This window comes from Quercus lobata, chromosome 8 (assembly GCF_001633185.2).
Source record: "Quercus lobata isolate SW786 chromosome 8, ValleyOak3.0 Primary Assembly, whole genome shotgun sequence".
NCBI classification, from domain to species: Eukaryota; Viridiplantae; Streptophyta; class Magnoliopsida; order Fagales; family Fagaceae; genus Quercus; species Quercus lobata.
In genome coordinates this window covers 15,757,441-15,815,930 of record NC_044911.1, presented here as the reverse complement: position 1 = coordinate 15,815,930, position 58,490 = coordinate 15,757,441, and the positions used below count along the sequence as shown (strand labels likewise).

The 58,490-nt window shown below is 39.9% G+C and overlaps 3 protein-coding genes, 1 non-coding gene and 1 pseudogene across 4 annotated transcripts; 1 reads left to right on the top strand and 4 right to left on the bottom strand.

Moving 5' to 3' along the window:
- Positions 1 to 3,837: 3,837 nt before the first annotated feature.
- On the bottom strand, positions 3,838 to 22,460 carry LOC115956481 (annotated as a pseudogene).
- Positions 22,461 to 26,367: 3,907 nt separating this feature from the next.
- Positions 26,368 to 26,991, bottom strand: LOC115956480. Its single transcript, XM_031074846.1, has one exon. It carries the CDS (start codon positions 26,989 to 26,991, stop codon positions 26,368 to 26,370), a length of 624 nt encoding a protein of 207 aa, XP_030930706.1.
- A 6,115-nt stretch (positions 26,992 to 33,106) lies between these two features.
- LOC115958078 (rubisco accumulation factor 1.1, chloroplastic-like) lies at positions 33,107 to 34,835 on the top strand. The gene has a single exon (XM_031076441.1). The coding sequence runs from the start codon at positions 33,196 to 33,198 to the stop codon at positions 34,552 to 34,554; it is 1,359 nt and encodes a 452-aa protein (XP_030932301.1). The 5' UTR covers positions 33,107 to 33,195; the 3' UTR covers positions 34,555 to 34,835.
- Positions 34,836 to 39,330: 4,495 nt separating this feature from the next.
- On the bottom strand, positions 39,331 to 39,402 carry TRNAK-UUU. Its single transcript has one exon. It is a non-coding gene; the product is annotated as a tRNA-Lys (tRNA).
- A 2,083-nt stretch (positions 39,403 to 41,485) lies between these two features.
- LOC115954484 (peptidyl-prolyl cis-trans isomerase CYP19-3) lies at positions 41,486 to 43,397 on the bottom strand. The gene is made up of 2 exons (XM_031072345.1): positions 43,310 to 43,397; positions 41,486 to 42,267 (listed from the first exon to the last, which is right to left on the bottom strand). The coding sequence occupies exon 2, from the start codon at positions 42,208 to 42,210 to the stop codon at positions 41,686 to 41,688; it is 525 nt and encodes a 174-aa protein (XP_030928205.1). The 5' UTR covers positions 42,211 to 42,267; positions 43,310 to 43,397; the 3' UTR covers positions 41,486 to 41,685.
- Between the last annotated feature and the right edge of the window lie 15,093 nt (positions 43,398 to 58,490).

The window sequence follows — 58,490 nt, the reverse complement described above, 5'->3', positions numbered from 1 at the left end:
TATTCCTCTTTGGGACACCATGAATCCCAGGAATTTCCCTAAAACTACCCCAAAAACACACTTACTAGGATTCAACTTCATTTAGTATTTTTTGAGGGTGGCAAACGTCTCCTTCAGGTCGTCCAGATGTGTGAGCTTTTCCTTACTTTTGACGAGCATATCATCCATATATACTTCCATGTTCCTGCCAATTTGTTTGTTGAACATTTTGTTTACCAGCCTCTGATACGTGGCTCCAGCGTTCTTTAATCTAAAAGGCATTACCTTGTAACAATAGAGTCCTTGACTCGTGATGAAAGCAATCTTCTCCTGGTCTTCCTTAGCCATCCTTATCTGGTTATATCCCGAGAAAGCATCCATGAACGTCAGTAACTTGTGCCCGGCTGTACAGTCCACAAGCTGGTCTATTCTCGGTAGAGGGAAACTATCCTTCGGGCATGCCTTGTTTAGGTCTGTGAAGTCTACGCACATCCTCCATTTTCCATTTGCTTTCTTCACTAGGACAACGTTTGCGAGCCATTCAGGATAGTACACTTCCTGGATGAACCCTACCGTCAATAGTTTGGTAACTTCATCTACGACTGCTTGATCTCATTCTGGGGCGAAGTCTCTTCGTCTTTGCTGGACGGGTTTCCGTTCTGGGTTCACATTCAACTTATGCTGGATGACTTCTGGAGCTATGCCCGGCATGTCCTCGTGGCTCCATGCGAAGTCATCTAGATTTTCTTTAAGGAACTGGATGGGTCTTGTTCTCATCTCAGGGCTTAGCGTCGTCCCTATCTTAGTCATCTTGTTTGCTTCCCCTTCAGCCAGTTCCACTGTTTCCAAGGCTTCCATTTTGTTTTCTTCCTTCTCTTCAATCATCCACGTGTGGTTCTCTTTTGCAGCCAAGATGGCATGATAACACTCTCTGGCCAGGACTTGATCTCCTTTTACTTTGCCGACACCGTTATCTGTTGGGAATTTCACCTTCAAACAGTAGGTGGACGTGGCTGCTTTCCATTTATTGAACGTGGGCCTCCCAATGATGACATTGTAGGATGAGGGGTAATCCACCACTAGGAAGTCTAACTGACAAGTCAACTGCACTGGATAGGTCCCCACTGTCACTATCAACGTCACTATGCCCCTGGGGTATACCCTGTCCCCGTTGAAGCTAACGAGGGGAGAGTCGAATGGGCGCAGTCTTTAGCTGTTGGAAGACAGGGAGGTAAATGATGTCTGCGGAGCTACCATTGTCCACGAGGATTCTTTTGGTATTGAATCCATTTATATTTAGAATTATAACCAAAGGGTCATTGTGGGGCTGCTTCACTCCCTTGGCGTCCCCTTCATTGAAGGACATGTCCCGGTTTGTTTGTTATTGCTTGGACGGAGGTATCGTGTGGACACTATTTACCTGCCTCTGGTATGCTTTCTTTAGGGATTTAAATGATCCTTCTGAGAAGGGCCCTCCTATAATTGTCTTTATCTCCCCGATCACATCCTGTGGAGGTTGGGACGGGCGGTCGTCACTCCTGGAAGAGGACCCATGCTGGCTCTCATTACTGTCCCTGAACTTACTATATTTCTCAGTCTTCACATATATCTGTAATTTCCCTTTCCGTATCAACTCCTCTATTTGCTCATTTAGGTCCCTATAATCTTCTGTGTTGTGGCCGTGATCTTTGTGGAATCGGCAGTACTTATTCTTATCACGAACGTTAGGGGATGAGTGTAATGGTCTTGGTCATTTGAGATAGTGCTCGTCCTTGATCTGCGTTAAAATTTTGTCAGCAGGCGAACGTTAGGGGATGAGTGTAATGGTCTTGGTCATTTGAGATAGTGCTCGTCCTTGATCTGCGTTAAAATTTTGTCAGCAGGCATAACCAGAGGAGTAAATTTTATCGTCCGAGAACCTTTATCATCTTTTCTCCTATTCCCGTCACTGTTTCGACGATCTGGGCGCTCCCTCTTTTGACGCCTACGCTCGTCTTCCTTCTTTGTCTTGTCTCCTGGCTTCTCTACATCCTTTATGGCCACTAAAGCATCTTCAGCATTCATGTACTTTTGTGTTTTTAGGAGCATTTCTGCCATCGTCTTTGGAGGATTCTTTGCGAGGGAGGCCACGAGATCTCAGGATCTCAGTCCCGTTTTGAAGGTCGTCAACTGTACCTTGTCATCAGCTTCGTCCACCTCTAGAGTCTCTCGAGTAAAGCGTTTCACATACGACCTCAGAGTTTCCTTCTCTCCCTGTCTGATGGTGAGCAAGTGGTCCGTCGGCCTCTTTGGACGCTACCCCCCTATGAAGTGATGCAAGAAGGCATTGCTCAATTGCTCGAAGTTGTTCACGGACAAAGTCGGCAACTTTGCGAACCATTCCCCTGCAGCTCCTTTGAGAGTGGTGGGAAAGGAACGACACAGTATTTCGTCGGGTGGCTGTTGAAGACCTAGAGTCGTCTTGAAGGTATTAAGGTGATCCTCAAGGTCTCTGAGTCCGTCGAATGGCTCAAGTTGAGGTAAGCGAAACTTCGATGGTACAGGGCATTCAACCACCGCCAAGGTGAAAGGCGAATCCGTGGCCCTTACCATTCTGTCCATGCTTCGGTTAGTCTTCTCCTTAATGGCGTTCCTCAGTTCGTCCATCTCCTTCCTCATTTCTTGAAGGAGATTTGAATTCTGCTCATCCGGAGTAGTTGGCCTTTAATGAATACTCCTCCTATGGCTATCCCTTTCTCCCTCCATGTTATCTTTGGACCGGCTCTCCTCCTGTTGAGCCTGTTGGACTTGTTGAAGCCGTAGCTTCATTTCCTGATTTTGCTTGGTGAGTTCTTCAATGGTGGCTGCAAGAGTTTGAACTTGCTGGGCCAAGGCTGCAGAATCTGGATTGGGTTCCATCTGAATGTAGAGGTTTGATGGAAACTACGTTCTCAAATATGAATCTGAAAATGTCGTTTACCACAGACGACACCAAACTGATGAAGCGTAAGTTCGTCAGTCAGAGATAGCAGATGGAACTGACCTTCAGCCCGGGTGATAGTGCCTCAAAGTGGTCATCGGTGTGGTGCCTGCCATAAAGTCTTCGATGCCATAGTCAATACCAAGAAGTTACTGATGAAAGAATAATGCAATATCACAAAGCGAGAAAATATATCTGAAAGTATCTTCGTACCTCCTGTTGGTGATGTGAGAGCCTTATATATAGGTTCCCTTGGATTCTGACCGTTGTGGTTAATAATGGGATGTTAATGCCCTTCTTGGTAACGCCTCCTGCTTAATATCGGGGTCTTAATGTGCTTTCAACGGTCTGCATAACTGTTGTTGTAACTGTTCGAGGTGTTATTGGTGGTATTGAATGGGCCTGATGCCTTCGTCAGCGATGGAGGCACTTGTCTCGGTTCGTCCATGAGGATGACTTCGTCTATAACGTTATGTTCGTCTGTAGTTGGTTTCGTCAGACCTATCAAAACGAGTACTAAATTCCAATTTCTATAACTGTGAGACCCCCTAACTAAAGACCTAACCATTTCTACAATACACTAAAATCATAAGTTGTGATTGAAGCAACGTCACCATCGGGCTTCGAATAAGCCTACTACTAATACTACTTTTATTATGCACTAATCTCAACAAACCATATCAGTAGTCTTGGAAAAAGACTGGAAAAATGTTATCACAAAACTCATTAATTTGATCTTTCAATAGTAAAGCAAATCCAAAGAGAACATTACACATAAATCAGCAAAGCTCTCCTTGTTCATTACGCAAACCACTCAAGAAACAAACTCAGTATTACTATGTTACATAAAACTGCTCAATTTATTTTGTGTTTTTCAATCTCATTAATGTGGCTAAGATTTACTGAGGGTTGGGTGGGCCGGTATTGGCAGCAGAGACCCTTGAGCCAAATTCAAGCAGCTCTTTGCTGGTGTCATCCTTGTGAACAACCACCTCAATGAAGCATAGGTTGTCATTCTTATCCCCTGTTGCTGTTCCAATTGCTTCAATCAGCTCCTCCTCACAACCGACCTGAAAACAATGAATGTACAAAAGAATCGTATTATCAGTGTTTGTAAGCATTGGTATTGAATCTATTGATGCACTAGAGCGTATGCACCATGTTAAACAACTCGCCTTGGTGGTCCAGCACTTGCCCTCGCCATTGTGGAGTGCATCAACCAACCCAGTGTAGTTCCAGTTCTTAATCACGTTGTAAGGCCCGCCATGGATTGCAGCTTCACTGGTGTATCCACCATTGTTTATCAGGAAGATGATGGCTCTTTGCCCATATCTAATCATTGTTGACACATCTTGTGCAGTGACCTGTGAGGCAATAAAAAACACATCAAGATTTTACAAATCAATGTGCTGGGTGAAATCTTGGCAGTTCTAGTATGTTGGAAAGAATTAATATATAGATTTAGGTAAGATACAGTAACCCATGTATGACATTTGAAACATTGACATACAATGCCATTCTGGAATTTTGCAAGAATTTTTCATGACAATATTGATTCTAGATTTTCATTTGTTAAGTGATAAATGTCATAATAAGTAAAAAAAGAACCAATTAACAATTTGGATGTGGTCCACAAGGTTCTTACTTGCCTACATTGTAAGTAGAAAAAAAATTGCTACAGGCAAATAGGAACAAGGCAAACCTGGATGCTCCCATCACCAATGCAAGCAATCACTCACTTCTCAGGCACAGCCAGTGCATAGCCCAGAGTCGCACCAACTGACCAACCAATTGATCCATATTGCATTTGGAACTCATATCTGCAAGCCAATCAAAACTTTGAATTAATACTAAAAGCTCTAACTTAGAAACAAACATCAAATACTATATGCTCTCCACCACTTACCCGCAGCCCTGTGGCAATTTCAGCTTCTGGCAGTTAAACCATGAGTCCCCTGTCTCAGCAATCACAGCAGTCGCACTAGACAGCAAGTTCTGTATATGCTGAAACAGAACATTAACCCTCAAAGGTTCTTTTGGTGCAGACTTCAAAGGAGGCCCCTCAGGAACAAAGATCCTATGATAGTTCTCATAAGCAGTTGTATTACACTTGAGCCGCTTGCCAAGTGCTCTGAGGAAATCCTTCATCAAAATACACCCAAATGCAGGTCCATTCCCGATCACAACACGGTTAGGTTGCACAATGATTGCCTTCTCTTTCTTGAGAAGCAATGAATACCCAACAGTGGTAAAGTCATTGAATATAGGTCCAGCAAACAAATAAGCATCTGCAGACTCCACAATCTCTGCGCAAAATGGAGTGCTGACAGCACCCCAATAAGTCCCAATGAAATGTTGGTGGTGCTCAGGCACAAGCCCTTTCGCTGATGGCATCACAGCAAGGGGATAACCACAAGCATCAGCTAGTTCAACAAATGCATCGGTTGCATTTGCAACTCTCAGTTTAGGACCCCCCACCAAAACTGGTTTTACAGCCTTGTCCAAAAACTCCGCTGCTGCCTCCAATGCAGCCTCTAATCCCATCTGATTACTCAATCTTTATCCTCCCCAAAACACAAAAAACCCAATAAGTAAATCTCATAATAGTACAACCAGAATTACAGGCTCTACAAAAAATGGTTTTGAAAACATGATTTTTAAAAACGCAATCATTTGGTAAAATCTATACAATGTACTGTTGCTTTAAAAACTGCAATACTAAAACAAAGTTGAAAATGCATAATTTGCAATTTGAAGATGCATTTCTTCTAACTTCGATTTTAAGAACAAAAAAATATGCCAGTTTTTTTGTGTTTTCATTTAAGAACACTCTTTTTCACCGCGAAATAGTAATGTTAAGTAGAATCTCCTATTTGGTAACATGGTTTCAACAGTACCTTTTCAAAATATAGTTTTTTAATATTCACTTTTTCCTACACAAGGAAAATAAAATCTCCTTAAATAATAAAAAATAAAAAGTCCAAAATTTTACCTGGGACTTAACGAAAATGGAACTAGTTCACGACTAAACGTTGGATGAGGAATCCCAGCCAAGTTACAGCTTATACTAACATAAACAGGCTTGCTTTCCTTCAATGAAGTCGAAATCGCAGTGTCAATCAACTCATGTGCATCTTCCAAATTATTCACCACAGCCTACAACAACAAAATTAAGCAAAAAAATCACAGCTGTTGGAGCATTTTAATATAGTTAATTAAAATAAATTTATAGGACAATATAAATGTAAAAATATGGGAGTTAATATAGAAGATAAGGAGTTAGTGGAATGTTTAATTCCACATTGAAAAGGAGAGACTCTTTCATTCTTTTTAGTTGTGGCAATTAATGGATTAATATGTATAGATACGTGCCCAAGAGAAAAGTGAAGGGAGGAGGCCGATCATTTCTATGATTAATTTATGGTGATCTCATTAATTTTTTTTTTTAAAATTTAGACTAATTTAATAAAGAGTAATGCATTTCATAATCATATTTTCATTTATTATAGAAATAAAAAATTGTAATATATATAATTTATTTCATACCAAAATGAAAACAATACAATTTTTTTTATAGGAATTCAAAAGGCAAGTTAGTAAAAATATTCACTTTTTAATAAAATTTATTTATAATATTTTGTGTATCATTAAAAGGTATATAAAATTTGGAAATTATTATTTTAGTATTAAACAAACTTTCTCAACCCCTTTTTTTACCCTTCAATCCAAAACATTGGAAAAAGTATCTAAAAAATTAATAAAACTTAACAATGATTAACTGGACCAATTAGAAAATATATTTGTTGCTAATAATCTGTTGAGGTTATTATCTTTGTAGAAATTACAAATTCATCCACCAACAAAGATTATCAAATAAAAAATTATTAGCAAAGTTGTAGAATTAAGTTTCTATATATGCATCATTGTAAAATAATAATAATAATAATAATGAAAACACAATTGCAAAAGTTAAAATATTTTTTTCATCTAATTATTTTCTTATGACTAACCTTTTTGTTTTGAACAAGTGGTATTATAATGTACTTCTAATACAACGATTAAGAGTACTTTTTCTATAAAAACTACAAATTTTTCCACCCAAAAGTATTAAAAAATAAACAAAATTTAGTAAAGTCTCATAGTTTAACATTTAAATGGATCACTAAAAAAAAAAAAAAATCAAATTCTAACTTGCAAAAAACCTAATTATTAACCCAAATCAAATCAAAAACCAATGGGATAAAGAAAAAGAACTTGTGATCAAGAATTAGAATACCAAAATACCTAATGTGGGGCCCGGCCCAGAAATAATGGGCTATTCCAAATTCAGGCCCGTCCGAGGAGCGTCCTGCCCGAAGAGAAACCACGTATGAAGCATTACTCAATCTCGATAAACGCAAGGAATCCTGTTCGAGGAGTAAATCCTCCTCGGACATCACGAAGCCCAGACGAGGAACTCTCCCCAGCCACTTCAGTTCATCCTCCCAACATATAAAATGAATAAAATCCAAAATATCCCATGGAGAGCTACCACCACATTAATTGCGCCCCAACCACCCTCTTGGCCGCATTAATGAGGAAATGACCCCTGAACAGTACTGCCTTGGCCTCTGCAACTCACATGGGGAGAGATGAAGGCGTCTGATGAGATAGCTACTCAAGTAGGTGCTTAGATAGTCAACAAGTGTAGGGTTGAGATAAGAGAAGGGAACTATATAATGTAGTGGAGTCCCTTAGAGAGGGGGACGAAAAATTCTGTATGAGGAACTAAAGAAATAAACTTATATGTGAGAGATCCATTCTGGTGTTTTTATTTTCTGCAACAATGCTGCCCATGTATCAGACCGAATAGACTCACTGAGACCAAGTTCTTTGACCCATCCTCTACAAATATTCATTGTGGGTTGCGCTTTGGGCCAGGACCTGATCAATCGAATTTGGGCCAGGAAAATCGTGCAACTACAATTGGCGCCGTCTGTGGGAAGAACTAGAGCATCAATTAGCACAACGGTCAAGCATGACAGAACTAGGTCCGCACCAGGAGAATCCTCACGAGGCTGACTCCCAACAGACACAACCCGCCGAGTCCCAGAGGCAAAATAACCCCGTCAACCCAGGCCACGGGGGAAATCGCGAGGGAAGTGTGCATATTATCCGGACAAGCCAGAGTCACACTCAGATAGGTAGTCACGTGTCCCAGAAGCGAAATAGTCACCAGGCCATGCAGAGAGAGATAGATGATCTGAAAAGGAAGCTACGACGAGCACAGCGAAGGCGATCTCCTTCAGACTCAGACAAGTCCTCTAATGCGGAGGATGTGAGTTACCGACGGAGGTCAAGGACCCCCCCAAGTGAAACCTTTACCTACGAAAAGGAACCACGCCCTGTGCGGAAGTATGAGAGCACATCTAGTAAGGGTTCGGGAAACGACGCCATGAAGAAGGCGTTGGATCAGGTTTCAAGGTCCCCCTTCACGTATAGAATTGAAGGGGCTGAGCTGCTTCGACGGTTCAACCAACCAGCATTCGCCATCTATAGCGGTCGATCAGACCCGGTAGGGCATGTGAGTCAATTTAACCAAAAGATGGCGATCTACTCGCAAAATGAGGCCCTTATGTGCAAAATCTTCCCGTCCAGCTTGGGATCAATGGCGATGAGGTGGTTCAACGGCCTGAAGACAAATTCCATAAGCTCTTACAAGCAGCTCACTCGGGATTTCTGCTCTCGCTTTATCACCAACACCAGAGTCCCCAGGCCCCTCGGTTCGCTATTGTCCTTGTCCATGCACGAGGGAGAGACTCTGAAAGCATACTCCGATAGATACTGGGAAGTATATAATGACCTGGATGATAACCACGATGCTGTCGCTATCAGCACATTCAAGAGCGGCCTCCCCACCGACCATGGCTTAAGGAAGTCCCTCACTGGTAAACCAGTTGCCAACGTTGATCAGTTGAGGGATAGGATAGACAAGTACAGAAGAGTGGAGGAAGATCAGCTGCAAGGGAGGGGGAAGGAGAAGGTTATCCACCCCAAAGCAAATGATTTCAGGTCGGAACGGCACAATCATGGTCAGCCGAGGAGAGATTTTTCGCGACAGGCTGGGCAGAGTAGCCCGCAAACAGTGAATGCCATATTCAGAGAGCCCGTACAACAGGTACTGGAGAAAGTAAGAGATGAACCCTATTTCAGGTGGCCGGGAAAGATGGCTGGAGAACCTTCCAAACGTAACCAGAACCTGTACTGCCACTATCATCAAGACCATGGGCACACTACCGAGGACTGCAGGAATCTGTGGAATCATCTGGATCAGTTGGTCCGAGAAGGAAAGTTACGTCACCTGCTGCACCTATCGAGCGGCCACACCGGCCAAGCAACACAAGAACCTCGAAAGGACGTGACCTTAAGACCACCCACCGGGACGATACATGTCATCTTCGCTGCACCAGGAAGAACGGGACCACCCATCCCCAGGGTGTTAGCTGTTGATCGGCTCCCCTCCGGGAGCAGGCAGAGGGAACACAAAAGGTCAAAAAAGGGAAGCTCTTTGATACTGGGGTTCTCGGATGAGGATAAGAGAGGAACTATTCAACCTCACGATGATGCCTTGGTGGTCACTCTGAGGATTGGGGGTTTTGACGTGAAAAGGGTGTTGGTGGATTCGGGAAGTGCAGTAGAGATAATGTACCCTGATCTATACAAGGGGCTGAACCTGAAGCCAGAAGATTTGGCAGCTTACGACTCCCCCCTTCTTAGCTTCGAGGGAAGAATGGTTACGCCAAAGGGACAAATCCGACTACCCGTACAGACTGGGGCGGAGGTGGTGGAAGTGAATTTTATCGTCGTCGACTCTTACTCACCCTACACCGCGATAGTCGTCAGGCCATGGATCCACGCCCTGGAAGCCGTAACCTCCACACTTCATCAGAAGGTGAAATACCCATCCAAAGGACAAGTGGAAGAGATCCGAGGAGATCAGTCCGTATCCAGGCAGTGTATGGTGGCCGCCGTCTTACAACGGCCCCATGCCGAGTCCTCGGCCCCTGAAAGTTTATAGCAATCAGCCGCCTCGGCAGAGCAAGACGACGACCTGGCCGAGGAGATAGGGTGTGAAAGTTTAGAAAAAATCGCTGTCAACGACGACCCGGAGAAGTTCTTTTTGGTCGGCTCGGAATTGCCCTCTCAAGAAAAGGAGGAACTGGTCGGATTTCTTAGAGAAAATGTCGACGTGTTCGCATGGGAAGCCTACGACGCCCCGGGCGTCGATCCTAGCCTTATTTGTCACCACCTGAACGTCAACCCCTCTTCCGCTCCGAAGAAGCAGCCACCCCGACGCCCTTCAAAGGAACATGCTAGTGCCGTAAAAGACGAAGTGGCAAAGCTAAAAAAAGCGGGGGCTATCAAAGAGGTCTTTTACCCAGAGTGGCTGGCAAACACTGTGGTGGTAAAGAAGAAGACAGGGAAATGGAGGGTCTGCATAGACTTCACGGACCTAAACAAGGCATGCCCAAAGGACCCATTCCCCCTACCCCGAATTGATCGATTGGTGGATGCAACCGTGGGGCACCCCCGAATGAGCTTCCTGGACGCCTTCCAAGGCTATCATCAGATACCCCTTGCGCTAGAGGACCAAGAGAAAACGGCTTTCATGACGCCCATCGGAAACTATCATTACAAGGTGATGCCGTTTGGGCTAAAGAATGCAGGCTCAACCTACCAAAGAATGATGACTCGGATGTTTGAACCACAACTGGGCAAAATCATTGAGGTTTATATAGATGATATGGTCGTCAAGAGTAAAAGGGCTTCCGAGCACGTGAAGGACCTCGGAACAATCTTCACCATATTAAGGGAGCACCGGTTGCGGCTGAATGCCTCCAAATGTTCATTCGGGGTCGGGTCTGGGAAATTCCTAGGGTATATGGTCACCCACAGGGGAATAGAAGTAAGTCCCGATCAAATCAAAGCCATTAACAGCCTACAGGCTCCTCGGAATCCGAAGGAAGTACAGAAGCTCACTGGTATGATTGCGGCATTGAACCGGTTCATATCGAGATCGGCGGATCGATGTCGGCCTTTCTACCTCCTGATAAACAAGTGGAAAGAGTTTGCATGGTCGGAGGATTGCGTTCAGGCTTTCCAGCAACTTAAAGACTACCTGTCCCGACCACCCATCATGTCCAGCCCTGAGGCGGATGAGGTGCTGTTTGCCTACATCGCCGTAGCTCCCCACGCTGTAAGCCTGGTACTGATACGGGATGATAATGGGGTGCAGGGACCGGTGTACTATGTGAGCAAATCACTACATGAGGCCGAGGTGCGATACCTACCTTTAGAAAAGGCAATTCTGGCAATAGTGCATGCAACCCGAAAACTTCCTCATTACTTTCAGGCGCACACGGTCATCGTTCTGACTCAGCTTCCCCTCCGAGCAGTGCTTCGAAGCGCTGACTATACAGGAAGGATCGCCATGTGGAGTGCGCTCTTGGGAGCCTTTGATATAAAATATATGCCCAGATCCTCCATCAAAGGGCAGGTCCTCGCAGACTTGGTAGCGGAGTTTGCTGAGCCCTCCATAGAAACAATAACCGAGAAGAGGGACATGGATGGGAAGTCGGTTGGTGCGATTTCAACAGGGAGGAACACGCATTGGAAGGTCTACGTAGACGGCGCAGCCAACCAGAGAGGGTCAGGAGTTGGGATAGTTTTAATATCCCCGGACGGTGCTACCATTGAAAAATCATTAAGGCTCAGATTCTCGGCTACGAACAATGAAGCCGAATACGAAGCCTTACTTCAAGGGATGACGATGGTTCAGAGGTTGGGCGGAAGAATAATAGAAGCGTTCTCGGACTCCAGACTGGTAGTCGGACAGGTGATGGGTGAGCTGGAAGCCCGAGATACTAGGATGCAAGAGTATCTGGGACAAGTCAAGCGGCTGCAGACGAATTTTGAGTCCTTCAATCTGACACACATTTCCAGGAGTGGCAACACCCATGCGGACTCGCTGGCCACTCTCGCCACGTCCTCGGCACATAATCTGCCGCGAGTGATCCTGGTTGAAGATCTAGCCCAGGCAAGTCCCATCAGTAGAGGCCCTGCCAGAGTCCACCAGATCAGAAAGAGTCACAGCTGGATGGATCCCATAAAGAACTTCCTGCAAAACGACGTCTTGCCGGAAGAAAAGTTGGAAGCCGAGAAGATACGAAGGAATGCTCCTAGGTTTTGGCTGTCAGAGGACCACAAACTATATCGGCGCTCCTATTCTGGACCGTACCTACTCTGCGTACATCCAGAAGAATCCGAATCTCTGCTTGAGGAGTTACATGAGGGGATTTGTGGAAGTCATACCGGAGGGAGATCGCTGGCGCACAGGGCACTTACCTAGGGGTACTGGTGGCCAAACATGCAGAAAGAGGCCCAAGAATACGCTAAGAAATGCGATCAGTGCCAAAGATTCGCCCCGAATATCCACCAACCCGGAGGAGTTCTCAACCCCCTCTCGAGTCCATGGCCGTTCGCACAATGGGGCCTTGATCTAGTTGGACCCTTCCCCAAGGCCGCAGGGAACAAGCGATACATAATAGTCGGAACGGACTACTTCACTAAATGGGTGGAGGCTGAACCATTGGCCAACATTAGGGACGTGGACGCCCAAAAATTCATCTGGAAGAACATCATCACCCGCTTCGGGACCCCGCGTACACTCATTTCCGACAATGGACTGCAGTTCGACAGTAAAAACTTTAGGGAGTATTGCCGCGAGTTTGGAATCATCAACCGATATTCCACCCCCGCCTACCCTCAGGGAAATGGACAGGTCGAAGCCGTGAACAAGGTCATAGTGAACGGACTGAAGAAGAGGTTGGACGAGGCAAAGGGGAGATGGGTAGAAGAACTCCCCCATGTCTTATGGACTTATCGGACGACGCCGCGACGATCGACCGGTGAAACCCCCTTCTCGATGACTTACGGGGTTGAGGCCGTGCTCCCGATTGAGAACAACTTTCCCACACTGAGGTCTAGATTGTTTACCCCAAGCGATAACGACGAGTTATTGGAACGGAGTCTGGACCTAGCCGAAGAAAGAAGGGAAAAAGCGATGATTCACGTGGCCTATTATCACCAGAAGCTGAGACAAGGGTATGATGCTAACGTCAAACCACGGCCTCTGGGGCCAGGTGATCTCGTAATGAGGAAGATTCTTGGCAGCGCAAAGAACCCCTCTTGGGGCAAGTTGGGGCCCAATTGGGAGGGACCATACCGTGTCACATCCGTGGCCGGAATAGGCGCCTACTACCTAGAAGATTTAGATGAAAAAGCTGTACCTCGACCATGGAATGTAAATAACCTCAGAAGATATTATTATTAATGAGAATGGCTTAGCACACGTTTTCTTTCATGATTATTCGCTGCTTGCTGGGCTACTGACAACTATTCCTAGTTTTAAACAGAATCCAAGTCCTGCATGGCTCCTCGGACCACAGACTTGGGGGAAATTATTACTCACATAAGTTTTAAACAGAACCCAAGTCCTGCATGACTCTTCGGACCACAGACTTGGGGGAAATTATTACTCACATAAGTTTTAAACAGAACCTAGTCCTGCATGGCTCCACGGACCACAGACTAAGGAGAAATTAATACTTAAGGCAACTATTCGTAGTTTTAAACAGAACCCAAGTCCTGCATGGCTCCTCGGACCACAGACTTGGGGGAAATTATTACTCACATAAGTTTTAAACAGAACCTAGTCCTGCATGGCTCCACGGACCACAGACTAAGGGGAAATTAATACTTAAGGCAACTATTCGTAGTTTTAAACAGAACCCAAGTCCTGCATGGCTCCTCGGACCACAGACTTGGGGGAAATTATTACTCACATAAGTTTTAAACAGAACCTAGTCCTGCATGGCTCCACGGACCACAGACTAAGGGGAAATTAATACTTAAGGCAACTATTCGTAGTTTTAAACAGAACCCAAGTCCTGCATGGCTCCTCGGACCACAGACTTGGGGGAAATTATTGCTCACATAAGTTTTAAACAGAACCTAGTCCTGCATGGCTCCACGGACCACAGGCTAAGGGGAAATTAATACTTAAGGCAACTATTCGTAGTTTTAAACAGAACCCAAGTCCTGCATGGCTCTTCGGACCACAGACTTGGGGGAAATTATTACTCACATAAGTTTTAAACAGAACCTAGTCCTGCATGGCTCCACGGACCACAGGCTAAGGGGAAATTAATACTTAAGGCGACTATTCGTAGTTTTAAACAGAACCCAAGTCCTGCATGGCTCCTCGGACCACAGACTTAGGGGAAATTATTACTCACATAAGTTTTAAACAGAACCTAGTCCTGCATGGCTCCACGGACCACAGGCTAAGGGGAAATTAATACTTAAGGCAACTATTCGTAGTTTTAAACAGAACCCAAGTCCTGCATGGCTCCTCGGACCACAGACTTGGGGAAATTATTACTCACATAAGTTTTAAACAGAACCTAGTCCTGCATGGCTCCACGGACCACAGACTAAGGGGTAATTAATACTTGAGACAACTATTCGTAGTTTTAAACAGAACCCAAGTCCTGCATGGCTCCTCGGACCACAGACTTGGGGGAAATTATTACTCACATAAGTTTTAAACAGAACCTAGTCCTGCATGGCTCCACGGACCACAGACTAAGGGGAAATTAATACTTAAGACAACTATTCATAGCTTTAAACAGAACCTAAGTCCTGCATGGCTCCTCGGGCCACAGACTTGGGGGAAATTATTGCTTATGGTAGATTGGGAGATCATTACTTAAAGGAAACCATTTTAATACGTGCGCGCAGTCTGGCACCATCGCAACCCTCAGATGCGCAGCCCAAAAACCCATTTTTATCTTGACCGTTTATCTGTATCTACATAGTTGCAAATGTTCAAAGAAGAGCGCTACTGACGTGCATCCATAGTAAGCAAAACGAACATTTTATATTAATATTCCGAGTACATTAGAAGGAGAAGTCCTTACAAAAAAGCGGGAAAATTGGACGACTCTCGGTCAAAAAAGGAAAGTGTACAAAGATCAAAAGCCTAGAAGGCTAAGCCTCAACAGGAGGATCTCGTTTCTGCTCGGGCTGAGGAGGCGAAACCTCGATGGTAGAGTCTACGACGGGATCATTCGCCATATCGGGCACAAGTACAGCATCAGGCGTCGCCAGATCCTGCTCAGAGGCAGCTTGGACACCATCAGGATGCGCTCGGATCTCTTTAGGATAGAAAATGCTCTCGGGCAGTCTCAGCGCCGAGTCAGCAGGAACTCCTGCAGCGTCGAGAGCACGAGACCATGAGATATCGCAATACTCCCGGCATACCTCGGGGATCTCTTCGGATAGCCTGGCCTCCGTCTCTTCGACCCCGAGCTGGCGTGCGGCACTCTTCTCAGACTCTGTGGCCTCTCGGATCAGTTGGGCCTCCTCTTTGGCCCGTCGCAGCTCATCCTCGACCCTTTGCAGAGCGGTCTTGAGATCCTGCACTGCCTGTTTCTCGGTGGCAAGGTTAATCTGGGTCGAGAACAGTTCCTTGCACTGGTCCTCCGCCTGGACCTCAGCACTCTTCAAACCAGCCTCTGCAGACTTGCGCCGGTTCTCCGACTCCTTGAACTTGTCCATGAGTTCAGTGTAATCGTGCTGGAGGGACCCCAAGGTTTTCTCCACCTCCGCTCGCGCCTGGTTCTCGACCTCAGCCCGACTACTGTTACTACGGCAAAATTCCTCAGCCACGAATACCTGCTGGGTAATCTACAAACGAAACAAGATTGCTGTAATCTAAGGTCAAATAAATTAATGAAACAGTAAAAGGATTACTTACCATCGCGAGATCCCTTTTAAGGGATAGGAAGATCTCGGGCTGAGAGAACCGCCTATAAGCCTCCATATCCCGAGGAAGGAGTAGGGGCTGCTCTAAGGCCTCGGCCATGTAGCCCGCCCGGCCCCGATTGTACTCTCGGATCGAAGCATTGTAGGGAATGGCCACCCCATCCAGCTCTAATCTGGGGCCCCATACACGCGGGATAGCACGTACATCCGCAAGAGTCTCCTCGTCCCGACTCTCCGAGGAGTTGCCCCTTCTGCTCCTTGGCGCGCGAGTAGTTTTTTGCTGCTTGGTCGGCTGGGCAACCACCTCGCCCTCCTCAAGAGTGTCGGCCGGCCTTTTCTTCTTCAAGTCTGGATTGACCTTAAGGCCAAGGTCTGAGGTGTCCGTAGGAGCCACAGGAGGGAGGGTCTTGCCCTATGGTGGAGTTGGCGCCTTCGAGGACTGTCCTTTCGACAACCGGCCTTTCCCTCGGGAGGCCATCAGCTCTTTTAGAGTTTTTCCTTTTTCTGCCATGGTCTCTATCTCCTCGTTCGAAGTATCGTCCGAGCAAATAACGATAGAAGGAACACCAACTGCAGAATGTCGGTCCCGCTCTCCTTCGGGATCAGAAAATTCCACCAGGGGGGTCTGTTGAACTTCCTCCTCAAAATAAAACTCGTCTATCTCTGCCTCAAGGGAAAGACGAGATGATTCAGCTTCCTCTTTGGCCTGAGTAGCAGCACCAGGCTCGTTTGGCGGAGGTAACTGCTCTGCTAAGTAGGGATTCCTAACACCGGGCAGCACAACTGGTGGCAGATCGTGTTCAGCTAGGAACTCGTCCCTGGACACGTCGATCCTAGCCAACCTCGGACTGCCCGCCCTTATAGCGTGACCGATAGCCTGGAAAGAGCTGCTCAGAGGTTGATAGCCCAGAACCAGATGGGCCGCACGCAACTGTCCGTCCTCGGAAACGTAAATCTCCGATCTAAGAAAGTAGTTCAACGCTGGCACGTTCACAAAGTTTAGCCGAGGAGCGACGTGAACTTTATCTGCAAGCAATCAAGGAAAGCGGGGTTAGTTCATAGAGTTTCCTGATTACAAAGAAAGCAAGAAAAATAAACCCTCAATACTAAATCCTTTCCCAAAAAATGATCGATCCTAAAAACGCCGCACCTGGGTTTCCTGCCCGAGTTGGACAATGAATACCGTCGAACCACTCCCCAGAGGCAATCAGGAAGTCATTCTTCACGGTCTTATTGGATATTGGGAGACAAGAGAACAACCTAACATCCTCGTTCCGGGATTTAAGATAATACCCCTCATCCCCGAGGCGGTGACATTCGTACAAATAGGCCACATCATGCCAAGTAAGGCCTAGATTCATCCGCTCGTCTAAGACATCTACACAGCCTAGTATCTTGAACATATTCGGGGCACATTGATACGGCGTCAACCTATGGTTGAACAAGTATTCTCTTGTGATCTTACGCATGGGAAGTGTCATCCCTCCCTCTATGAAAGCAATCATGGGGATAACGACTTCTCCCTCACGCCTATCTGTCAATATTCCTTCAAGAGGACAGTACCGTAGCCCAACCCCTGGGGGAATGTGATATTTAGCCCTAAAGGCCTCCATAGTGGCTGGAGTGTTTACTAACTTCTCAAATCTACCCATCTGGACTTACCCGGGGAACAAAAGTAAAGACTCAGAAAAAAAAAGTAGAGTCCGAGGAGGAAATTGAAACAGCAAGATGAACGAAATGTACTGGTACCTTCACAAAACGTTCAATGAGACGCCTGGGAATCTCTCGTGGACGAAACGCTTCACAAAAACGACTACGATGGCGTAACGGACGCAAGTGTTCGTGTATCTCTGGGGTTCGATGGAGTTCTCTGGAAGCCTCTAAGGTTTATGAAATGCAGATAAAAGAAGAAACTGAACCCCTATGACGTCTTATATAGCCAGGAGGAGAGAGAAAAGATCACTCCTACCTGAAAATACAAGAAAAAACGATAGCCGTTCGATCTACGCCACACCGTTGGATGAGGGAACATAACGCCTCCAGAAGTTAATGGCCGCGCCTCGTAAATTGCAGCGCGTCAGAAGTAACGATCCGCACGCGCGCCACACGCTCTCCTTATTTCCACCCTCTCCCAAACGTCAAAACCCCGTTTTTATCCTCGGACAGAGATAGAAACCGGAGTTTTGAGGGGCTATTGTGGGGCCCGGCCCAGAAATAATGGGCTATTCCAAATTCAGGCCCGTCCGAGGAGCGTCCTGTCCGAAGAGAAACCACGTATGAAGCATTACTCAATCCCAATAAACGCCAAGGAAACCTGTCCGAGGAGAAACTCCTCCTCGGACATCACGAAGCTCAGACAAAGAACTCTCCCCAGCCACTTCAGTTCACCCTCTCAACATATAAAATGAATAAAATCCAAAATATCCCATGGAGAGCTACCACCACATTAATTGCGCCCCAACCACCCTTTTGGCCGCATTAATGAGGAAATGACCCCTGAACAGTACCGCCTTGGCCTCTGCAACTCACATGGGGAGAGATGAAGGCGTCTGATGGGACAGCCACTCATGTAGGTGCTTAGATAGTCAACAAGTGTAGGGTTGAGATGAGAGAAGGGAACTATATAATGTAGTAGAGTCCCTTAGAGAAGGGGACGAAAAATTCTGTATGAGAACTGAAGAAATAAACTTATACGTGAGAGATCCATTTTCGTGTCTTTATTTTCTGCAACCATATTGCCCATGCGTCAGACTGAATAGACTCGCTGAGGCCAAGTTCTTTGACCCATCCTCTACAAATATTTATTGTGGGTTGCGCTTTGGGCCAGGGCCTGATCAATCGAATTTGGGCCAGGAAAATCGTGCAACTACAATAGGGAAGCATTTTCTTAATATAAAAGAAAAGAAAAAATGGCAAACCTCAAGAAAAGTGGGCCATAAACATTGGACATATGGAGGAAACAACAACAGCAAAATTGAATCTTCATTCTGTTGTGGGTCCAGACCATGTGAAAGCTAAATTAATAAGCATGGTTGCCAATTTTAAGGAAGAGTCCTATGTCAAGTCACGTTTGGAGTCTGAGAAAAGAAGTGAGGCGGCTGAAAAAGTGACAAAGAATAGCCAAGAGAGAGTAAAGCACTGCCGCCTTTGAGAGCAAAGAAAACAATGATATTTTCTTTAATCATGAAACATACACAAGAGAATTGATTTTTGTATTTTAAAACCGAAACCGAACTGGAATCAGAGAAACCACCCGAAACCCGAAATTTCGGTTGGTCAGTTATTCTTACACCCCTACACATTACAATCCTATATGTCATAGACCAGGGAAAATAAAATTACTATTTGCTTACATGTCTTTACGAGGAATAATTTATGAATAAGTTTACAATCAGTAATTCTCAATGAGGCCACTACATTTAATTAACTTATCCAAAAAAAAAAAAAGATACTACAATAAAATATATTAAAGTAATTCTCCTTATTTTATTCTGCAATATTGTTTCAATTCTTGTTTTCATCATGTTCATATTCAGTCATCACCATCACAAAAGCTTCACAAGGATTACAATTTGCTAAAATCATTGTATTCTGCATCATCAACATGTAATCAATATTCTCATTAAGCATTTGGATACTGAAAATATTGAACACTTTGGCAAGAGATTCAATACCCAGAAGGATCTCTAATGTCAATAGGGTGGCTAATTGGAGGTTGATTGGCCAAATACCGGCCTGCTGGGGAATTATAAATTGAGTGATGAAGTTTATTTTCATCAGTTTGACTTTTTGTTGAGCAGTTGATTCAGAGAAGAGTGAAGGTAAAGGTTACTTAGTGGCAACAATAATTCCTGAGTCCAATAATATATTATGCCAATTCTGTAGTCCATATTTGTCTCAAACATCCACAAAATAATTTATTTCCATTGGAAGAATCATATGTGATAGTCCACGAATGTATTGACCCCTTTGGTAAATTAATCAATTAATTAGCCAAGTAAATTAATTAGATTCAATTACATGCAATAAGCGTGATAACACAAACAAATCACCAACTAAGCTAACTGCAGCGGAAAATAAATTTGACACAAGTGATTTGTTTACGAATGGAAAAAACCATTGAGGCAAAACCCTACAGGGTGAATTTAAGGTCACCACTCTCGAGAATCCACTATTATCAAAACAAGCGGTTACAAGTAAAAGAATTCTAGTACTTAATACCAACCTATAGTTGAACCCTTACCCCAATACCCAATTAGACTTGTAATGTAGCGGCAATCTCTCCTTTCAATGCACGACTCTCAGTACATGATTAACCAATGATGCACGGATTCCAGTACGTGACTAACACACTAACTTGAGGAAGATGTTGGCTACAAAGTTCTTCAATTTATCCAACAATGAAGATCAATAAGCTCCTTGGTTACAAAACCCTTAGGGAAAAAAACGCAGTAGCTTATAAAGAGAATATGATGAATTAGGGCAAATTGTCTCCGGTTACAATATGCATATATTATCACTTTGCATCAAATTGCATCCCTATGACGGCCCTTAAAATAATCCTTATATATGTCTAGAGTTATGAGAAAAGAAACCCTACACAAATACTCATGGATATGCGTGAAATCAAATCTAAAAATTCTAATTTCATGATTCTCGATAGATACAGCTTCTGTCGAGCTTCAACATTAAACCTCGATAGATATGATTCTATCGAGACATCTGTTGAGCTTTAGTAAATAGCACTTCTTCACTTGTTTCTTGGTCAAACTTGCATGACTTCGATACTAAACTTGAACACTTGTTTCTTGAAATACTAAACTCATCCTAGATCTACCCAAATACAAGTAATGTGCATTTTATCAAAAGATTAGCCAAATTCCATAACATATGTCTCTAACAATCTCACATATGTCCCTAACAATCTCACATATGTCCTAACAATATGAACAAGTTTACAAATGGCCAACTTTAATCTGAAAGTCAATAATCTATTAAGACATTGATGATGATTACAGTAGACTCTGAGGACTTCATCAAATTGCACATTCATAAATCATAACTCAGTCATCAATGTTACAGAAATAAAATATTTAATTAAAACCTAGCTGAGTTTGTATTGGTCCTCACCTTCTTGATAATAAAAAATTAAAAAAAAAAGGTTCTAAGAAAAGAGAACACACAAATTATCATCAATTAAAAACAATTTGCAGTAGATAAATTTTTAAATATAAATGGGGAAGCATTTACTTAATATAAAAAGAAAACAAAAAATGGTAAACCTTAAGAAAAGTGGGTCGTAAACATTGTACATATGGAGGACACAATAACAGCAAAATTCAATCTTCATTCCTAATTGTCCTGAAATTTAACAAAAGGGGAAAAAACTATTAGAAACATAAATTGTATCATATGATAAACTGAAACATTCATATAATACTAATTAAGATAGTATACTCAAATGGGTATCAATTAGTCCAACTAGTAAAATCTCTAATGATTGAATAAGAAATCTGGGGTTCAATCCCCACTATCATCAGGAGTGGACGTCATAAGTTAAAACTCTCTCTCAAAAAAAAAAAAAAAAAAAGATAGTATACTCAAGGCATGTTTTATGAACACAAGTATAATGACATCAAGTGAAAGAACTAGGGTTGAGCTAAACCAAACTTTATGGACAAATATGGATTGGATATGTGAAAAAATAGCAAATTCTGAAATTCTAAATCTTTCCTAAGGATCAAAATATGGGTGGCCCCTAGAATTTCCAAAAAGGGGTTCATTTATGTAAAATTATGTATAAGAAAATCAGGACTCTTAGTATAAATAAACCCCATTACAACCCAAAATGCACATTTTGGAACTTAGCATATCAATATTAATTGCTATTTTCTTTCAATCTCATACAGTTTTTTCTATTTAACTATCAAAGAAAACAATGACAAGGCAATCTTATTACAAAAGTTAAGAGAACTTCAAACAGACTTATCTTTATGAACAATTAATGAAATGAACAAATGGTTACCTGAGGTGTTATTAGCTCCCAATGCAGGAGATGAAGAGATGAGCGTTGGTATGGATTGTTAATTAGTGGTGGAATGGTGGATGAAAGAAAGGTTGAATGTTAGTAGTACGTACCAAGATTTGCAAACATATCTAACTCTCACCGCAGACTTGGCTGTGGAAGTTTTGGGATATATCAAAGAAGATGATATAGTTAAATTTTTTTTTTTTTTTTTTGAGTAAAGGTTTTTCAAAAGAACCCTCTGAGAGTATACAAAAGTCAGGATATTATAGACCCACCCCTTTGACATATGGGGTACAAATAACGTAAAATAATAAAAGGAAAACAGTACAACAATAGGACGTATAATAGTAAAGGGGGACAAAAACAACAAGAGCTGGTCACGGAGCTTCCCTGGTAGCTTGTCATGGTTCAGCCAAGTCTCTGTTCCAACGCTGATAGTCCCGTAATAGAGTTGACGCACCCTGAAGTATGTCCTTTGGCTGGGATTGTTTTTCCTCAAAACAGAACCTGTTTCTGGCATTCCAAATGGCCCATGCCACCGTCGCCCAGTTCTCCATTTCCTTCCCTGTGAACTTTTCCTCCAACTACCGAACTAGACGATAGAAACTCTGTACTTCTATTCCACATTTCTGCAATCTTCCTTGCGCAACCGCCCACACGTTTCTGGCCATAGGGCACTCCCAGAGTGCATGGCCAACCGTTTCATCGATCTGTCCACAAATTGAGCATAGTGGGTCAATAGGTATTTTCCTGCGGTAGAGGTTGGCTCTGGTTGGGAGGATATCAGTGCACGCTCTCCACACAAAATTCCGGACCTTTGGTGGTACATTCACCCTCCAAATCCTGTTCCAAAACCTCTTCTCCTCGCCCACCGTCGAATGTTCAACTCCTACCTCTCGGTGCAAACGCAAGGCCACCTGATAGGCTGTCTTAACCATAAATTCTAGGGCTTTGTTTTCTTTCCAGTAGAGTTTGTCTCTTGTCCGTGTGTTACTGAGTTGAAGACGCAGAATATCATTTTATGTAGCTTGCATGAAAGTGGTCTGTATCAGGGGACGATTCCATTGCATGGAGTCATGGTGGATGAGGTCCCCCACTTTCAAGGTAGGGTCAGCACCTGGCTTGAAAAGAGGGGGGTGTGGCAGCCACTTATTGATGGTAATCTTTATGCTCTGCCCATCTCCAATCTTCCACATTGACCCCACCCGAAGAACATCCCCTGCACCAAGCAAACTACGCCACACAAAAGAGGGATTGTGGCCTAATTTTGCATCCATAAAAGAGCACCGAGGAAAATACCTGGCTTTGTAGACCTGATAGAAGAGGGAGTGGGATCCGGTAACCAAGCGCCATGCTTGTTTAGCTAGCATAGCAAGATTGAAGGCATGAATGTCCCTAAATCCCATTCCACCTCTATTTTTTGGCGTGCATAGTCTCTTCCAATTAATCCAATGGATCTTTTTTTCATTCCGTGTTTGCCTCCACCAATATTTAGCCAAGATTGAGTTGATGTAATCACATACACATCTTGGGATTTGGAAGATGCTCATAGAGTAGGTGGGGATTGCTTGAGCCATGGCCTTGATCAAAGTCTCCCTCCCCGCCTTTGATATAGTCTTTTCCTTCCACCCCATCACCTTTTTTGTTATCCTCTCTTGTAGTTCCTTAAAAGTGCTCACCTTTGATTTACCCCTAATCATAGGCAACCCAAGGTATTTTTCACAGCTCGTCATGACTTGTGCCCCCATTAAATTCTTAATTGCTTCCTTATCTCTTCGGCTAGTATTTTGGCTAAAAAAGAGCGTGGTCTTTGCTCTATTTATAGCTTGCCCCGAGGCCTCCTCATATTGTGTAAGGATATCAAGCAATTGGCGGCATTCTCCCATCTTTGCTTCACAAAATAATAGGCTATCGTCTGAAAAAAGTAGGTGAGAAATACGAACTCCACCCCGACAAGAGTAAATACCCTTCAATCTATTTGTATCAGCTGCCTTTCGGATCAAGGAGGACAAACCCTCAACACATAACAGAAAGAGGTAAGGAGATAAAGGGTCTCCTTGCCTAATGTCTCGGGTTGGTGTGATGAAGCTCTTCGGTTCCCCATTAATGAGGATTGATTATGTGGCTGTTTTCACTGTTTCCATGGCCAAATTCACCCATTGTTCAGGTAGCCCAATCTTTAGCATAATCTATCGTAGGAATTCCCACTCCACTCTATCATAGGCTTTGCTTATGTCAAGTTTCACTGCCATGTGACCCGTCTTTCCTTTCCTTCTATGCCGCATACGATGGAGCATTTCAAATGCAACAGTAGTATTATCTGTAATAAGTCTATCAGGGATAAAAGCACTTTGGGCATCAAAAATAACATTGGGTAAAATGGATTTTATCCTGTTAGCTAGAATTTTGGATATAATCCGTGAAACAACATTACACAAACTTATGGGCCGGAATTCCGTGATATATTATGGATCATTCTTTTTGGGAATAAGAACAATGTGTGTAAAATTCATTTTCTTCAAGCATCTACCAGAGTGTAGAACAGATAAAACAGCGAGTGTTACATCATGTCCCACAATATGCCAATATTTTTGGAAAAAGAAAGAAGACATACCATCCGGACCCGGTGATTTTGAAGGGTGCATACTGAAGAGGGCCACCCTTACTTCCTCCTCGATATAGGGTTGAGATAGTGAGTGGACCATGTCTTGAGTCACCACCTTGTCAACTGCCTCCAAGACTCTTACCATGTTCCCTGGCCGAGTTGTGGTAAACAAATTGGTGTAATATTCCTCAGCAATATTGCTAATTCTATTCATGTCCAACTGCCATACACCCTCACTATCATACAACCCATCTATGTTTTTCTTCATATGTCTCTAGCTTGCTCTTTGGTGGAAGAATCTAGTATTCTTATTCCCTGCCTTAAGGCATATGGACCTAGACCGTTGCCTCCAGTACACCTCTTCATGATGCAACAGAGTGTTGAGCTCGTTCTTCAATTCATTAATACTCTGTAGGTTCTGCTCGTACCCTTGCTCCATCAACTCCTCAAGTTCCTGCTATTTTGCATTGAGACGGGTCCGCGTGCTGCCAAAGGTATGTCGACTCCAAGATACCAAGGTTGATCAGCATTGTTTTATCTTCTCAAACAATCGGTTCATGGGGCTACCCGAGGCTTGTGAATGGGTCCAAGAGTCACGGATTATTTGTTGGCACTTTGGATGTGACACCCATTTTTCTTCAAAGCGGTGGAGTTTTTGCCGTCGGTGAGGAGTAGGAGCAGCATCTGGTGTAGTGTCTAGTAGTATCGGGTCATGGTCAGAGTAGGAAGCCGTCAGATGGGTCACCTTTGCTCTTGGGTGTAATTCCGACCATTCCACCAATGCGCATGCTCTATCCAGTCTCTCCTCCACGAAAGCTTCTTCGGCTCTCCCATTGCGCCATGTAAACCTGTATCCATTGTACCCAAGGTCTATTAGTCCACAAAAAAGCAAAGCACTTTGAAATTCTACCATGGGAGGCAATGGCTTAGGCAGTCGGCCATTTTTCTCACTAGAGCTCAATATCTCATTATAGTCACCAATACACATCCAAGGTAGTGTAGAGCGACTGCGAAGGTGTCGAAGTAACCTCCAAGTCTCCGGTTTCTGTTGCTCATTGGGATATTCGTAGATGCCCGTTAATCTCCATGGTTGTCCTGAGGGAGGGAGGACCCGTGTGTCAATATGATGAGGGGAGTAAGTACTCGTGTCAACAACCAGTTCAACCTTCCATAACAATGCCAAGCCACCTCTTCGACCTTCACTGGATACCGCTAACATCCCTTGAAAACCTAGCTCTGCCTTTATTGGTTCCATCTCTCTGACGTAAGTTTTGTTTCCATGAGAAACAAAATAGTGGGAGCTTTATTTCTCACCAAGTTGGCAAGAACGTCAACTGCACGACGGTTCCCAAGCCCCTGGCAGTTCCAATTGATGATGATCATTGTGGTCGGCGAGGCTGTACCACAGCCTCCACCGTTTGGACATTAGGGTGTGTTGTGCCAACCTCACCCTTAAACCGTTTTTTTTTTTTCTTCATCAACTTGGCCATCATGGCTGTTTGCATGGATGGAGTGTCTTTTTTTCCCCACTGGACTCGTACATAATGACGTGGTTGAAGGTTTTTTGGTTGGAGGTTTTTTTGGTCTTTCAATTTTTTTCCACATGGCTTTAAGTTTACCCCGTGAGTCCTCAGCTGGTGTACATGGCATTACAGATGGGAGCGTTACTGTAACGTTGGTCTTCCCATAATTGACAGGCACACAATAGAGCGTCCCCTCATGATGATTAGTTTCCATGTTTGAATGGTTTTGATTTGACGTGATATTTTTTTCCGTAAATATCGGGTCAGCTGGTAACGTATAAGGAGAGAATAATAGGGTGATAGATTGCATTAAATGTGGTAACGTGCGTGTCGGGCTAGGCTGGGCAGTTTCCAGCTTTTCCGCGCTTTCCCGATCCGTACTGCATGTGTTTGTGGGGTTCACTGGCTACGTCACTGGTTCTATCTCAGCGTTTGGTTCTCGCCGGAACCGTTCCGAACTCCTCTGTTTGTTTCTCAGCATTTCAGGCTTGAGCCAAGTACCAGCTTTCAACCATTCTCCATACGGTCTACTGCTCTTTTCCGTATCGTTTGCCGACTCGCACTCCTTCATCTCATGGCCAATTCTCCCACATGCGAAACACCAACCCACTAGGCGTTCGTATCGGAAAGCGACTTTGGCTTCGTCTCCCTCTGGACTGACAATAGGACACCCTCTCCGCAACGGTCTGTCTAGTGGCACCTCAACACGTATACGAAGGAAGCGAGCTTGATCTGTTTTGATGGCTTTGCAGTCCACTTCAATGACTCTGCCCAGTCCCTGTCCAATGTCTTGTCCTGCTTCTTCAATTGTTAAGTCAAATGGCAGCCCCCAAACTTGGACCCACATAGGTAGGTGGGTGAAGTTCACCGTTCTCACTGTCATCCCCTTTTCCCACCTCCGTAAGGCAAGAATTTGGTTGTCAAAGCACCAAGGACCATTGTTCCAAACCCAATTTAGTTGGCTCTCCATAGCGAATTTAAATTGTAATAGACCATCTCCGACTTCCACCACCTTCAAGTCGTCTCCCATTTTCCACGTCGATCACAATAGATTCTTGGCGGCTCTCATATTAATCGATCTAGTTGTAAGGAATTTTCCAATCAAGCTTAGAGAGTATTCTTCCAATATCTCTTTTCTCCTGACTGGTCTTATTGTGATGGCTTCATCTTCTTCCGTTGTTAGCTGCAATTTTTGAATACGATCTAAGAACTCAGAGTCCATGGTGCTTCGCCTAGGATAGGGAAGCTCCAATGGCAATGGCTCTCTAATCCCGTAGGTACAAGCCTAGGAGAAAAGAGAGGAAAAAGACTCACTCACGGTGAGAAGGAATACTCCTACGCTGAGGAGAAGAAAAGTCAAATTCGGAGTCTTAATTTTTAGTTAAAATTAGTAAGCCGTGTCTTTTCTTTTTAATTTTTTAATTTTTATTTTTTGGAGTAAGCTCTGTCTTGTTGATGTTGTTGGTGTTCTCAACTTCTCACAACTTTTCCTCCTTTATTCAAATCCCTCCTCCAACCATCTAACACTTTTTTTTTTTTTAAATACTATAGATTTTTAACCTATAGCATTGTTCCATAAACGATTGTTATATATCGGCCAATACAACAATTAATTTTTAGAATAAGCAAGATTCCTACATTTTTTGTTGGAGGGTGGAGACTCGCAACAAGAGACTTTTCCAGATTTTTTTCATTTTTTATTTTTTCTAATGGCACATCAATAGAGCCTATGCAAACTAAAATATTGTGATATAAAATATGGATATTGGGTCAAATTTATGCAAAAACACAAGAGCCCAAGCAACTTCTTGGGCATATTTCCTAGCCCCAATTCCTTGTATACGTTTGAACTTCCCCATGGTACCAATTAATTCACTTCATGGGCCGAAACCAAGAACCCCAGGATTTTTCTTCACAATATAGGTAGTAATGAAATTTCTTTACCTCACACAAAGGTTCTGCAACCCTATTTCTCTTTCCTGCATGAATTTATTCTTTTTTTTTTCTTTTTTTGAGAAAATTTCAACTTATGGTATCAGTTCCTGATGATAGACAAAGACTGCAATTGGTTTTTGGTGTGGACGGGATTAAATACCAGATCTCTTATTCAATTATCAAAGACTTTATTAGTTGAGCTAACTAGAACTTATTACATGAATTCATTCCTAAACACAAAAGGATGAGATCTTTTGTTACCTTTATATATATATATATATATATATATATGTTTTAATGGGGTATAAGTATTTTTAGTACAGAGAATCTTTTACTCTTATGAGTTCAGTGGATGAGTTACATAAGTGTGTTTGGGAAAGGTAAAAAAAAAAAAAAAACCCTTTTTGTGTAAATAATTCAACTTTTAATTTGTTTTGGAAATAAGTTAGTTGCTATTTGTCACACATGCATATAACATAAAAAAAAATTACTAAAACTATATTTTTTTAATAAATATTATGGAAAAAGGCTACTAAAAACTGCAGGGGAATAACCTTCTCATTCTTGGTCAAAGTATATTTGATTATAAATCTCTTTAGAAGAATTTCCCAATTAATGAGGACAATAAAGGTGAGAGAGAGCGACTACTCTATTAGAGAGTAATCATAGTAGTTCCTTACTTCCATTACCGGTTAGTAAACAAAAATTATGTTCCACTTGTCTTAAAAGTATGATGCCATATTTATTGACATGATTGAAGTATAGTTCTTTTGATATTTTTCTTCCATAACCAATAATGTTCCTAATTTGTTTTTTTAACGAGACTGTGGGGCTCGAAATCTGAGGTCCCAGCCCACTTTGTATTCAGGGCCCAAAGCCCAGGCCGAGGAGCCCTACTGCTAAGGACGTATGATGAAAGCCCCTCAAAAGCCCAAGAACGTGGCCGAGGACGATCTCACGCTCAACACCTCACAAAACGCCTGAAGAAAAAGACAAACTCAGTATAAGAGCAGTACAAGGGAGAAAGTTGCCAACACCGTAATGTGGAGCCCTGCGTCTGAGAAGCCCATACTCCAGACCTTGCTATTTAACTTTTCCCAACCACCCACAACCACTCTGACGTATGGATTGATAGGACGAGTCATTACTCCAAAAAGGAAAAACTGACACGTAGATGAAAAATGGGAAGTAAACGCTGGTATAAAAGGGGAAGAGAGCCAGGGGAGAAGGGGAGAAAAAAAGATCCTACAAAAAAGGAAGAATGGAGAGAAGGTGATGCTCCTCGGACTAAGTCCGAGGACTCAAACCCTCCGAGCTACACCGATGTAAAGCCTATCTATTCTAGTCAAACCTACCTTCGTATGAGCTTCTATGAAAATCATGACTAAACCGCCGTCCAACGACCAAGGTCCAGCCTTTCTATCCCACTCTCTATGAATTATATTGTTCGGGCCTTTTACATACGAGCCCAACGTCATTCTTGGGTCGTTAAAAATTGTGTCCCTACAGAGACCATATAATGTTCTTCATTAAGTAAATTAATTTTCTAAGTTCACCATTTTCACAAAGTATACAAGTTACGTTAAATTCTCTTATTAAATTTAAGGGTAAATTGCAAATTACACCCTTAAAGTTTGGAGATGATTGGATTTTATCCCCTGAAGTTTCAGAATTTCAATTTTACCCCCTGAATTTTGGGGTGTTTGGATTTTACACCCTGACATTTCAAAATTTGGATTTTACCACCTAAAGTTCAGGGTTGTTTGGATTTTACACCCCCAAATTCTGATACTTTAGAATATAAAATCCAAACACTTCAAAAATTTAGGAAGTAAAATCTAAACACTTCTAAAATATAGGGGGTAAAATCCAAATTATGAAACGTTAGAGAGTAAAATCCAAATATTACCAAACTTCAGAAAGTAAAATCCAAATTCTGAAATTTCAGAGTGTAAAATCCAATTACCCCCAAACTTTAGGGGTGTAATTTGTAGTTTACCCTAAATTTAAACACATGATTATAGTAAAAACAAGGCTCAGGATAGAACTTGTATCAAAACTTTTATCCTTTTCACTTATTAAAGTGACATGTTGTAAGTGGTGAAAAATACAAATAATGCTAGTAGTGAGCTCATGTGAAAAATAATTAAAGTGATTTTTCATCTCTTGTAACTTACAATCTCAACAAGTTGTGAAACAATTATAGTTGAAGTTGTATTTATAGCAAAGTTGTAAATGTAACAGTCCTCTCCTCTATAAAGATAAAATTGTTTGAACTTCATTAGTTAATACAATCATGTGTTTGAATTTGATTGGAGACCTTAACATATAGCACCTAAGAAGCTATAACTAACATTTACAATTTTTTTTTTTTTAATTTACAAAACCAAACCATTTAAGATTCAAATGGTTAATAAAAACAAATCAACTGGAATTGTACATTTAATGACATCATTTGTGGTGGCCTGTTTGTAATTCCATACTCAATTTCTCTTTTCCCATTATCTGCCTAATTTTACCCCCCCCCCCCCCCAAAAAAAAAAATTGCACTTTTGATCCATAAATTTTAGGGATGTTTTCATTTTGACCATTTACTTTTTAACATTTTCATTTGGAGTTTTTTCATGCTTAATTTTATTAGTAATCTAATTTTTAAATGTGCTCTATATTTAACTATTTCATGAAGTCCTAGCTCTAAAATTCGGTAAAATAAAGAAATTTTAATTGTTATAAGTAGAAAAACATATTATGAATAACCAGAACAATAATAGAAATGAATTGTCCCACAAATATGAAAGCAAAGTCAATATAAATTGTCAAATGAAAATTTTGGAAAGTAAAGGGTTAAAAAAGGGATAATTATTGGTTTACATTGCACTATTCATGTAAGATTTACATTTTAGATTAAAAAAAAGTGGACAACATTGTACTCATTTGCATAAGTGTACACTATTGCACATATCATGTACTATACTATATAATAAAAGTTGGGTCTAAAAGTTGTGATTGTGCCAACTGCCAAGTGACTACTCTCATAAATTATTAAATTCATTTTTATTGTGTTAGGATATATTTCCTCAAATTAAGGGATAAAATTTAATAATAATTTAATTCAAGTAAAAATTTATCATTTAAATTTTAACAAATTTAAATTCTATTCAAATTAAAAGCCTATTATCAATCATTTCTAAACTTAAATACCATATAACACCTCAAATTTTCGTGTTTCTTTTCCTCAAAGTTGCATCCTACATTTTATTAAAGTAAGTTATTTTATAATTAATTATTACTATTTATTTAATAATTCAATTTTAATTATGTTAGTAAATTTTTTAAATTTACATATGAATCTTCTAAAAATTCAATAATGCTACATTCCTGTTGAGCAACATCAACGTAGCATTTCGATCCACTTCAATCCATTCATTCTATTGCACCCCACTTCAATTCATTTCAATCCAGCCAATCCATTCAGTCTATTACAATTTGTTCGATCCAATTTGATCCACGACAATCCATTTAGTAAAGTCTTTATTTTATTTTAATTTTTAATATAAGTGATACATTTACGTATAAGTTATATATGCTTCCTCTTTAAAACAATCAAGACATATAGAGAATAAATTATTTGTAAGTAGTACTATAAAGTATAAACAAATTACAACCATACATTACATTATTTACAAAATATCTCAACTTATATAATAATTGAATGTAAAATGCATTATGTTTCCTTAAAATAAACATGCAAAATTTAAAATACTTTCCAATAACAAATATAAATAGCTTAATCTAGAAAATAGAATATGTTGTATGATTTGTATCAATTATACTTTGTCATAAAATAATCACATTGTTTTGAGAAGAGTTTGAAACTAACAAGTCTCATCTACTTTTTACTAGTTTTTTTTTTTTTTTTTTTTTGAACAAAAAAAGGATCTCACGCATGTGATCATTGACCCCACCCACTTGAACTTGTAGAGCTCATGGTGTGGGGCAACCCTAGGTTTGTAAGGGTTATCCATGTCGTTACACAACATTTTTGCGAAGCACACGACTTGAACTAAACAACTCTTGTACCTAGAGGTGTGACCTAATCTGGAACTCTTATCAATGCACCACACCCACAGGGCTACATTTTACTAGTTTGGATAAAAGTGTACAATATTGTACATATTTATTGGTCTACCTTAATAATTTTCCTTTTGAAAAAAAAAATCACCTACTAAGTGGGTGTTTGTTTGGAGGTGAAATAGGGTAGATGGAAAACTTTAGAGAGAAAATAGGAAATAAAATTTTTTTGAGCATGTTTGGTTAGGTGGGGGAGGAAGGAAAATAAATGATGGAGTCATGTATTTTCTACCTGAGCCTACCAAAAAGTTTTCTACTCAAAATGAAGAGAAAATTGAATAAGGTTGAATTTTTTCTTAATTGAAATAAATACCCGTACGTACATTCTTCAAATTGTCTTTATTTATTTATTTTTTTTTCTTTTCCACTGGACAGTACGTTGCCTCTTTTTTCTTTTTCTTTTTTCACCGGGACCGTTGCCCTTTTTTTTTTTTTTTTTTTTTCCTGGGCTGTTGCCCCTTTTTTTTTTTTAGTTTCTTTGGTTTTCAGTACCGTCCCCCCCCCCCCCCTTCTCTTTTTTTTTTTTTAATTATTATTTTTATTCTTTTGTTTCTTTTGATTTTTGTTTTTTTTTTTTTTTTTTTTTTTTTTAATAAATTTGAATGATTGCTTTTTTTTTTTTTTTTGCAGTTATTTGTCACTTTTTTATTTTAATTAAGCATTATTCTTTAACAAGGATATATAAATAAATTTATTCAAACTCATTTTTTTCATCTTTTTACTTTTCCACTTTCAACCAAACAAAAAGGGGAGAAAATAAGATCTTTTCTACCCTCGTACTTTTTCATCCTCCTACTATTTTCTATCCTTCCACTTTTTCATCTTTCCAACCAAACGAACCTTAAGAGTCTATTTGGAATTCACTTATTTTGCTGAAACTGAAAATTTTTTGTTAAAAATATAATAGATAAAAGTAAAAGTTAACTAAAATAGTACAATAAAACTTATAAATAATATCAAAAATTACAATAATACCTATAAATAATAATAAAAATAAAATAAATAATAAAATAAACTAATTTTTTAATTTTTGCCAAACCACGCTAAAAAGTCACCAACTACCTTCAGCTCTAATACAACTGAAAGCCTACCACTTTCTTCCTTTTGTCTTTCTCAAAAGGAAAAGAAAAAAAATCTAACATCATCAGTCATCAGATAAGGCAACAACATGCTCTCTGTAACCGTAAACCCCCTGAAACCCCCATTCTCCTCCACCTTCTTCAACCCTCTCAACAACCACTCCCTCCACTCTCCTCTCCCTAAAACCTCCCTTAAACCCATCTCAGCCGTTTTCTCCCCATCTGGCCAATCCCACCAACCACCCCAATACCAAAACCAAAACCAAAACCAACAACAACAACTCTATCAACCCTTCAGGCCACCCCCCTCTACCCCCCTCACCTCCCAATTCCACTCCCTCGACACCGCCAACCGCATCGACATCCTCGCCAACCGCCTCGGCCTATGGTTCGAGTACGCCCCATTAATCCCCACCCTCATCCGGGAAGGCTTCACCCCTTCTTCCCTCGAAGAAGCCACCGGCATTTCCGGCGTCGAACAGAACAGGTTAGTGGTCGCTGCTCAAGTTCGAGACTCTCTCGTGCAGTCCACTTCCAACGACCCTGAATTGCTCGCTTCGTTCGACCTCGGCGGTGCCGAATTGCTGTACGAAATTCGCCTGCTCAGTGCCCAGCAGCGTGCGGCCGCGGCGCGTTACATCGTTGATAATAAGCTTGATGCTAAGGGTACTCAAGACCTCGCTCGAGCGATGAAGGACTTCCCTCGCAGACGCGGCGATAGAGGGTGGGACAGTTTTGATTACGGTATTCCAGGTGACTGTCTTTCGTTTATGTATTATAGACAGAGTAGAGAGCATAAGAACCCGTCTGAGGAGAGAACTTCTGCTTTAGAATTAGCGTTGGAAGTTGCTAAGAGTGAGAGAGCTAAGAACAGGGTGTTGGAAGAGTTGAAAGGGGCGAGTGAAGGGAAAGGAGGGGAAGAGGGTATCGAGAGTGGGGTTCGGGTTCCGGTTGTCAGGTTGAAGATTGGTGAAGTGGCGGAGGCGAGTAGGGTGGTGGTGTTGCCGGTTTGTAGAGATGAGGAGAGGGAAATTGGGGTTTTGGATGCACCGAGGGAGTGTAGGAGTGAAGGGGAGTTTGGTGTGGTGGTGGCGGAAAAAGGGTGGAAGAGGTGGGTGGTTTTGCCGGCGTGGGAGCCCGTGGCCGGGTTAGGAAATGGGGGAGTTGTTGTGTCGTTTGTGGATGCGAGGGTATTGCCTTGGAAGGCGAATAGGTGGTATAATGAGGAGGCTATATTGGTGGTGGCTGATAGGAGTAGGAATGAGGTGGCTGCAGATGACGGGTTTTATTTGGTGGCAATTGATAGTAATGGTGAGGGCTTGAAGGTTGAAAGAGGGTCGGCATTGAAGGAAAAGGGTGTGACGGAGAGTTTAGGGACTGTGGTGTTGGTGGTTAGGCCACCAAGAGAAGAGACTGATGATCAATTGGCTGATGAAGATTGGGAGTGAGGTAGAGTAATACTATGTTAGTATCGGTATTACTAGTGGAGATTGAAGCAAGTCTTGTAGAATTTTAGCAATGGTGGAAGCTTGAAGTTCAGTCAGATGGACTCTAGAAGGGGTTTTTTGTTTTCTTTCTCCATTGTTGCCAAAGATGGCTCTTATTTAACTTAAAATCTTGTTGTAATCTTCTATTTTATTTTTTAATAGGGAATTTTGCCCTTTTGTATTCTTGCTTCTATTTGTATTCATAAAATACAATATGATATATATTCACTACATTTTTCTTTTCCTTTTACGTTGTTGCAGAGGTGCTTGTTAGTTATATAATGCTTGCCTTAAGTATTCACAACCTACAGCAAATGTATAATCATCTTTTTGTTAACCATTAGGAGTGTGTTTCTTGTATATACTACCTAGCAATACATTTCTTCTGGTCTTTCAATTGCAATGGAAAAGTTCATCTTCTTGTGTTTCTTTGTTCGTAATGCAATTTTATTGATTGAGATATCAATATTAGATATGCAAACTACAGAACAACAGACAGGACCCCAGAGCTCTTTCAAGTTTATAAAACTACATTATCAGTACTTGTATCTTTATTATAAATTTATTCTGTGCCTTTTGTATAAATCTCATGATCGTTTGATTTGCATAACCTTTGTTTACCAAAGATCAGAATGTAGTTTATTTAGCTGTCACTACCATTTAATTATAGCTGTCGTGTTAGCTAGAGAATGGAGTGGCTGCCAGCAGTTTGATGAGTCATCCATATCAGTTTTTAAAGGGAATAGCAGTGTCTTGAGAGGTTACCATAGATCATGTCAGGAGTGAAAAATTACAATAACCTCAATAGATGTTGCCACTGGCCTTCTTATGTACGAAAGAAACAACTTTTTTTTTTTTGATGGAAAACATATGAAATTTCATTCATTGAAATTGAGTTACAACAGAGAGAGCAAACTACAAACAGCTACAAGCCACCATCCTCTAAGATTACATGCTTCACAAAGCTTGGACACACACCTTTCCAAACCTGAGATTCTAGCAGCTCTTGCAAATTCATGGGCTGCTCTGTTGCCACTCCTTTTCAAATGCTGAAAAGAGCACCAGGAAAAAGAGGAAGAGATACCTTTAATGTTCTGAACAATGTGCCCCAGCTCACCACCCAGATCACTTGCAATGATAGCTTGAATAATTGAGCGAGCATCAGACTCAACAATGACATGGGAGAGCCCCATTTCCGAAGCAAGCAGCACCCCCTCTTGCAGCGCCATTGCTTCAGTGATCTCAGCAGAGAAGGGTGCCGGAAGAATTTTGTTTGATGCTGCAATGAGGAAGCCCCGACAATCATGAATCACCACTCCAATGCTAGAAGGCCTGCCATTGTCTGAAGCAGTGCCATCAACATTAATCTTGAAGAAACCCGAGGGAGGGACTTGCCAAGTCGTGGGGTAGGGGCTGGAGAAAAAGCAGGGAGGGAACAAGCATCTTTATACTCACCAAGAATTCTGTTTGCCATTTCCCAAACCTGGCTTGGAGGAGTGCCCGAGTCTTCATGTATAGCTTGGTTACGATTCCACCAGATGGACCATGCCACTGCAAAGAAGAGCTCCAAGTCATTTGGGGAGCCTTTCTCAATAATGTCTAAGGCAATATCCACTGGTTCTCTGGATGAGGAAGTTACCTCAACTGGGCAATTGTGCCATTGTGCCCAAGTCAGCTTGGCGTGATCACAGAGGAGTAGTGCATGGGCAGTGGATTCAATGGTCTTGTCACATAGAGGGCAGAAGCTTGAGCAATGAATACCTCTGTGACTTAAGTTGAACATAGTGGGAAGGCCATTTACACAAGTCCTCCAAGCAAAGATTTTGAGTTTTTGTGGAACTTTCTGGCGCCAAATCCTCTTCCACAGTAAAGTTTTTGAATCAACTTGAGAAGCTTCCACTAAGTTCATCAATTAGCCACATCAAGAACAGAAAGAGAATACCACTACTTCAGTTGCTGTGAGGGAGGGGTTGAATAACCATTTCAGTGATATAAAGGACGCAAGATTGCTGGTCTCTGGCCCTTCTCATCTGTTGGCAGAATCACTTAACAATTTCCAATCATCAAGGTAAAACAGGTGAGTTCTTGTGTTTTGTCTCATTTAATATTTCTACTAACTACATTCTCAAGTACAACATAGGGTACTATATCAGACGACCATGTTTATTTTCTTGTGGAGTTGACAAATTGTGTTGTAGACTTGTAGTCTCAATGTTTAAGTAGGGGAAGTTTTTTATAGGCATTGTATTTGTGGAAGATGTGATGAAAAGCTTATTACCATTCTTAGCATTGAAGGTGGGGTACTGAGAGGCATCTTTCCTGTGATAATCCTTGCGTTTCTTGAATACCAGCTTCAAGTTTTTATGGAATCTATCCATGCTTATGCTTTATGTTTAATGGTTATGTAGAACCTGATTTAGAATGTTGGCCTAGTTTCATTATCTGAAATAGACCATGGGGATTTTCTTCTTTCATTATTCTCTTAAATAGAAACTAGATGATGAAGATGCTAGTATGGCAGACTCCATTGACTCCATTGCTGGGACTAGCACAGGAGACGTTGCCATAGCTATGCTTGGCACACCAAATGAAAGCAACTGGCCATTGTTCACGGCGAAAGATGTTGGACAAAGTGTGGCTCCAAACTGGTTTCGAGCTATCTTTTCTAATCCGTTACATCATGATTTATAAGACTATCCACGTGTAGTATTTAAACAAATCACATAACTCATTTGAAAAAGTCATATGACTAAAACTACAAATGGATGGTCTCTTCAATCACACCATGGGTTGGAGCATGATAGTTTGGAGCCAAACCTTTTCCAAAGATATTAACTAACTTTTATCTGGAAGAAAGTCCACTTGTTTTATCCCCAGAAATCAAAACATGATATACAGCTTGTCAAAATGTAGGCTGCAAACTATAGCAATTTTGTTTGGAAATGATATCAGAAACTTTATTTTTCTAAAGTTGAGAGAGAGCCTATGAGAAGGAAATCATTTGAGTTTTTTATATTTTGCAGGTATAACTTCCACTGGTATGACATGATAACAAAATGGGTCAAATCAATATGGAACAGTCATGGTGTGGTTGTGTACCCTTAAGTGGAGTGGACAGCTTCATCAAATGGGTTAAAAAAGTAGCATATCGTCTCAAATATAATGGCAATTATCTGCACAGAAAAGTCAGATATGATCGGAGGAAAAAAGTTTTGTGAGAAGCCAACCAATGTGATAACTCCCTGCGAAATTCAATGACTACTATATAACATGATTGAATGATTTAATTTACATTTCACAATTTGCTTGCATTGTGAGAGGTGACCAGGGAAATATCTCAAAATGATATTCTACGTTCTTTAACAAAATGGATCGTGGTAATCTTCATGTTCTCTCCCTTGGTGCCATAAGGGAAGTAGTACGTTTGATATTCAATTTTTTTACCACAAAATTCAGGGGGTGCTCCTGAACCCATCTTTCCATGGAAGGGTCTTCGAAAGTAAAGGTTCCTAAAAGGGTTGCTTTCTTTGTGTGGATAGTAGCTTTATGTCAGATTATTACTTTGGATAACCTCATGAGAAGGGGTTTGCTTATAGTAAATCGATGTTATATGTGCCGCTTTAAAGGGGAATTGATGGACCACCTTCTTCTTCATTGTGATGTAGCTCATGCTTTGTGGGTGAATATGTTTCAGATTTTTGAAGTTCAATGGGTCATGCTAGGCTTTGTTGCAAGTTTACCATTTTGTTGGAGATATTAGCTTGGGAAATAGAGATCAGATATTTGGAATTTGGTTCCTAGTTGTTTGATGTGGATTGTTTGGATGGAGCAGAATCGTCATTTGTTTGAGGATTTAAAAATCATTGGGGATCAATTAAGATTTGTTTCAGCGAACTCGGTCTGATTGATCTCGATGTTAGGGTTCCTTGGATTGTTCATCCAACACAGATTCTTGTTTCTCCTAGAATAGCCTTTTGATCTCTTAATTTTTTTAGCAATAACACTACTCTTATTACCTATATTAAAAAATAAAAAAATGTTCTCTCCCTTGAACTGGATCCTGCAAAGAGGGATGAAACGCATGAAGCTGGAGATGGCAAAGGTTCAGGACTCTTCAACTGGTTTACAGGCGAGAGTGAGACAATTCAAGCACTCTAATTGATGTTGTTCTGGCTGCAATGATGATATCCTTGACATATATGTCTGTTTTCTTCCATGGCTCTGGTTTTAAATACAACTATCTTCAAAACCAGTTATTAATTAACAATGCAACAACCATCTCAAATTACTCTCCCTAATCAATAGGGACCGTTCACATAATGTCCACATAATGCATACCTTAAACCATACCTTTCATTTTGTTTACAATCCATGCCAATTCCTGGTCGCAGTTGCCTATTTGTCTATCAAAGAAGCACCGAGCTAGCACCTGTTTCCACAGCCATTTAGTTACAGAGTGTTTGAAAAGAATATATGATCTCTTGTTCTGCCAATTTGTCTATCAAAGAAGCACCTAGCAGCCTATGGCACTTGTTTCCACGGCCATTTTAGTGACCAATCTGTTCTTGACAGCCAACCAAGCAAAAGAAAATTTCCACCATCTAACAATGAAATGCTTTATCTCTCTAATTTCCAAGGTTCTGGTTTCTAAGACAGGCTTTAAATCAAATTCAGGTATTAATAATCCATTAAGCAACAATGATTCGTTGTATTAAAACAATAAGAACAAAGGTTTTACGCCGTCTGTGGGGATCGAACCCACGACCACGTGGTTAAAAGCCACGCGCTCTACCACTGAGCTAAGACGGCTTGCTTGTCTTGTCTTTTCTTTTCTTCTTTTAATAAATAATTTTACTACTAACCAAAAAGTCCCAGCACTTCTTGGCTAACTGCATATATATATATATATATATATATATGAATAGTAACTGCAAGCATAGTTAATATAAACCCGAGTAGGTCCAATTATTAGTCCGAGTTTTTTTTTTTTTTAATTATAAATTTATTCATATAATCCAACAAATACGGTGGGTTCTTTGTAACTTGTTCAACCCGGACGGGTTCATAAAAAAGTACAAGTTTTTTCATGTGCTTCAATCACTTATTTGTCCAATTTTAAACTTGAAGTTTCATTAATATTTTGAAATTTTGGTCTTTTCAACAAAAATAAAATCTACCTTTTTCAGTCAAAAAAAAAAAAATGCAATATTTAGGAAAGAAATCTATGTATACAATTTATATCATGATTTATTTAGTATTATTTTCACAATGTAGATTTATTAGGAAGAAAATTGTGGGTTCCAATTAATTCAACTAATAAAGTCTCTAATAGTTGAATAAGAGATCTGAAGCTCAATCCTCGCGTATATAAAAAAACTGATTAATGTCTTAATCTGATGATAAAAAGCTATTATCAAGAGCGAACGCCATAGATTGAAACTTTCAGAAAAAAAATTTAAAAACTTTCAAAATTATTTAAATTATTTCATTTCATAATTTTTTACTTTTTTTAGAATTTACTAAATAAATTATTTCTATTAGAAAAGACAAAACTTAGATACAGTACTTTAAGTGTTGTTCCTTAGGTTCCCTTCTTAAAATTTAGTCATGTGGTTACTTAACTTAAAATACACTTCTATCTCATGAGAAAAAAATTCACATGACAGAATCTTAAAAGTAGAACTTAAGGAACAACACTTAAGTACTATACCTAAGTCTTGCCCTTTCTAATAGGACACAACTTAGATACAATACTTTAGGTGTTATTCCTTAGATTTCTCTCTTAAAATTTAGTCATGTGGCTACTTAACTAAAAAGTATACTTCCATCTTATGAAAAAAAATTCACATGACAAAATCTTAAAGGGGAACCTAAGGAATAACACATAAGTACTGTACCTAAGTCTTGGCCTTTCTAATATGAATAATACTAGAGATACAAACTATTTTATAAATTTTTTTTACAAACTGTTGATGTGGTGAGTGATTATTGGTAAATGAAAAAATGATATTAATGATAGGTCTAAATGAAAACTAATAAGAAATTGGTCATATCAACATTTTGTAAAAATGTTGTAAAATAGTTTGTGACTATAGTATTACTATTCTAATATATGTCAAATTTTTTATTCATAATTGTATCTTTTGGTTATATATCTTCTTAGACTAATAGTGCCTAATAGTTAAATTAGGGGAAATTAAAGATTCCATTATTCACCCCATTCTATCTCTATTCCATTGTATGTGTTTTTAATAAAATAAAAAAGAATCTATTAATTTAAATTTTCTTTAAAATAAAAATAGTTGAGCTCTTTATGTGTACAACATGACTCCATCATCTCATGTGAATGTTTGATGGACTCCATGTTTATTTGAGACTAGAGAAACATCACATGACGCATAATGGTGAAACACGAATATTATGTACATGAATCACATAACTTGCCTTTTAGCAAGTTCATAATCATGTACAGTATACTGTATCACTGTAACTCAGGGAAGATCCGGCTACAAAACAGTTTTTCTTTCTAGTTAATAAATTGCAGAGAACAGAACTCAAAAGCTAAAGGAGAAAACAGTACCACAAAAACCATCCCAAACCCCTGCAATTCACCTCAAGTAAACTTGGATTGCACAAAAATAAACTTCGAATGTAGTAATATTTTTATATTTTGCTTTTTTGGTAGGGGGGATTAAATTTCTGATTTGATTGGTAATTAGGATAACAATAAGCATCGAGAACACATACAAATGTACAAAATTTTGCCAATACATCTAATTTTATAGCTAAACTTTATCCTTAAATTTCTGATTTGATTAATAATCAAGAATCAAGATAACAATAAGCATTGAGAACACAAATACAAATCTACAAAACTATACACTTCAGAAGCTCATTCACAAATTGATCCAAAACAGATCCGTACTTCTTATTGCAGTTAGCACAAGTTTGATATCTCTTTACAAAAGCATTCAATTCTCTTCTAAAACTACTAGGCTTCCGAATATATCAACCGTGCAACTTCTCTACTCTGAAGTAATTAATATTGAACATACACAACCTAAATAACAATGACAGACAAGTAAACCATGATCAATTCTCTGTAATCTGACCACAATCTTCAATTACAACCCGCTCCCTAGTAGTCCCACCGTCCGATCCCACCTTCTCCATTTCCTTAACCACACTGTAGCCATCCACAACTTTACCAAACACAACATGCTTCCCATCAAGCCATTGGGTCTTCTCAGTGCAGATAAAGAACTGAGAGCCATTGGTGTTCGGTCCAGCATTAGCCATTGATAAAATTCCTGGCCCTGTATGCTTCAACTTGAAGTTCTCATCCTCAAATTTCAGGCCATAAATGGACTCTCCTCCAGTCCCATTTCCCTTTGTGAAATCCCCTCCCTGACACATGAAGTTTGGGATTATGCGGTGAAATCCCGAGCCCTTGTAATGTAATGGCTTCCCAGATCTCCCAATCCCCTTCTCCCCTGTGCAAAGTGCACGAAAATTTTCAGCAGTTTTAGGTGTAACATCAGCAAATAGCTCCATTACAACTCGTCCAGCTTTCATCTTTCCAATCAGAATGTCAAAGAAAACCTTTGGATTTGACATCTTGTTTTCCCAATTAAAATCCTTACAAACAGTACTCCAATTTCAGACAACAGGTTTCTGTTCAAATTAGAAAAATGTGAGCATTCTCATTTCTTTAAAATGATGTTACATATTCTACAAAAATCACAACCAATACCTACGAATTCGAACATAAATTCTACCAATGTTCTGTTTTACATTTCTGAATCATAGATTATCACACATTCAAGAGACAGATTTTATATAACAGAAAAGCTATAACTCTATATAATCTGTAAACTGATTAATCTTAATCCAAGCTTTTCAAAAGTCCAAATTAGCTACTCCTAATAATCTAATACAAACACTACTGTAAGTTCAGATTCCTTCCTCTTAATCCAAATCCTTCAAGAACAGACAAGAAAGTTCCATATCAACCACAAATTTAGATCTTTTAATCATAATTAGATCTTGACTTGTTACTTATTACTTTGACCCATATATTTCAACATTGTAAAGTCTATAAAGACAAACACACTACACAAACGTTATCCAACAACCAAGCCAGTAAAACATCAACCCAGAACAACCAAAAGGGCCCATCTTTTTAACAGCCACTCAACAGGTCCATAATTAACAGTCAAGACTCAACACTAGGAACAAAAGGTATTAACCATTGTTACCACATCACCATGTAATGTCCTTATTTCAACACAAATCAATCAAAAACATAAAATGGGCAAATGGGTCAGTGGCAAAATTGTTTCTTTAATTTTTCTTCGTTGAAGAAAAAAACACCCACAAATTTTAGAATGTGCAAATGGGTCAGTGACAGAAAACGAGTTGCAAAAACCAGAACCCCCCAAAAAGGGAAAATGGGTTATAGAAATGTTTCATCAATCTATAACAAAAATAATCCTCAGGCAAACATGAGAAATTAAATCATGAGGATATAGAAGATGATTCATGATCTTGCACAAGTTTTGAGCTCAACGGGCTTTGATAAAACCACCCGCAAGCCTTCGATATGTGCTATCTTTATCTGTGAAACAAAAAATAAAAAAAAAAAAAAAAAAAAAAAAAAATGCATGGATTGCGAGAGATTACAGATATGGAGAGATTGTACAGAGAGTCTAAGTACCCGTGGTTTTAAGATTGGCGTTGGAGAGGCTGTGAACGAAGTACTGTGATTCTGCTTTAGTTTGTATTTATATAGGCACAACCTCGAAGGGGTTAGGGTTTTAGTCTCTGGTTTTTTTTAACAAAATAGTCCCTTTTCTTTGGCATATTTATTTTGTTTTCCTTTTTTTTTTTTACCCCAACTGTTTGTTATTTACTTAAATTACAATAACCTCCCTCGAGCCTCGAGGTTTGGAAAAGTATATATTTTGTTTATATAAACGACATTCCACCTGTTGAGATTTCAATTTATATGACAAATAACCCCTACGACTATTTTTGTCAATTAAAATAGAGTCAAATACATAATTCATGTTTCTTAAAAAAAAAAAAAATTCATGTAAAGGATACTAATTAAATTGGTTATATAATAAGAAAAATAAAAATTATAACATATAAACTAAGACTATCCATGAGTTGGCCTGGGTCGAATTTGTGCCCAACCTGGAACCAATCCGACAACTTCGAGTGACAGAGCAGCTAACCCGCTATCGACAACTAGAAACCACAAGTCAAGTTGGTTTCAATTCAAGTGGGCAGCGATCGGTTTTGGTCGAACCGATAGAGAGTAGCAACCTTAAATGACGGTGGATATTTGGTCGAATCTTGACATCAATGGTGGAGATCTTGTTGGATCTCGTCGAGATTTGGGCAGATCTCAATGGATCTGTGTCTAAGGGAGAGGGGGAGGCTTGTCGAGTTGGTTGGACTCAGTTTCTCATGCGAAGACCCACCAACCGACCTGCTGGTTTTGGTTCCTAGACATGGAGATCTGCTGTCGATTGTTGTCGACGTCTAATCAAATGGTATTTGGTTTAGGCCAGGCGGTTTCGGCAGGTGGATCGATTGCGAGTCAAACATAAACACCCCTCATTATAGACACCTCATTTTGTAATCTCCATTTAATCTAAAACCTAGAGTAAAACGGCAATCTCACAACATACCGGTATAAATGACATTTGGATTGTTAGATTAGTAAGTAAGCTTTTTTATGTACTTTTCCCCAAAAACAAAAATTTTTTGCATCTTCTTTTAATTATTTAAAAGTGTTTCAATTTTTCACCAATTATGTGATCTGACTTGTGTTTGTCTATATATATATTGAGAAAATACTAAGCATTTTTGGTCCCTCAAGTTTTGAATGAACGCAATTGGTTCCTAAAATTTAAAAAATGAGTGTTATTGGTCAATCAATTAACTTATGTTAGTTTTTTTTTTTTACCTATGTGTCTAACAGAGTGTTGATGCGGCATTTTTTTAATGACATGGTAAATGCAATAGTTGTATCGCATTAGTTTTTTAAAAAATTGAACTGCCATTTTATTTATTTATAAAGATATTTTTTTTTTGTTTTTTTTTTTTTTTTCGGATGGAAATATGTGTTAATTTTAATTACCTATAAGCAGTTGAGCTTTTCATGTTCTTTAAAAGTGGTAGCCTTTAAAGGTGGCCTTTAGTTTTCTAGTAGAGCTGCTTCAACCATATAGGTTCCTACAATCAACACAAAGACAAAAGGTAAACCGGCCTTTAGACAAAAAATTTCCTACCATCTACGTGAAGACAAAGGGCTTTGGGGGAACTGGTGCAAGTCCATATTGGAGATGTTAATTCTGCAATATGGGATTCAACAAATCTCCAATGAGCAGGTCAATAATGAGATATTCTGCAATATAAATTTTATAATTAGATATTTTAGATTAATTTGAAATTGTCACAGTGCATTATAACTGAATCTTTCAAACAAAAATTGAAATTTCCGAGTGAAATGGGTCAAGTTTCTTAAGTGGGCCCATTAGTTTTAATTGCTGGAGAAGGATTTGATCTTAGCAGCGTATATGAGTTTTTGTCGAGTATTTGGGCTTGTTGGGATCTTAAGAGTTTACTGCTTTGTCAAGTTTTTATTTAATTGCCGTTGCAATCTTCCATGGGGACTAATTAATCATATTTTTTGAGGTATTGGATACTCAATTCAAATTTCCCAAGTGATGTGACGACTTGGGTTTATAATATAAGAAGGGTCATGCTAACGCAGTAGCGATTCCAGGAATTTTTTTTTGGATGTTCCTTAAGAAGCATAATTTTTCTCAGTGGCGGCTCCAGGAATTTTTCTCAAATGTATTGTTGTTTAGTTGTTTCATTAATTTGTTTGTCTTTTTATAAACTATAATTTGTTATATTGTTCTTATAAAAAAAAAAAAAATTGGTATATTGTTGTTTTATTAATTATAAAATTATTAATTGTTGTTTAACCTAACATAATTTAATTTGTTTGTCTTATATAATGTATTGATTAATTAAATTATTAATTATTGTTTATTAGTTGCTTTCCCCAATTAATTATTGGTTAATTTAATATCCCAAACAAACAAAATTAATTAGTTCAACTAATTAATATGGTTGTTTGATACTTCCCTACTTGGAATATCACACTATTACTTAACCAAAAAAAAAAAGTCAATAAATTTTGCAACACAAAAATATATAGGCCATATAGCTTAAGTCCAAGTCTAAAAAAGAGTGATTTATTACATATTTTATGACCATTAGTTGAACTAATCAACTAGCACACAACACACAGGCCACAACCATATTTATTAATTATTAGTTGCACACTTGCACTAGCACTAACACACAACACAATTGCACTACCCCGACCCCATGCCCCCATCTACCCTCCAATTCAACAAACAAAGCCCAATGCCCCATGGCCCCCAATCACAAGACTAGAACCAATCAGATAAAGCTAATTTATTGTATCTCACCAAAAGACACCAACACCAACACTAAAAGACAATTAATAATCTCACCAACACCAGCACCTTACACAGTTATTGAGTTACACCAACACCAACACCGGATAAAGGCATAAAGCCAAAAAAGGGTAAATATTACTCATAAAGAGAGACTGAGATGAAGAGAGAAAGACTGAGACAGAGAGAGAGAGACTGAGAGACTGAGAGAGAGACTAAGATAAAGATAAAATACCTTGAGGTTGAGGGAGCAGGAAAGCCTAAGGTTGATGGGCGGCGCCATCAGGCACAGTGGCGAGGTGAGGAACCTTTTCTTAACCAAAATATAATAATAATAATAATAATATAAAATATAAAATATAAATATGCAATGTAGTTTAAAATTTAAAAAACAGGAGCCCAATAACTCGTCCCAAGAGAAAAAGCTTATTTAATATATATATATATATATATATATATATATATATATTGTGGGGCCCAATAATCTATGGGCTAGGCCCATTTGCTCGTGGAGAGTCCGAAGGCCCAAGCCGAGGAGAGCCATGGCCCAAGCCCGATAAACACGGAGCACAAAACTGTTTTGGAATACAGTCGAGGACAGTTCAGTTCTCGGCAGATCCAAAATCCAACCGGAATAAAGGGGTAAAATTGGAATTGGACTAAACTTGAAAAGAGACCTAAAATATCTTGGGAAAGTTACCCTTATGACCCTTCCCAGATAAGACTCTGCATCTAGCAGAGCCGTATTCTCCAGCCTTATCAATCATCCCCCACAATTCTGGGATTAGACTGATGGGACAAGTATCAGTCTTGGAAATGCTGACCCTATACGTGGACGAAGGACAGTGGACGTAGGCTAGTATAAAAGGAAAAATAAGGAACCTAGGGAAGGGGTTGGGAAAAATGGCCAAAAACCAGAGCCTCCCAGCCCACCTCTAGGAGAAAGACTCCATGGGTGAAGGAAAACTTAACCTTGTATGAACACCACGAAAAACCCACCGCCTGTCGATCAAGGCCTAGCCTTCCAAACCCACGCTCTACAAATGATATTGTTTGGGCCTTTTTACGTGCGAACCCGACACCGTTACGGTCCGCCACAAATCGTGTCCTTACAATTGGCGCCGTCTCTGGGAAAGGCTTGTGTGTTGGTATAGGATGTGGGTCGATAGAGTTTCTTCGTTATTTCTAACCGTTGGTTATAGAGTTCTAGTATAAAGTTCTGCTAAGGGCTACGTTTCTTGACTAGGGGCTTGGTTGAGGAGCTAACTCCCTTAAAGCCAAGGTCCCCCGTAAAGAGCAAACTAGGCACTTGGTAGCGTTAATCGTATGGATAAACTCTAGAGGCTTGGCTGAGGAGCTAACTCCCCTAAAGCCAAGATCCCACACAAAGAGAAAACTAGGTTTTGGACAGAACCAAGGCATTGCATGGTCCATGGACTCAAGCCTCTGGGGAAACCAACTACCTGGATGAGGAAAACTAGGTTTTGGACAGAACCAAGGCATTGCATAGTCCACGGACTCAAGCCTCTGGGGAAACCAACTACCTAGATGTGGAAAAAGGCATTGCATAGTCCACGGACTCAAGCCCTAGGTTTTGGACAGAACCAAGGCATTGCATAGTCCTCGGACTCAAGCCTCTGGGAAACCAACTACCTGGATGTGGAAAACTAGGTTTTGGACAGAACCAAGGCATTGCATAGTCCTCGGACTCAAGCCTATGGGGAAACCAACTACCTGGATGAGGAAAACTAGGTTTTGGACAGAACCAAGGCATTGCATAGTCCACGGACTCAAGCCTATGGGGAAACCAACTACCTGGATGAGGAAAACTAGGTTTTGGACAGAACCAAGGCATTGCATAGTCCTCGGACTCAAGCCTCTGGGGAAACCAACTACCTGGATGTGGAAAACTAGGTTTTGGACAGAACCAAGGCATTGCATAGTCCTCGGACTCAAGCCTATGGGGAAACCAACTACCTGGATGAGGAAAACTAGGTTTTGGACAGACCAAGGCATTGCATAGTCCACGGACTCAAAGCCTCTGGGGAAACCAACTACCTGGATGTGGGAAAATAGGTTTTTGTCCAAGGCATTGTATCGTCTCGACTCAAGCTCTGGGGAAACAACCTGGGTGTGGAAAAACTAGGTTTTGGACAGAACAAGGCATTGATAACTCAAGCTCTGGGGAACCAACTACCTGGAATGAGGAAAAACTAGGTTTTTGGACAGAACCAAGGCATTGCATGGTCCACGGACTCAAGCCTCTGGGGAAACCAACTACCTGGATGAGGAAAACTAGGTTTTGGACAGAACCAAGGCATTGCATAGTCTCGGACTCAAGCCTCTGGGGAAACCAACTACCTGGATGTGGAAAACTAGGTTTTGGACAGAACCAAGGCATTGTATCGTCCTCGGACTCAAGCCTTGGGGAAACCAACTACCTGGATGAGGAAAACTAGGTTTTGGACAGAACCAGGGCATTGCATGGTCCACGGACTCAAGCCTATGGGGAAACCAACTACCTGGATGAGGAAAACTAGGTTTTGGACAGAATCAGGGCATTGCATAGTCCTCGGACTCAAGCCTATGGGGAAACCAACTACTTGGATGAGGAAAACTAGGCTTTATAGTCCTCGGATCAAGCCTATAGGGAACCACTACTGGATGAGGAACCAACTATCTAAAAAAAAAAAAAAAAAAAAACTATGGCCCATAAACCTCGAAATCCATCCGAAAAGAACTCCGCGTTAACAGATGGGTTAATACCTTGATTGCGCGGATTCCTCGGTCTACCCTCGGATCCCCAGTATCAAAGGGGTTGATGCGATACGGCGCAACATATTACCCAAAAGCACAACCAAAGTCCCTCGCTACTCGGCTACCCTTTCGGACGAATTATTTAGAGTTTATCGTTCTCGGACATCGCTCTAGCATGCATTGCGCAGCACTCAGCGGTTATCCCGGTTAGTTCCAAGAGTTTAATTTATTGAGGATTAACCTTGTTATGCTTGATAATATTTGTAAGTTTAAACTAGTAGGAATCTGTGTTAAGGCATTTTCCTGCCTGGAATATCATTAAGGGCAAGCTTATATTTAATATTCATGCATAAAGTAGTTGTTATGGAGAAGAAAGATATGTATAGAGAAATAGATACATATTTTATTAAGACAAAGGAACAGTACAGTGTACAATAAAAAGCTGAAACAAGCTTACATTACAACTAACTACGCAAGCGAAAAGAAAAGAGACAGTGGAATATAAAAAAAAAAAAAGGCGCAGATGGGAGATTGGCTACTGTTCCAAGATGTCGTCTAAGGAAACTATTCCTCGACGCTTCTACATGCCTATAGCTCAGGCAGCCAAAGAACCCAACTTGGGACCTGCACCGGTGAAGAAAAGGGGCAGGGAACCTGACCTCAGGCTAACACCATCTACAGAAAAGGTGCAGGGAGCCGGAAGTTGGGGAGCCCCCGCAAAAACTCGCCTGCTGCAAGGCAGACGGCGCTGATGGCGGAAATTCCTTCTTCTGACATACCAAAAATCTGGCATGACCAGAACCTGCTTCGGATTTTGACTAAAAGAGGGAGGAATTCCATCTTCCTCCTGTCAAAACGGAGGACTGGCTTGAATCTGTGCCATCCTTGTCCATACCATATCACCTTGAGGATTCGGTGCCTCTGAAGCGTGCGGAGACCTTTCATCCCCATCCACGCCTCAAACATCTTGTTTTGAGGCAGTGGCACTAGAAAGAGAGATCGCGGATATGGAAGAAGTATGGTTCTGAAGGGAACAGGAGAGTTCATGTGCAAGTGAAGTGACCCCCTATCCTATTTATGCCCAGAAGTAGACCGGTGGCATTTAATTCACGCAGCGTCCTAAGGAACGCTACAGACAAAATGTCTCTGGCTCGATTTCCAACGTCGTCTGCAACCCTGAGGCTAAAGGAGTCTCGAGAAGGCGCACCTCGAACACTGTGACGCCAAAAAGTACCGCGTGATCAAAGACTACGGAAATACCTCTTAATTTGCGGGCCCAGTAAATTCGCGGCCCAGGCCCGTTCAGCATAGGAGCCCAGGGACAGAACCAAGGCCTTGCATGGTTCTCGGACCCAAGCCTATGGGGAAACCAAGTACAAAGAATTATAATTATTACAAGTTTTGGACAGAACCAAGGCCTTGCATAGTCCTCGGACCCAAGCCTATGGGGAAACCAAGTACAAAGAATTATAATTATTACAAGTTTTGGACAGAACTAAGGCCTTGCATGGTCTTCGGACCCAAGCCTATGGGGAAACCAAGTACAAAGAATTATAATTATTACAAGTTTTGGACAGAACCAAGGTCTTGTATGGTCCTCGGACCCAAGCCAGTGGGGAAACCAAATACTTGGATAAGAAAGGGTTTGAATTTCGTAAGATGGGTTACTTGATAAAAATGTCAGGTCACTTCATCCACGGCTTAAACACCATAAAAGGTTAAGGCCAATAAAGGTGTAAGGAAGGTGGTGGAACGCCCCAGCATTTAGTCGTATAAGAAGGCTGTTCATTTGGTAGGTGATATACCTTCAAATGGTTATTCCTTACACGGCATCAAACCTTCGTTTTTCTTCTCGGCTAGCATGGGGTAAGTATTACTTTTCACTGGTCGGCCTTATTGTGCCAAGCATTTCTATTAAAGTTATGGCGACATCTTTTTATTATCAAGTATTTTGGTCTTAGTCGTCATTGATTTAGATGCTATATTATGGTGCCGAGCAGCGTTCGTAAATTTAAAAAAAAAAAGGCATAGAGACAAAACATGCGAAATAAAATAACAACAATTTTTATTAATGCGAAAAATTATTACAACGTACAAAGAGGGGCTCAAACGAGCCTATACAAAATGTGAACTGCCTAAGCAACAATTACATCCGTAGTACAGATAAGTAAACTGTCAGGCGTCTTTTAAACTCGTCTTCAAAGTCTCTCCAATCTCTGCCTCAATACTGCTCATATTACGATAAGAACCTTCTTTGGGAAAAAATGAAGGAGAATGAAATAGTAAGGAAGAAATCAATGAAGAAGATGGAGGAGATGAATGAGGAAGATCGAGGACATGAGTAAAGAATGAGGAGAAGAAGAGAGAAGAGATGAAAAGAAAGAAAAGGAGCAAAAGAGGGAGAAGAGAAAGCACCAGAATGGATCTGGTGCTGGGAAGACTAAGAAAGGGAAGCGGAGAGGGCCACCAGTGAACGAAGAGAGGAAGAAGCAGAGACACTTAGTCCTTGCCTCGTCCTTGACTCCTAACACACTGGAGCCATATTAGGTATGCTCGTAAGAGAGCGGTTGGTTACGATGATGGGAATTCTCGACTCAGTCACGCCGAAAGTTGGACGTGATGAATCCCTGCTTCGGATTTTGGCTGAAAGGAAGGTGAGACGAATCTTAAGTCTCCGCCACCCTTGCCCCGACCGAGCCATTTCGAGCTTTATTAGAACACGGTGCTTTGAGGAGGGATTTGGTTCCTTCATCACTCGTTATAGTAAACGTATTTTGGTGTGGGGAATAACAATTAGGTTAAATGAACCCTAGGGGAGGCCAAGTATTTCAAATCTCAGAAGGATGAAAAGGGATTCTTTACAAAAACAATAACCTCCTCCCTTCCTTCTTATACAGAGGGTGGAGCGGGAGACATTTAATAGGTTCAGATCTCTAAAGGAATCTGCCAACACAAACATGCCGGTTCTGTTTCTCCACCCCATCAAAACAAACCGCCGAATTAAAGTAGTCTCGTAAATAGTGGTCATTAAAAGCGCGTTTTGGATACCCAAACGATAAGAACGCATCAAGCGCGAAATCAAAAAACTGTCTCATAGACCGGTGCATTTCTTGGATAGATGAAGAGCCGCCAGCATTATTAATAGGTCAAATTGATTGGGCCATAGGAAAAGGTTCGGCATCACCAAAACCCCCCTTTCCAACCCAGAGGTTGGACAGCCGGGTTTTGAGGGGCTATTGTGGGGCCCAATAATCTATGGGCCAGGCCCATTTGCTCGTGGAGAGTCTGAAGGCCCAAGCCGAGGAGAGCCATGGCCCAAGCCCGATAAACACGGAGCACAAAACTGTTTTGGAATACAGCCGAGGACAGTTCAGTCCTCGGCAGATCCAAAATCCAACCGGAATAAAGGGGTAAAATTGGAATTGAACTAAACTTGAAAAGAGACCTAAAATATCTTGGGAAAGTTACCCTTATGACCCTTCCCAGATAAGACTCTGCATCTAGCAGAGCCGTATTCTCCAGCCTTATCAATCATCCCCCACAATTCTGGGATTAGACTGATGGGACAAGTATCAGTCTTGGAAATGCTGACCCTATACGTGGACGAAGGACAGTGGACGCAGGCTAGTATAAAAGGAAAAATAAGGAACTTAGGGAAGGGGTTGGGAAAAATGGCAAAAAACCAGAGCCTCCCAGCCCACCTCCAGGAGAAAGACTCCATGGGTGAAGGAAAACTTAACCTTGTATGAACACCACGAAAAACCCACCGCCTGTCGATCAAGGCCTAGCCTTCCAAACCCACGCTCTACAAATGATATTGTTTGGGCCTTTTTACGTGCGAACCCGACACCGTTACGGTCCGCCACAAATCGTGTCCTTACATATATATATATATATATATATTATTTTTAAATCTAATACCCCACTTCCCAACGCTTAGGTGTTCTTCCCCAAAATAAATATCAAAACTCACTTGCTCCTTCTCATAGACTCAAATTTTTCTTTCCTCTGCTCTCTGATGCTGTTTGGATTCAGCGTTTTTGTTGAATTCTGCGTTGCGTTTTTTTTTTTTTTTTTTTTTTTTTGTGTGTTTCAAGGAGGAGACAAAATTTACTGTTCATGAGACAAATGTCACTGTTCACACACTGTTTTGGTACTGTTCACGCACTATTCATAAGATCCGCGACCACTTTATTCAGAAAAAAAAAAATTTTAAATGGGTCCCACGGTACTATTCACACATTTAAAAATTATTTTGCTACAGTGTTTTCAGTTTCAGCAAAAATAAGATCAATCCAAATGGACCCTCTATCTCTCTCAATCTTTCTTCTTCACAACGAACGAGACTACGAGAGTCAAGCTCCCCTCCAACCAAAATCAAGATCTTGCTGGAGGTTAGGTTAGTTTTTTTTTTTGGTGTGAATCTGTGGGTTACTGGGTTTTCTACCATTTGTTGGGCTTGATGTTGGGCTTGCCATCCGTTGTTTTTTTTGGAGAATCCGTGGGCTTGGCGCTTGCTCTGTTACAATTTTTTTTTTTTTTTTTTTGAAAGTAGAACAAATATATATATATTTTTCAGGGTGTTCCTAATTTTAATTTGAGGGCGTTCTTAAATTTTTTTTAAGGATAAACAAATAAAAAAAAATTAATTATTATATATAATTTTTTTTTCCAGTTCAGGGTGTTCTTGGGAACACCCTAGGACCAACGTGGCGTCGTCACTGTGTTAACGAGTGTCCTTAGGGTATTGGTTAACAATCCAGTTAAAAAAAGTTTTTATGGGAAAAGAAAAAAAAAATTAATGTTTTGACAGCTTTTTTCATTTCCCATAAAAGTGATGTCAAAACTTTCCTAAAATGGATTGTTAACTAATACCCTATGGGCATTCGTTAGCATTTCTCATATAAAAAAGTTTAAGGACACAACTTTTGTGCCACAAGACCTATCGTAATTATGACATATGCAATTTAAATTATGAAAAAAATGTGGTAAATCACTTAATCACATGTGCACATATCATTAAGTTGTGACAAAATGTATGCTTGTAGAAGAACTAGTCATATGATATTCCTATTAAAGAGAAAGCAAATCAAATGTCATTAAATTAATTATGGGTGGAAGGGTAATTTTGTCAATTTATGAGTTTCAAAGTTGTGGATTACAATTTGTCTTTTCTAGGTAGTGAAGCTATTGAATCTATTAGGCCTTATTTGATTGGAGTGAAAATAGGGAGGATAGAAAATGAGAGAGCAAAGTGAAGAAAATGGTGAAACCCAGCTGATTTTTCTTTGAGCTCACCAAAACTCATTCTCCTAAAAACTGTGAAAAAGTAAGAGTGAAAATGTGATGCAAAATTTTGGACTAAAATGCCCACCAGCAACCAAACAACATTCACAATGTTTCCGTTGTTTTGTTGCACCATTTGTTTCTTTTAATTTTCCCATAATTTTGTATTTTTAAGTGCTATTTGTTTCTCTCTTCTTCTTCCTTTTTTTTTTTTTTTGGTGTTCTTCTTTTTTTCTTCTTTTTTCCATTAGTTTTGTTTTGTTTTTTTTTTTTTTTTTTTTTTTTTTTTTTATGGTTTTTAAGAAAAAAAATTTGGGTTCTTGAATTTCTTGTGCTTTATTATTATTATTATTATTATTATTATTATTAAAATAACAAAAAAAGTTTATTTTTTGTTTCTGTTTTATCTAATAGAGACATGATTGTAAAATTATATAAACTACATTTTCTATCCTTTCATTTTTCTTCTCAACCAAGCAAAAATGTATTTCGTCCCTCCATTTTTTCACCCCTCAAACTAAACACAAATGAAAGAAACTAAAATTTATTCTATCCACCCATTTTTTCATCCATTCTTCATTTTCTATCTTCTCACTTTTTCATCTTCCCAATCAAATTGACCCTTAGAGTGGAATTGGAGCCTTTTGAACCTTATTAATCTGGTGAAAAAATACTTTTGGTCCCTACATTTTGGCCGATTTCTATTTTGGTCCCTATTTTGATTTTGCTACTATTCTAGTTCCTAAAAATGAAAAATCAATTCCATTTTGGTCCCTGCCGTCAATCCACTAATAGAAAAATCCTACATGGCAAACAGAGTGCATATGTGACATGTTAGATGCTGACATAGCTAATAAAATAATATTAAAAATACCATGTCATCATCCATGTCAGCATTTTAATAATTAAAAAAGCCACCTCAGAAAATTAAAAAAACAAATAATGAAATAAATTAAAAAAAAAAAAAACCTTAAGAAAAGAAAAGAATTAAATTAAATTAAATAAACCCAACAACAACAAGTTTTCCTTTACAAAAAAGTAGAGAGAGAGAGAGAGAGAGAGAGAGAGAGAGAGAGAGAGAGAGTTTTCAAATAGAATAGTTAGAGAGAGAAAGAATGGGAGAAAGATAGAGTCGCCAGAATATATTGTGATAATCAGTGGAATTGTTGAGCGATCTTTGGCGGCGTTGAAATTTGTGAATCGGAGAATTTAGGTAGAGATGGTGAATTCGATGGTGGATAGAGCGACGAGCGATATGCTGATCGATCCAAATTGGGCGATGAACATCAAGATTTGCGATATGCTCAATCATGACCCTGGGTGGTAGTGGGTTTGGTGACTTTGTTGGTGTGGGTTTGTTGATTGATCGGTGGGTTTGGTGACTGATCAGTGGGGTGGATCGTTGGTTTGGTGACTGATTGGTGGCAGAGGTAATGATTGGTGGTCTGATTTGTTCATGTGGGTTTCAGATTGTAGGGTTGGTTGGTTGGTTGGGTTTGTTGTTGGTGTTCTTCATTTCTTTTTTTCTTTTTCCATTAGTTTTGTTTTGTTTTTTTTTTTTTTTTTTTTTTTTTATGGTTTTTAAGAAAAAAAATTTGGGTTCTTGAATTTCTTGTGCTTTATTATTATTATTATTATTATTATTATTAAAATAACAAAAAAAGTTTATTTTTTGTTTTTGTTTTATCTAATAGAGACATGATTGTAAAATTATATAAACTACATTTTCTATCCTTTCATTTTTCTTCTCAACCAAGCAAAAATGTATTTCGTCCCTCCATTTTTTCACCCCTCAAACTAAACACAAATGAAAGAAACTAAAATTTATTCTATCCACCCATTTTTTCATCCATTCTTCATTTTCTATCTTCTCACTTTTTCATCTTCCCAATCAAATTGACCCTTAGAGTGGAATTGGAGCCTTTTGAACCTTATTAATCTGGTGAAAAAATACTTTTGGTCCCTACATTTTGGCCGATTTCTATTTTGGTCCCTATTTTGATTTTGCTACTATTCTAGTTCCTAAAAATGAAAAATCAATTCCATTTTGGTCCCTGCCGTCAATCCACTAATAGAAAAATCCTACATGGCAAACAGAGTGCATATGTGACATGTTAGATGCTGACATAGCTAATAAAATAATATTAAAAATACCATGTCATCATCCATGTCAGCATTTTAATAATTAAAAAAGCCACCTCAGAAAATTAAAAAAACAAATAATGAAATAAATTAAAAAAAAAAAAAACCTTAAGAAAAGAAAAGAATTAAATTAAATTAAATAAACCCAACAACAACAAGTTTTCCTTTACAAAAAAGTAGAGAGAGAGAGAGAGAGAGAGAGAGAGAGAGAGAGAGAGAGAGTTTTCAAATAGAATAGTTAGAGAGAGAAAGAATGGGAGAAAGATAGAGTCGCCAGAATATATTGTGATAATCAGTGGAATTGTTGAGCGATCTTTGGCGGCGTTGAAATTTGTGAATCGGAGAATTTAGGTAGAGATGGTGAATTCGATGGTGGATAGAGCGACGAGCGATATGCTGATCGATCCAAATTGGGCGATGAACATCAAGATTTGCGATATGCTCAATCATGACCCTGGGTGGTAGTGGGTTTGGTGACTTTGTTGGTGTGGGTTTGTTGATTGATCGGTGGGTTTGGTGACTGATCAGTGGGGTGGATCGTTGGTTTGGTGACTGATTGGTGGCAGAGGTAATGATTGGTGGTCTGATTTGTTCATGTGGGTTTCAGATTGTAGGGTTGGTTGGTTGGTTGGGTTTGTTGTTGGTGTAGGTTTCAGACTTGCTTGAGCTCGGTTTGCTGGGTTCAACTTGTTTGAGATGATTTTTTCTGGGTTTGAGATTTTTTTTGTTTGGATTGGTTGTGTTGTATTTTTGGATCAATTTGGTACTTTGGGGCTTTAGGATTTGTTGATTTTGCTGGGTTTGAGAAAATGGTGGTTTTGAGATTTATGATTTTGTTTTTGAGTTGAATTTTTTGGGTTTTTTTTTTTTTTTTTTTTTTTTTTTTTGTTTTTTGTGTCTTTGTTTCTTAAAGAAAATTTTAAATTTTTAGGTTTGCTAGTTCATTTGCTGGGACGAATATGAAGATCAAGTTCTAGAAAGAAGAAAGGTTTTTACAAAAAAAAAAATAGATTAATGTTTATTTTAATTTATTTTAATTTTATGATCTGGCTTTTTTTTAATTAATTTTTTATTAATTGAAATCTGATGTGACAGTTTTAAATTTTTTTAAATAATATTTTAATGGACACGTTAGTGTTATGTCAGCAAGTAGGGAATTCCGTTTGCCATGTAGGATTTTTCTGTTAGTGGATTGACGGCAGAGACCAAAATGGAATTGATTTTTCGTTTTTAGGGACTAGAATAGTAGCAAAATCAAAATAGGGACCAAAAATGCATTTTCACCTATAACTTTTTAACTATCTTAATAAAATAATTCAAAAATCGAATCACTGAATCATATGATCAAGACAAATCAAATTTTGCTAGATGATATGCCTTCTTGAAATTTGTGTTAGCTACATGTGATTATGAGTAACTATTATGATGGTTTCTTAAAAGGAATTAATTACGATTATTGATGTGTCAAAATCCCATTAGTTTAAACTTAAGGGCAAGGATATACATTAATGTACAAAATAACTCAAAAGGATAACTAGGTTTTTTAGATAATTAATTGATTATATTTTCTAGTTAATTAAAATTTAAAAGTCCTAGATAAAGCATAGTTTGATAATAAAGTGGCTAAAATCATATATAAAGCTCAAAATTATCCAAAAAATGGAGCAAAATCATGAAAAGTAAAAAGTCGGAAATCATGAATCAAAGTCCCAATCGGCACTCTGACCAAAACTCGGACTTGCGATTGGCACTTAGTTTCAGTTGGTTAGCACTTCAACCTTCTGACTAGATTTTTCAGCACCAAATTCAATTTTTCATCCATGCTTTCTAATACTATCAAGTTAAGAGATAAATAGGAGTAAAGATACCTCTAGAAAAGAAGAGGTATATATGAACTACGTTACTATATATGAGCTCCAACCTCTATAAATAGAGGAGAATTTCCAATAGAAAAGGCAGATTTGTGCATTCAGAAAATTCAACTTTGTAGAGAAACATTTGGGGTGCGTTTAGTAGAGTTGTTAAACAACTCATTTTCAGTTTTTAAATAACATTACACACATTTCCACACACTTTTTCACCCACACGTATTTCAAAAAACTACAAACAACATTACTCAAACTTTTCTACCAAACGGGCTCTTAGTTGTCTGCAGACAACAATACTCTTCAATTAAAGGCCATGAAATTGGTAGCCCATCCTACTCAT

What these genes read in the sequence shown, in the direction of transcription:
- LOC115954484 (XM_031072345.1), bottom strand. Translation starts at nt 42,210, where the DNA reads ATGTCAAATCCAAAGGTTTTCTTTGACATTCTGATTGGAAAGATGAAA.
- LOC115956480 (XM_031074846.1), bottom strand. Translation starts at nt 26,991, where the DNA reads ATGGGAGACGACTTGAAGGTGGTGGAAGTCGGAGATGGTCTATTACAA.
- LOC115958078 (XM_031076441.1), top strand. Translation starts at nt 33,196, where the DNA reads ATGCTCTCTGTAACCGTAAACCCCCTGAAACCCCCATTCTCCTCCACC.